At 36.9% G+C, this 72,089-nt stretch overlaps 2 protein-coding genes and 1 pseudogene across 3 annotated transcripts; 1 reads left to right on the forward strand and 2 right to left on the reverse strand.

Annotated features, from left to right (window-relative positions):
• The first annotated feature begins 2,783 nt into the window (after window positions 1-2,783).
• On the forward strand, window positions 2,784-3,339 carry LOC308432575 (GTPase NRas-like; annotated as a pseudogene). Its single transcript has one exon. The product of its transcript is annotated as a GTPase NRas-like (transcript).
• Window positions 3,340-37,030: 33,691 nt separating this feature from the next.
• LOC308432227 (putative vomeronasal receptor-like protein 4) lies at window positions 37,031-37,939 on the reverse strand (the record flags this gene model as incomplete). Its single annotated transcript, XM_080931997.1, has 1 exon — window positions 37,031-37,939. One exon carries the CDS (start codon window positions 37,937-37,939, stop codon window positions 37,031-37,033), a length of 909 nt encoding a protein of 302 aa, XP_080788123.1.
• Window positions 37,940-50,933: 12,994 nt separating this feature from the next.
• Window positions 50,934-51,845, reverse strand: LOC308432225 (vomeronasal type-1 receptor 90-like; the record flags this gene model as incomplete). The annotated part of the gene is made up of 1 exon (XM_080931995.1): window positions 50,934-51,845. The coding sequence occupies one exon, from the start codon at window positions 51,843-51,845 to the stop codon at window positions 50,934-50,936; it is 912 nt and encodes a 303-aa protein (XP_080788121.1).
• Between the last annotated feature and the right edge of the window lie 20,244 nt (window positions 51,846-72,089).

The raw sequence follows: 72,089 nt of genomic DNA on the forward strand, positions 1-72,089 counted from the left end.
ATGAACAAAATATATGACATACTGGAAAAAAAATTGCAAAAGATAATCAAAATACCATGTGATTCTGTCTCATGTTCCATAATTTTATTATGCTCATTTTTGCAACTATCCATGTATTAACTCACAGTTCTAGTGGAATAAAATTTATAATTCATCATAATCCGCTCATTTTAATCACCAAAATGTCTATCTCAATTTGTTTTGTATGTTCTTATTTCACAAAACCATAGATTCTCAAAACGTAGAGTTGTAGACTCAGATACAGTAGGAGACCATTAGTTTACTTTCTACACCCGATTTATTGTATAGCTCTTTTACTTACAAATATATGAATGACTTCTAATTCAGTTCCCATCTCATGGAAACCCTTTGTTAACTCCAAGTCAGAATTAAAGAAATAACTTCCAGCTATCAACACAAACATTATGATTGAAATAATGAACATTATGATACCTTGTGTCCTTTTCAGACATCTCAGTATTTGTCTCCCTCCATCTTACCTATAAACCTAAAAATTTTCCAGTTTCACTCTCTGATAAATTGTGTCCTAATCCTCTCCTTTCTTTCTCCTTTCTCCCCCATCTCCATATTTACCTCCCTTTTCCCCAACAAGAAACCCTGTCCTTCCCATTTTACTAATGACACCAATTCTACTCTGCTCTACACCATTATTTTGATCCCCACCCCCATCCCATCCTGGCTACCTTCTAGTTTTGCTTTTCCTGGTTTCTGAAGTTTCCACAGGCTACATACTCACATCTAAAGTGCGGACCCTGAAGCTTGCAACAAGAGATAATATGGCAATAAAGAAAAACATGGTTTTCCACACATTAAGATAAACATTAACTACATACTGATGTCTTTGGAAATTTGTATAAAATAGGTTCCAGCTCATGCAGTGGAAAACAAGCTCCCAATTGTTGTTGTACATCACCATTACCTAGACAATCATTATAGTTTCACTCAACAGCTTTAAATTTGGTGTATATGTATGTTAGTTAGCTTGTTTACCAGCAGCCTGAGTCAGATGCTCTCAACCAATCACTGGACTGAGAACAGAGTCCCCAATGGAGTAAAAAGACTGAAGGAGTTGAAGGGGTTTTCAACCCCACAGGAAGAACAACAATATCAACTAAGCAGACCCCCTCCCAGAGCTCCCAGAGATTTAACCATCAACCAGTGAGAACAAATGGAGGGACCCATGGCTACATCCACATATGTAGCAGAGGATATTTTTATCGGGCATCGAGGAGAGGAGAGACCCTTGGACCTGTGAAGGCTCAATACCCCAATGTAGGGGAATGCCATGGTGGGGAGGTGGGAGGGAGTGGGTGGGTGGAGGGAACACTCATAGAGACAGAGGGAGTGGGAATGAGATGGGGGATTCCAGAAGGAAACCAGGAAAGGGAATAACATTTGAAATGTAAGTTAAAAAAAATCCAATAAAAAAAAGTCTGACTTTCAAAGAAAAAAAAAAGGAAATTACAAGCTGCAGCCTGTGACATTAGTTAAAGTTGTAATATGTAGTTGTAAGTACAACTAAAATCACAAAGAGTATCTATCTATAAACATTCATAACAATGGAATGGAGAGCCATCACTATTATGTTGAACAGGACCAAAAAACTAAGCAGTGTGCAGACAACTCTCTGAAGAGATTGCAATGAGAGAGACCAAGAGCTGTTTTGTCCATGGCTCTACAATCTTCCAAGAAAAATAACTGTACCATCTCATTATCCCAGAACTTGATTTTAGAACATTCTTGTTTTATGAGTTCATGATGATCTCTGCCTTCTACAATGTGGGGATTTAGTAATCTAAGGAACATACAAATAAAATAAATGACAAGTTTCAATCTCAGTTTACATCTTACCATATTTAGGAGTAATGAGCAAAAAGCAGAGAGAACATGAAGTGAAATATGTGACTTTCAGGTGACAAGATACATAGTGTTGGCTGATGTACTAGCCACTCTCAGCAGCAAGAATACTTCTTTATGACTCCCAGGGGATGAAGACCTGAGCCACACAAGCTTGTATCACAGAATCTTTATAAAATACTCAATGACAGCAGGAAAAGATACTGATCACTTATTTATAAGGTATAAATTTATAGCTACTACCTAATTCTCTTAAATCACTTACATTCATTGGTTGTTCTTTGGAAATTGAGTTTTTTACACATTTAACTAGAAGCACACAAATACTAAGCAGAGGTTTTATTTTAATGAGCAATTATTCTTTGTGACTTTTGGATGGAACTTTTGAAATTTTGACTTTAAGCAATTTTTTTTACTGTTTGAAAATTGAAGGAGCTGAAAGGGTCTGCAGCCCCATAGGAAGAACAACAATATCAACCAAACAAATCCTCCAAAGCTCCCAGGGACTAAAACACCAACCAGTAAGCATACATGGAGAGTTCCTTGGCTCCAGCTGCATATATAGAGGCTGGCCTTGTTGGTAATCAGTGGAAGGAGAGGCCTTTGGTCCAGTGAAGGCTCAGTTCCCCAGTATAGGGGAATACCAAGGCAATGAGGTAGGAGTGGGTGGTTAGGAGTGAGAGTACCTTTATGGAAGCAAGGGGATGGGGGAGGGGGAATGAGAGAGGGGGAGAAAGAGGATAACATATGAAATGTAAATACATAGAAAATCCAATAAAAATAATATCAAAGGCTCCTGAGTGGGGGCTGTTCATAGAGGTTTTGGGATCTCCAGCTCCTGGGGTTGAAGTCCTAAAGCATCTGGAGGCAGGGTCTGCGGGGTTTAAGGTTTTTGCTGGTGTGAAATGACTAAGCATGAACTGGTGGTGGTTGGAACAGGAGCTGTTGGGAAAAGAGCTTTGACAATCCAGGTAATCCAGAGCCACTTTGTTGGATGAATATGATCCCACCATAGAGGATTCTTACTGAAAACAAGAGGTGATTGACAGTGAGACCCATCTGTTGGACATACTGGACACAGCTGGACAAAAAGAGTACCAATACATGAGTGTATTTGTGTATTTTCCCCCTCTGAGTATTTGCCATCAATAATAGCAAATTGTTTGCAGATATTAACCTCTATAAAGAGAAAATTAAGCAGATTTCTGATGATGAACCCATGATGCTGGTAGGAAACAAGTGGGACTTGTTCCAACAAGAAGAGTTGACACAAAGCAAGCCCACGAGCTGGCCAAGAGTCACGGAATTCCATTCACTGACACCTCAGCCAAGACCCGACAGTGTGTGAAGGGTGCCTTTCACACTCTGGTAAGGGAGATACACCAGTACCGAATGAAAAAGCTCAACAGCAGTGATGATGGCACTCAAGGTTGTATGGGGCTGCCCTGTGTGGTGAAGTAGTAAGACCCTTTGAAAGTTCTGTCATCAGAAAAGAGCCACTTTCAAGCTGTGCTGATGCCCTGGCTCTGACATCTCTGGAGGAGATATGTCCTTGCAGCTCTCAACATCTCAGAGGGGCCCCTGATTCCTGCTTCTCTACTCAGTTATCAAGCACAGCCAGATGGAACTGGAGACCTCTTCATCATAAACACCTCCTCGCTCAGCTGTCTGACCAGAGAAATGGACCTGTTTCTCCCCATAGTTCTCTGCCCTGGGTTTTCCTTGGAAACAAACACACCTGCCAGTTGGCTTTGTCCTCTGAAAAGCAGATTACAGTGATGCAGAGAACCAAACTATAGACATGCAATTCTGCTGTCAACAGTTTCTTAAACTCTAAGGTAACAACTGCTGGTGATTCTCCCCAGCCCCTAACTGTTGAACTTGGCTTTGTTAGTTTTCGGGGAAATGTCATAAATTGCTCTCTTCCTGAGAATATGATTAATGTTGTTGATTGGTTGATTTGTAATGTGATCAGCCATATTCTATAAACTGGCATCAGCTTTGTATTCATGAATGCAGACATGAATACTGATGAGAGTGTATCCTACTCTTCTCAACTGCATGCAATCAAATCCAACGTTCACAGCAAAGTGCCTTTTCCTAAAAGTGCTCTGTAGGCTTCCGTTATAGTTTGTAATTGAAAGAGATGTTTCAAGAACCACTGTATAGGAAGGTGACTATGAAGATAAAGGTGAATTGAAACAATTATGAGTTATTTTATTTAATTCTAGCTAATCTTTTTTGGGGGGTATGTTATCAGCTATAAATATTTGTAATTTCTTCTAGCTTACTGACAACCTAATAGTCAATGAGCTTCCATTATAATAAATTGGCTTATAATAGGAAGCCCTTCATTTATAGTTAGTCAGATACTGTAGAAATTGGTGCACATATTTATATTTATATTTATATTTATATTTATATTTATATTTATATTTATATTCATATTCATATTTATATTCATATTCATATTCATATTTATATCCGTATTTATATTCATATTTATATTCATATTTATATTCATATTTATATTTATATAAGGAGAGAGATAGTTTTTTCATGGAGTGTGTATGTGCTCACACATGCATGTAGAAAGAGTAGGCTTCAGTTCCCGTCTCACCATTCCTCTCTCTTAGCCTAGAGATGCTTGAGCATCCTATACAAGCTTGAATAATTATCTCAGGTGAATAAACCATAATGCTAATGGACTAGGTCAAGGTTTCAAAACTTGAACAAGCCAGTGAGCATCACAGAGAAAACAGTCCATCCGTACTTGTTCCCTGCCTATTACTCTTGCTTATAGACGTTTGCCTGATGCCCATTATTAGTGCTATAAGATTAAAGTTAGTGTGGTTATGTACCAGTACTGCAAATACCTGGTGAGTTGTGGGGTGAGCCTGGATATCTTTACATCTTCAGACCCTAATTTTTAGTCACATGGAAACTGAAGCCAGAGCTCATGCCTCCATCTCTCTCCCCATTAGATAAATGTTCTTTAATCTATACAGCTTTGTAAAAGAATTTAAAAACATGTCTATATGTTAGGCTACAACTAACAAAAGCTGATGTGTTTGTCAAATAAAGAGGTACCTTTGCCATTTGAAAAAGAATTTTAAATGCCATTCACTGTTGTCATGCAGAGGTTTGGTACTCATGGTAATGCCACGATAATCCATTGGTGGGCTTTGTAATAGTGATACTTAAGATATAACTCAGCTCAGCAATTCTAATGAAAACTTAAAATTGGATATCTTGATTGAAAAAAAGCAAAACTAATTCCAAGATGGCCATTTTCTCTTCTGATCTTATAATACCTGAAAGTCTGAGATCCGTGGGATTCTTTTGTTTATGAGAGGACCTTGCTATGTGGTCCTGGCTGGCCTCAAACTCACAGCACTCTTCCTGGATCAGTCTCCCAGATGCTGTTATTACAGTCATATTCTGCCACACACCTGGCTGGTCTAATTTCTAATGAATTTTCATTGTTAAGAAAATTCCCTATCACCTTGAAACTAATCAGAAGAGGCTAAAATTTTAAGTTGTTTATTATATGTAAATTAATCCATTCTAATTTTTAAAGATGCAATTTACTGTTTTTCTTGTTAAATAGTGTTTTAAAAACCTGGAAGTTCTTTGCTTTAAAAACATGTGCTGTGCTCCTCAGTGCTAATTCCGGGATCATTCATATGGCATTTGCACTCCTAAGCAAACTGCTGCCCTTCAAACATGGTGTATCTATCTTCTTGAAGCTCCTTGAGGCCAACTGACACCTGGTCTTGTTCTGCTTTAACATGTGTGGTGACTGTTGGTGGATCCCAAAAAAGTTTATTAAACTACAGTTAAGCAGAAAGTTACTCTTCTTGGTTCTTTTGACCATATCCAGTACGTGTGTGTGTGCATGTGTGCATGTTTACACACATATGTATGTATGTCTATATTTGGTCTCCAGTTTCAGATGCCCTTACTAACGTATATTCCCACAAGGTGTAGGTTTTGTCACAACAGTGACAAATTCAAAGCCAAGTAAGTCCAGTTGGTGTGGTACCAAAGTGTTTTTACAGAGTGTAATTAGTGAAGATTTGGTTTACCTTAAAGTGGCAAAGCCTCTCTTCCTGAATTTAAGTGCCAGGCTGGATGTCACAAATTAACATGTTTCTGTAAGGAGCATTAGTTGAAGCTTTGTTCACACATTGGAGAGTATAAAAAAGAAGTGTTCTAAGAGCTCTGATACCAAATCTGTGTAAACCTGTTAAATTATGTTTGTTCCAGGACTTAAAATGTGTGTCAGTATTTTGTTTACTAGTTCCATAGGAGCACCGTGTATACAGTGGAGGTGGCTTTGTTTTCGCTGGCCAACTTGGAAACAGCCTTCAAACTGCTGTGAACTTTCTCGTGACTTGAGGAGAAAACTCTCTAAAGACAAATGTTTGTTTTCCCCATTACAGAATCTGTGAGTTTAGGATTATCTTCTTTTGTATTTAGTCAAAAACTCTAAAGCTGGCAGCTAAAACCAAGGATTAGAAGGGAGAATTAGCTCTGCTAATTATGAAAAGCAGAGTTAATAATGGAAAACATTTGCCTTGTGGTTTCTCTTTAAAAGAGAGAGGTGATAATTCTTAAACATTAGTTTTTATTTTGCTATTGTTTTAAGCTGTCTAATGTGCCACAAAATTATTTTAAGGTACTTATGCTTTATATGAATTGTTTTAAGAGTGTTCTCCTGAGATTAGTTTAGATACTTTTAAAAATACAACTGATTGTCTGACATCAATGTGAGAAGAGGCTTTTGGTCCAGGGAGGACATGTTTTCCCAATGTAGGGGAATGCCAAGGCAATGGGGTGGAGAGGGTGATTAGGAGCAAGTGCACCTTTATGAAGGCAAATGGAGGGGGAAGGAGGATGGGAGCAGGATGGGGGAAAATAATAATATCTCAAATGAAAATACAGAGTATCTAATAAAATGTGAGAAAACAAAAGCAATACAACTGGTTTTTAAAAACATGAGTATTTCTCTAAGCAAGCTTTTGAACTCTGGAGAGAAGGGGAGTTATGGAAGTTGTCTGGCTTTGTCTTTCTGTGCTGTCAAATATAGGTCAGAGCACCAACTGTGCAGCCCTGCTCTCTAAAGGAAAACTGTTGGCCTCTGAGACCCTCAGGAAGGAGCTGATATTTTAAGTTGACTGTTGTATTGTAAATGAATCCATTCTAATTTTGAAAGACTTGATTCACTATTTTCCTTCTTAAATAGTTTTTAAAAATCAAAGACAGGAAGTTCTTTGCTTTAAAACATAATATTAAAAAGAAAGTACTTTTTCTCACTGCTGAGGAAAAGCTTACTCAATTTTATATCATTAGCCATATTTCCAGATTCAATTTAAAACACATGAAACATTAAAAACTCAATTTATTGAATTGAAACACACAAATACCTGCTGAAATTTTTAAAAGAATTTCCAAGAATATGCAAACTTAACAGAATAAACTGTTGTTGATAAACACTAAATTAGTTAATATTTGTTGTATTAGTTAATATTTGTTGTATCTTAGCTTCAGTTTTATATAATTAAACATACATAGCCACTTAACTCAAGAAAAGTAGTAAACTGAGAAAATATAAAGTGTGATTTAAATGCATGTTAATATCATAAATATAGATCTGTGGACTAAAACATTTCTGGTCTTTCTTTTGTACCCTTTGTGGCATTTCAGATGGTTTTTTATGGGGGATGGAAACCTAACCTAGTTGACAATACCTACATTGCAACAGTATTAGAGTACACACTCAAGAGAATCTTATGTCAGATGTGCAGATATGCTCCTTAAATTGTTGCATCTGAGGCTACTCTTACATATATATCAGAGTACATCTGCTGTGAATGCGATTGGCAACGTGACATTTTCAGTCACAATGTAGTACCCACAGATGACCTTCACACTAAAATCCCTTCTTACCTCTCTCTGTCCATCCATCTGCATCTTTCCAATAGCTCACTTTTAGTATCACATATATAATCAGAGATTATATTAATAGAAATATATGTAGTTTAAAATTGTTCTGATGACATTTATATGTCTACAAGGATCTACAGTGTTTGCTCATGATACCATTGGCTCAAAAGCAAAATTCTAAGCAAGATAATTCTGTAAACACTTACTACAGAAAACCTTGCTCCATTCTAACATACTTACAGCTATCACTATAATGAAGACAAAGAGGAATGCTTACCATGCTGAGCCTTCCGTAAACATCCTTGTAGGATAGGACCCTAAGAAGTACTTATAAGGAAGAAATGTCATCATCTTTTCTCCCACTAGACCATAGTTATCATGTCATCTGCAGAAGGCACTTCTGAGTCTAAGGTCTTCACAAAGGAGCATCATCAAATAGAAAATGAGCTTCCCCAATTCCAGGAGAACAGTGCAGTAAACACAGCTGAGCTCTTGGTTTCATTTGGTTCTAATATTCTCCCCAGGACATATCTCTTTATGTGGATTAGATCCCAGTCCTTGTGAGCAAAGCAAAATTTAGAATACTGTATTTTTAAAAAGTTAAATGACAGTTTAGATTCCCCAAAGTATTTGTCTTTCTTCCCAAACTTTGGTAATGATCTTCATGCTTAATTGACAGTGGCTTCAATGTCTCATTTAGAAATTAATAGGGATTTTTAAATAAAATTAAGAAAACTTCACCTTTTCCAAACACACTTGAGGAAAGTTTTTTTTCTTATACTAAATACAGAAGTGTGATAATATAAATGTATTACCAACAGAAATGGGTCTACGGAGAAAAGGGTGTAATTTGGTTGGTGGGCAAGGCTAGAAAGTACTGTGTTTGTGTGACACAATGTAAAAAATATTCAGTTATGTGGATGGGTGGGGGAAAATAATCCTTGGTCAATAGCAAAGAGAAAACCTTCAATAAGATCACACAAGATTGGGGATGCCAAGAAGTGCATGCTGACAGGAGCCTGATATAGCTGTCTCCTGAGAGGCACTGCGAGAGCCTGAAAAATACAGAGGCAGATGATCACAACCAGCCATTGGACTGAGAACTGTGTCCACAATGGAGGAGCTAGAGAAAGAACTGAAGGAGCTGAAGGGGCTTTCAATCTCATAGAAAGAACAAAAATGTCAACCAACCAGACCCCCCACCCAAATCTCCAAAGGCCTAAACTACCAACCAAAGAGTACAAATGGAGGGACCCATGACTCCAGCCCCATATGTAGAAAAGAATGGCCTTGTTGGACATCAGTGGGAACAGAGAATCTTGGTCCTGTGAAGGATCCAATGTAGGGGACTTCGAGGGCGGGGAGGTGGGTGGAAATGCACCCTCATGAAAGAAGGCGGATGGGATGGGATAGGTGTTCTCCTGGAGGGTAAGCCAGGTAAAGGAAAAACATTTGAAATGTAAATTAAAAAATCTAATAAAAAGGGAAAATGTTTAAACCAAAACAAACAAAAATATCATAGAAGAAACCAGAGCAAGGACACACTGGTTTAACACAAGAATGCACATAGAATACTCAGAAAAAACAAGAGCAGAATAAAAAAAAATTTACTTAAAAAACTAACTATTCAGAACTAAAAAAGTGGCTCAAAAGATCTATGAGAAAAATTCCAAGTCACAAATAAAGAAAATATATTAAATGAAAAAATGAACTACCCTACTTTCAGGAAAATGTTGGAGTAGGAACAGCTGATTTCTCTTGATAAATTTTCAAAGCCTAAAGACCCTGCAGCAATACATCCAAAATGCTAAATCACTGCCAAAGTAAAATACTATATTGAGCAAACCTACAGCCATGATTGACGGAAGAACCATTTCTACAATTTACACAGCCCAAAGAAAGTTCATACACAACAAATTAATCCGAATTTAACATGGAAGCATTATTTTGGGTGTAGTTGAAAAATAATCACAGCATAGACACTATGGAATAATATGAATTCAAAACTACAAGATCATAAATTACCACTGAGAACAGGACACAAAAAGTCAACAACATGATGACCAGAACTAACACACACATTTCAATAACAGTTTAAACATGAATGGTCTCAATTCTCCACTCAAAATTCACAGATTGACTGACTGTATATAGAAAAAAATAAATTCCATATACCTGCTGCCTCCAAGAAACACAGTTTAGTTTGAAATATAGCAACAAATTTACAGAAAAGGGGATAGACAAAAGTACTTTAATAGAACCAGGAATATAGAATGTACTACTCCTAACATCTCAAAAAAAAAAAAAAAAAGACTTTGAAGAACTAAAGAGGCACACTTCATTGTAATAAAGAAAACAGTTGACCAAGAAGAAAATAACATCCTAAACAAATATGAATGAAGTCACAGTCACATATTTTCTACAAGAAAATAATACTAGGAATAAAAAAACATGTTAACAGCAATCCATTAATAGTAGGTGATTTCAATACTCAACAAGAGGTATCTCCTAGGCTGGTAAACTTCTGTATATAAAAATTAGTATACTTGCCTTTCTTTGGGAATTGGAAATCTTAGGATTTCTCTTTCTTTCTTTCTTCATTTCTTTCTTCCTTCCTTTCTTTCTTTATGCCTTTCTTTCATTCTTTCTTTCCTTCTTTCTTTCTTTTCTTTTATTCTTTCTTTCTTTCATTCTCTCTCTTTATCTCCCCTTACCTCTATTCCTCCTACAACTATATCTTTTCTTTCCTCTGTTCCTCTATTTCTGAATCACTCTCTTTGAACCAGGGATAACATAAAGACCTGTAAGAATGGAAACAGAGAATGCTAAAGATGATTGTAAATTGAAGATCATCAGGTCTTAGCTCTAACATTTGTTTTCTGGAATCTGGGTAACTGTATAGCCTCCTAGAGAGTTCCAGAGACATAGAGAGGCTCTTGGTAGGGGTCTTGGTATTTGCTTTAGAGTAAACATGTATAAGAGGAAGCTACTGGTAGATTAATTAGCTACTGGATACAATACTCACATGGAATTACTAGATATCTGCTCAAAGAATCAACCTAGATCTATGTGCTGGATAATTTTCTGTCAACAAAAGTGTTGTCATCTGACAGGAGGACATCTCAATTAATGCAATGTTTTCATATGATCTCACTATTGGCAAGCATGTAGGACATTTTCTTATTAGATAAAATTATTTCTAAAATGTGGTACATTTACACAATGGAGTACTACACAGCAATTAAAAACAATGACTTAATGATATTTCTAGGTAAGTGGGTGGAACTAGAAACTATCATCCTGAGTGAGGTAACCCAATCACAAAAGAACACGCCTAGTATGCACTTACGAATAAGTAGATATTAGCTCAAAAGCTCAAAAACTCCAAGATACAATGCACAGACCATATGAAGACCAAGAAGAAAGACCAAAATGTGGATGTATCAGTCCTACTTAGGACTAACAAAATATGAGAGAAAACACAGGGATGAAGAATGAAGCAGGGACTGAAGAAAATGTCATCCAGAGATGGCCACATCTAGGGATCCATCCCATATACAAAAAATTATTTTTATTAGAAAATTCTCAGTACCTGTGGTAAGGTTAAAAAATGGTGGGTGGTGGCATCCTTGGCCTGGTGGTCCGGAGTCTAATAGAAATGAGGGTGAATTAACCATGTGGAGCAAACAAGTAAACAGAACACCGTTATGACCTCTGCATTAGGTACTACATCCATGTTTCTGACTTGTTTGAGTATCTTTCCTGATCTCTTCCAATGATCAACTGAAATGTGCAAGTATGAGACAAATACATACTTTTCTCCTGTACTGGCTGGGTTTGTATCAACTTGATGCAAGCTGGAGTTATCACAGAGAATGGAGCCTCAGTTGAGGAAATGACTCTATGAGATCCAGCTGTAACGCATTTTCTCAACTAGTGATCAAGAAGGGAGGGCCCAGCCAATTGTGGGTGATTCTATCCCTGGGCTGGTAGAGCTGAGTTCTATAAAAAAGCAAGTTGAGCAAATGAGGGGAAGAAAGCCAGTAAGTAACATCCCTCCATGGTCTTTGCATCAGCTCCTGCTTCCTGACTTGCTTGGGTTTCAGTCCTGACTTCCTATGATGATGAACAGCAAAGTAGAAGTATAAGTTGAATAAACCCTATCCTCCCCAACTTGCTTCTTTATTATGATGTTTTGTGCAGGAATAGAAACCCTGGTTAAGATAAATTAGTACCTGCATAGTGGGGTATTCCTGTAGCAACCTGACCATGTTTTAGGGAGGACTGTAGAAGGACTTTGGAACTTTGAGCTATAAGGACATTAGGATCTTAAGATCTTTGGGAGATGTTCTGTAGGAGCTTGGAAGATAATGTTGAGAACAGTGCAGAAGATGGAGGCCAGGCTTGTGATATTTTAGAGGGATGATTAAAGACTCTTGTCAGAGGTGTTGTTGTTTTGATTGTAAAGATTCTATGGTTTTGGTTAGCTGGAGCTGAAGAAATCAGCTGTGATTAACAAGATTCCAGAACTACTCATTTGAAAGCCTTGCATTACTGGGACTACTGATGCTGGTCAGCTGAAGGTAAGAAATTAGTGGTGATTAAGAAGAAACAAGCATAATTGATGTGAAATATTCTGGGAAGTGTTTTCTGAGAGCACAAAGAAGCTGTGTTCCAAAGACAGCCAAGGTTTTACCTCATGCTGTGGCTGGACTTAGTAATGTGTAAGACTCACAAAGTTTTTACTGGTTTTGAAGGCATGAAGGGTCATGAAGAGCAGCTGAGACTCAGCAGATTGAGAGGCCAAGAAAAACTATTGGTAAATGTGCAGACTTAGTTGCAATTTATGCCTCAGGACTGAAGGAGTCATGCAAAGGAGTTGAGGCTTGGCACCATGAGGAGAGCCTATGAAAGGCTACTGGTGAAGCATGGTTGCAACAGAAGACAGCAGTGTTTTGGAGATGCCAGTACAATGAAGAACAGCAGCAGCAGTAGAGAATGAGCATCTGGAGCCTAGAAGACAAGGTGTGTGCTACAAAAAGCACAGCTGGAGAAGTGAACAGATCCATTGGAGGAGCCTAGTAGTTTGTGAGTAGATAACAGATATTGGATGGTTCGAGTTTGATTTTGCCTTTTTTTTTTTTTTTTGAGATTCAATTAAAATATTAATTTTTTTATTTTTTATTGAAACACTTTATTTTAACAAACAAAGATAAATTTACGTTTTTGAATGGAAGTATACAAATACATTTTTAAGGTTGTAATTAAGTATTTGTGGGTACATATAAATACACATATGTATATATGTAACAATAATATAAAAAAGGGTATTAATTTGAGGGGATAGGAGAGAAACTGGGAGCAGTTGTAGGAAGGAAATGGGGATGTGATACAGTTCTATATTAATTAAAATATATGCTTTTTTTTTCTTGAACTTCACACATTGTGAGTTGTTTCGAGGATTTTCAGAGCTTTCTGGAGTTAGTATCCAATTATCAGTGACTGCATATTATGTCTGTTCTTTTGTGATTGGGTTATCTCACTCAGGATGATATTCCATAGATGCAACAATTTTTTTTTTAAGAAATTCATTAAGCCATTGCTTCTGATAGCTGAGTAGTAGTACTCCATTGTGTAAATGTACCACAATTTTTGTATCCTTTCATCAACTGAAGAACATCTGGGTTCTTTCCAGCTTCTGGCTATTATAAATAGAGCGGCAATGAACATTGTAGTGCATGTATTTTTGTTGTATGTTGGAGCATCTCTGGGGTAAATACCCAAAAGTGGAATAACTGGGTTTCAGGTAGAACTCTGTCCATTTTTCTGAGGAACTGCCAGACTGATTTCCAGAGTGGTTGTATCAGTTTACAACCCCACCAGCAGTGGAGAAGTGTTCATCTTTCTACACATTCTTGCCAGCTTCTGTTGTCCTCTGATTTTTGGATCCTGGCCAATATGAGTGGTGTGAGGTGGAATCTCAGGGTTGTTTAAATTTGCATTTCCTTCATGGATAAGGTTGTTAAGCACTTCCTTAGATGTGTCTCAGCCATTTGATATTCCCCGATTGAGAACTTTTTGTTTAAGTCTGTACGCCATTTTTAATAGGGTTGTTTACTTGTCTGGTGTCTAGCTTTTTGAGTTCTTTGTATACATTAGATATTAGGCCTCTATCTGATATTGGGTTGGTAAAAATCTTTTCCCACTCTGTTGGCTTCCATATTGTTTTCTTGGCAGTGTCTTTAGCCGTACAGAAACTTTGCAATCTAATTAAGGCCCATTTGTCAATCATTGACCTTAGAGTTTGAGACATTGGTGTTCTGTTCAGGAAATTTTCTCCTATGCCTATGAGTTCTAAGAATTTCCCTAATTTCTCATCTAATAGTTTCAGTGTACCTGGTTTAATGTGGAGATCTTTGATCGACTTACCCTTGATCTTAGTACAAGGAGATAAGAAAGGGTCTATTTTCATATTTCTGCATGCTGAGTGCCAGTTGGAACAACACCATTTGTTGAATAGGCCATACTTTTTCAATTGAATGTTTACAGCATCTTTGTCAAAAATCAGGTGGCGCTAAATGTAAAGGCTGATTTCTGGATCTTCTATTCTATTCCATTGATCCACATGCCTATTTCTGTACCAGTACCATGCAGCACAATTGCCTTGTAATATATCTTGAGGTAAGGGATAGTGATTCCTGCAGATGTTTTCTTGTTGAGTATGGATTTCACTATTCTAGGTCTTTTGTTATTCCAGATGAAATTGCACATTGCTCTTTCCAACTCAATGAAGAACCGGGTTGGAATTTTGATGGGGATTGCATTGAATCTGTAGATTGCTTTTAGTAAGATGGCCATTTTTAAAATGTTGATCCTTTCAATCCATGAGCATGGGAGATCTTTCCATTTTCTGAGATCCTCCTCAATTTCCTTCTTTAGAGGTTTGAAGTTCTTGACATAAAGGTCCTTCACTTGCTTAGTTAGAGTCACACCAAGGCATTTCATAGTATTTGTGACTATTGTGAAGGGTATCTTTTCCCTAATTTCTTTCTCTGCATGTTTGTCCTTTGAGTAGAGGATGGCTACTGTTTTGTTTGAGTTAATTTTATATCAAGCCACTTTGCTGAATTTGTTTATCAGATGTAGAAGTTCTCTGATGTAATTTGTGGGGTCGCTAAAGTACACTATCATGTCATCTGCAAATAGTGATGGTTTTACATATTCCTTTCCAATTTGTATCCATTTGATTTCCTTTTGCTATCTAATTTCTTCAGCCAGGACTTCCAGTACTATGTTGAATAGGTTGCAGGAGAGTGAGCAGCCCTGTCTAGTCCCTGATTTTAGTGGGATTGCTTCAAGATTCCCACTGTTAAGTTTGATGTTGGGTTTTGGTTTGCAGTATATTGCTTTTATTATGTTTAGTTATGGGCTTTGGATTCCTGCTTTTACCAAGACTTTTAACATGAAGTGGTGTTGAATTCTGTCAAATGCTTTCTCGGCATCTATTGAGATGACCATGTGGTTTTTATCTTTGAGTTTTTTTATATGATGGATTACATTTATGGATTTCCATATGTTAAACCATCCCTGCATCACAGGGATGAAGCCTACTTGATCAAGGTGAATGATCGTTTTGATGTGTTCTTGGATTCGGTTTGCAAGGATTTTGTTGAGTATTTTTGCATCAATGTTCATAAGTGAGACTGTTCTGAGGTTCTCTTTCCTTGTAGGGTCTTTGTGTGGTTTAGGTTCGAGGGTTATTGTAGCCTCAAAAAAAAGTTAGTTAGGTAGTGTTCCCTCTGATTCTATTTTTTGGAATAGTTTGGAGAGTATTCATATTATGTCATGATTAAATGACTGATAAAATTCTGCACTGAACATATCTGGACCTGGGCTTTTTTTTTTTTTTTTTTGGTTGGGAGGCTTTTGATGACTGCCTCTATTTCTTTAGGAGTTATGGAATTATTTTGATGATCTACCTGGTCCTGATTTAACTTTAGTATCTTGTATCTCTCTAGGAATACATCCATTTCCTCCAGGTTTTCCATCTTTGTTGAGCATAGGCTTCTGTAGTAGGATCTGAGGATTTCTTGAATTTTCTCAGCATCAGTTGATATTTCTTCACTTTCCTTTCTGATTTTATTAATTTGGATACTCTCTCTTTGCCCTCTTAGTCTGGCTAAGGGTTTATCAATCTTGTTAAATTTCTCAAAGAATCAGCTCTGGGTTTTGTTGATTCTTTGGATGGTTCTTTTTGTTTCTATTTGGTCTATTTCTGCCTTAAATTTGATTATTTCTTGCCATCTACTCCTCTTGGGTCAATCTGCTTCCTTTTGTTCTAGAGCTTTCAGCTGTGCTGTCAAGTTGCTGATATATGCTCTCTCCAGTTTATTTTTGGAAGCACTCAGAGCTATGAGTTTTCCTCTCAGTACTGCTTTCATTGAGTTCTAGAAAATCCTTTATTTTTTTTCTTTATTTCTTCTTTGATCCTGCTATCACTTAATAGGGCATTATTTAGTTTCCATGGGTATATGGACTTTTTGTTGTCTTTGTTGTTATTAAAGACCAGCCTTAGACCATGGTGGTCTGAAAGGATGCATGGGAGGATTTTAATCTTCTTATATCTATTGAGGCTCATTTTGTGACCAATTATGTAGTCAATTTTATAGAAGGTGCCATGAGGTGCTGAGAAGAATGAGTATTCCTTTGTTTAAGGATGATATGTTCTGTAGATATCTATTAATGCCAGTTGGTTCATAACCTCTGCTAGTTTTACAGTGTCCTTGTTCATTTTTTGTTTCCATCATCTGTCCATTGGTGAGAGTTGGGTATTGAGGTCTCCCACTATTATTGTGTGGGGAAAAATATAATTTTTGAGCTTCAGTAGGGATTCTTTTATGAATATCGGTGATTTTGTATTTGGAGCATATATGTTAAGGATTGAGAGTTCCTTCTGAAAACTTTCCACTATTATAAGTAAAAGGTGTCCTTCCTTATCGTTTTTGATAATTTTGGTTGAAAATCTACTTTATTTGATATTAGAATGGCGAGTCCAGCTTGCTTCTTGGGGCCATTTTCTTAGAAGGTTTTTTTCCCCAACCTTTTACTCTGAGATAGTGTTGGTCTTTATCTCTGAGATGAGTTTCCTGTATGCAGCAAATTGCTGGGGTTTTTTTATGTATCCAGTCTGATAGCCTTTGCCTTTTTATTGGGGAATTGAGTCCATTTATGTTATCAGATATCAAGGAAAAGTTCTTTCTATTTCCTGCTATTTTTGTTTTTGGAGGTTTAATTGTGCCTGTATGTCTTTCTTCTTTTGGTTTTCTTGCTTAGGAGTTTTCTTGTTTTATTAGGATGTAGTTCCCCTCGTTGTATTGAGTTTTCCCCCTATAATTCATTGTATTGCTGGGTTTGTTGTCAGATATTGTGTAAATTTAGTTTTGTCTTGGGATATCTTCATCTTTCCATCTATGGTGATTGATAGTTTTGCTGGGTATAGCATCTTTGGCTGGCACCTGTGCTCTCTTAGGATCTGCATGATGTCTGTCCAGACTCTTCTAGCTTTCATAGTCTATGTTCAGAAATCGGGTGTGATTCTGATTGGTCTGCCTTTATATGTTACCTGGCCTTTTTCCCTTACTGCTTTTAATATTTTTTTCGTTGCTTTGGGCACTTGGCATTTTGACTATTATGTGTTGGGAGGAATTTCTTTTCTAGTTCAATCTATTTGGAGTTTGGTAGGCTGGTTTTATGCTCATGGTCATCTCATTCTTAAGGGTAGGAAAGTATTCTTCTATGATTTTGTTGAAGATATTTACTGTGCCTCTTACTTGATATTCTTCGCCTTCTTCTATTCCTATTATCATTAGGTTTTGTCTTCTCAATTTGTCCTGGATCTCCTGGACATTTTCGGCTAGGAGCTTTTTGGTTTTTGAATTTTCTCTGACTGTTTTGTCTGTTTTCAATGTTGTCTTTGGCCCCAGAGATTCTCTCTTCCATCTCTTGTAGTCTATTAGAAATGCTTGCATCTGTGACTCCTAATTTCTTTTTTAGCTTTTTTATCTCTAGGGTTGTCTCTTTTAGTGTTTTCTTTTTGTGTCCATTTCCGTTTTAAATTTTTCTTCCATTCCTTCATCTCTTTGGTTCTGATTTCCTCTAGGTCTTTGAGTTCTTTGAGTGTTTTTCTTGTTTCCTCTTTAAAAGCTTCTAATTCTTTATGCTTTTCCTCTGTTCTTGTTTAAGGATCTCCATCATCATCTTGAGGTATGATTTCAGGTGCGTCTTTTTCTTCTGGATTGTTTGCTATTCCGCTGTTTGCTGTGTTGGGTGAGCTGGGTACAGGTGTTGCCAGGTTTTCTTGATTTCCCTGGGTTACATTCTTTCCCTTTCCTCTTGCCATTTTGTTGTCATCTTGTGTCTCTGGATCACCGCTGGATCACCACTGGCTCACCGCCTTTCCAGTCTTGTGTCCCTGGCTCAACGCTGGCTCACTGCTGTTCCTGGTGAGGGATGGTCTGATTGCCCGTTCTGTACTCAATGTGGTCTGGCTGGGACTAGCCTGATGCAGGATTACTGGTTCCCTGAAGGGAGCTGGGGTGGGGAGGGGGAACTGGGGGACTGCACTTTCTTCCGAGTTCAGCATAGATCTCTCTGCACCTCGGCTAGTTGGAATGATTCCTCACCAATCCTGGGTCCCTGGATCACCTCTGGATCACTGCTGGCTCACCACTGTTCCAGTCCTGTGCACTGGATTACCACTGGATCACCGCTGGATCACTGCTGGCTCAATGCTCTTCCTGGTGGTGAATGGTCTGAGTGCCTTGATTTTGTTTTTGATTGTGACTTTTCCCTGATAATTTTCCCTCTTGAAGGAAGAAGTGGAGCCTAGAGTTAGAAGACTTTGAATTTAAAAAAAGACTTTAAATTTTAAAAGAGATTGGATAATTTAAATGGCTTAAAATTTTAATATGTAGGATTTTATAAAGTCTATGGGATTCTTAAGGTTATTTATGTCTTTGCAATGAGTAAGAAAGTAGGGATTGAGGCTTAATAGTGATGTTTTGTGTGTGAAGTTGACAAGGTGTCAATTGTACTGGCTGGTTTTGTGTCAACTTGACACAAGCTGGAGTCACAGTTGAGGAAATGCCTCCATGAGATCTAGCTGTAAGGCATTTTCTCCACCAGTGATCAAGGGGAGAGAGCCCAGCTCATTGTAGGTAGTGCCATCCCTGAGTTGGTAGACTTGGGTTCTATAAAAAACAAGCTGAGCAAGCCAAGGGAAGCAAGCCAGTAAATAACATACCTCTATAGCCTCTGCATCAGCTCCTGCTTTCTGACCTGCTTGAGTTCCAGTCCTGACTTCCTTTGGTGATAAATAGCAATGTGGAAGTGTAAGCTGAATAAACCCTTTCCTCTCCAATGTGCTTCTTGGTCATGATGTTTGTGCAGGAATATAAACCCTGTCTAAGACACCATCCCAATGTGCTTTCGATTCTGATGCTCACCAAGCAATAGTATTCGTAATTAATGAAGTCAATACCAGAATGATTGGGTATTAGTTGGAGAGACTAGACCCTGTGCTTTGAGGAGAATTGTGGAATGTCTTTGGTTCTTATGTTGTATTACTGGACTTTTCTGCTTTGAACTTTTCTTTCTTTCACCCTTATCCACCCTTTTCGTCTACATTTTCAATGCCCTAAACTGAGGTAGGAGAGCAAAAAATGATAGAGGAAAAAGGGAACAATGATATGTTTAGACTACTTCCTGTTGATAAGGTACAAAAAGTTCCTTGGCACAAATTTTGTCTTCAAGTTGAGGTTATTTTATTTATTGTTTTTATATCTTCACATGAGACTGCTTGACAAAATGCCACCAACAGCACCCAAAATAATCCAACCACCAACTAGCCAAATAATCACTACTATTGGGTTTCTAGCATTTTCATAATCTTCTGAAGTCTCTTGAATTCCAGCAGTCACATACTCACAAAAACTATCTGCAGCTGCCAAAACCATGACCCCACTAGAGGACAAGGCAAATTACAGACAGCTACTTTGGACAATCTGAGGCATCCCCATATCCCCAAGCCTGACATTAAAACAAACATATTTTTTTCATATTTCTGTGGTGTTATTGATAAATCCAAAATTCTCACTACAGTGTAGAGATCTCAGCAGGCTTTCCTATGGGCTTTTTTTTTGTGGAAACTTGTAAGCTAAGAATGTTGAAATCAGTGCAGAACACAGAGTCCTGCTTGTGATGCTACAGCTGGACCATTTTTTTTCATTTTAATTTATTTATTTACATCCCAAAAGTGGTCACCCACCGCCACACAGTTCCCCTTCAAAGAGTCCCTCCCTCTATCCCCTTAGAAGGTGGAGCTCCTCCACCCAAACTCCTGAATCCTGTAACCCTGGCATATCAAGTGTCTGCAGCATCAGGAGCATTATCAAGTGTCTCCAAATGACTTCAGACAAGAGAGCTCTATGTGCCACGGCCCCCACTCTAGCCCATGTATGTTTTTTGGTTTGTGTCTTAGGATCAAAGAGGTCTAGGTTAGTTGACATTCTTTGTCTTCCAGTGGAGTTACTATCTCTGGCATGGAATTCAATACTTCCCCCAGTCTTCAATAAGAATCACCAGACTCAGTTCAATATTTGACTATGGGTATCTACATCTGTCTGAGTAAGCTGCTGTATAGAGCCTCTCAGAGTCTCTCTATGTTGCCTCTGCTTCTCAAATTTCTTCTTTCTCCTCTTCCACTTTACCCAACTTTGTTCCTGCCCACTCTCTGTCTAATCATCTATCACCTTGACATCAACCTATAATAGTATTATTAATACTTAATATAGTATTATTTAGTGTAAGTGGTTGGTGATTGCCCAGGAAATGGATCTCAGTTTTGACTGTAAATATTGCTTGACCATTTCTTCACTTTCTGTTCCATCTTTATCCCTCTATTGCTTTTAGAGAAGACTGACTCTTGGGATCCTACCCACTTCCAGGCCTCTTGTGCTTCTAAAAGATTCCTCCTACTCCACACCCTCCAGACAGCTAAAGATTTCCCTTCTTTCTCCCATCCCTCTTGCATACTCTCCTATCTTTGTCCTGATAAATGATCCTGACCCCACATTTTTCTTTCATTTCTTCTCCCATGCAATTTCCTTCATTCTTCTGCCTCTGTACTGGCTGGTTTTCTATCAACTTGACACAAGCTGGAATTATCACAGGGAAGGGAACCTCAGTTGAGAAAATGCCTCCATGAAATTCAACTGTAAGTCATTTTCTCAACTAGAGATCAAGGAATCTCTTATGGGTGGTGCCATCCCTGGACTGGTAGACCTGGGTTCTATAAGAAAGCAAGCTGAGTAAGCCAAAGGAAGCAAGCCAGTAAGTAACATCTGTAGGGAGCCGTTTGTGCTGCACCCAAACATGGTGCCGGCTTCCCGCCGAGAACTCAGCAAACAGAGCTGTTGCCCAGCCAAGAGACTTAATGCGCATGCACCACATAAGTCACAGCCCACCCCCGGGGCACGTGATTGAGCTACAGGAGGATGCACCAATCAGGTAGCAAGACAAGTCTCCTAGGCATGTATAGCAGTGCATTTTCTCCCCCACGTGAGGAGAAGGAGAGGAAGACGGTGGGGAGATTGCGGGAGACCCCACGTGGAGGGATGGCGGAGAGGCACCACGTGGAGAGAGACTCGGTAAAATAGATTGCGGGAGGTCCCGCGTGGACAGAGACTGGACAGAGAGATCGTTCTTGGGGGACCACGCGTGAGAGGCCGTCTAGACAGTAGAACTCGGTAGGGAGTCCCCGACTCAGAGACAAGTTTCCTGCTCATGAAGCCCCTGCTCAAAGTGCTGTTCAATAAAGGTTATCCGCAGAAGAGTTTGTTTTGTTGCACGCCTGTTCCTAGCGGCGGGAAGCGTGGGAGCATGACAAACATCCCTCCATGGCTTCTACATGATCTCCAGCTTTCTGACCTGCCTGAGTTCCAATCCTAACTTCCTTTGGTGATGAACATCAGTGTGGAAGTGTAAGCTGAATAAACCCTTCTCTCCCCAACTTTCTTCTTGGTGATATAGTTGTGCAAGAATACAAGCCATGACTAAGACAGCCCCCTATGATTACTTTGTTCCCCCTTCCATAAGCCCCCTATGATTACTTTGTTCCCCCTTCCAAGCATCCTTATTTGGGCCTTCATTCTTGTTTAACTTATTTAGGTGTCTGGGGTGTATAAAGGACATCCTGTACATTAGAACTAATATCAATTTATCAGTGAGCATAAACCATATATGCCCTTTTGAATGTGGATTAACTCACTCGGGATTTTTTTCTAGATCCATCTATTTGTCTACAAAATTCATGATGTCTTTATTTTAAATACTTTAGGATTATTCTATTGTGAACCATATTTTTTTATTATTTAGAGCATTTTTCTCTCTTACAACTTAATTTTTTTAAAAAAAGAGGAATACAGATATTAAAGACATTTTGGCATAACACTATATGAATATTTTTGACAGTACTTCATTCTTTTAGAGGTTTGATAGCATGCATTGAAATCTCACTAGTTACCATGAGGATAAAGTACATGTAGGACAGAATGTAACATGAAAACAGTTTTCTTGGAGAGTATAGATTAAGCATAATCATCTTTGAATACCAAAAATTGCCAAAAGGCTATATTGCTAGCTCTCAGATTATTAATGATTTAAGGTCCAGATGTATCACACTCTGAGAGGGTACTATACATTAATTCTTTTTCCGTAGAAGGACTGAGGCTTTCATTTTGGGCCTTTGTTTTTCTCAAACTTCATATGGCCTATGAGTTATTTCTGGGGTGTTAAGAGCTTTCTGGGGTTAGTATCCAATTATCAGTGACTGCATATTATGTCTGTTCTTTTGTGACTGGATTACCTCACTCAGGATGATATTCTTTAGATGCATCCATATTCTTAGGAATTTCATAAAGTCATTGTTTCTGATACCTGAGTAGTACTCCATAGTGTAAATATACCACAATTTTTGTATCCATTCATCTACTGAAGAACACCTGGGTTCTTTCCAGGTTCTGGCTATTAGAAATAGGGTTGCTATGAACATTGTGGTGCATGTGCTCTTATTGTATGTGGGAGCATCTCTCAGGTATATGCCCAGAAGTGGAATAACTGGGTCTTCAGGTAGGACTATATCCAATTTTCTGAGGATTGATTTCCAGAGTGGTTGTACCAGTTTACCAAAACACCCAAAAGAAGCCTGACTCCCAGGTTCTCAAACATGCACAGGATCACAGGATCACAGGATCACAGAATCACAGGATCACAGGATCACAGGATCACAGAATCACAGGATCACAGAAGAAGCTTGAATGCCACACTATTGAACACATCACTGAGCACTGGATGGAGTTCTGATATTCTCAAAGTCACAGTTAAGGTCACAACATGTTTCCCAGTACCTAGTGTGACTGGTAACCCCTCAGGAACCATGGAAACATAATCCCCTGCCCAACCAGTGGAAAGGGTTTCTTCAAGCTTGCTCCTGTGCCCAGAGCAAACCCATGGCTCTAGCTCTCCACACACTGCTGCAACAACTGAAGAAAGTTTTTTTTAACGACTTTATTTTACAAAACAAAGATAAATGTACAGATTTTAAACATTTTTTGCTTAAAATTATACTTTTTTGTCAGTACTGCTTTTTCAGACATTGAAATAATTTTTACATAAAACCATGTGAATATATTTTTTTAGTCAGTACTTGATTTTTTTCAAGGGCTTGACAGTATGCATTGAAAACCTAATAGTTACAATAAGCGTAAAGTATATGCAAAACAAAATGCAACATGGAAATAGTCAAGGTCTTCTTGTTTGTAAATATATGTATTTTTTTTGTTTTCTTTATTTCTTGGACTTCATACAGTCTGTGAGTTGTTTCTGGGGGAGTGCAAGCCTCTGGGGTTAGCATCCCACTATCAGTGACTGCATATTATGTCTGTTCTTTTGTGACTGGGTTATCTCATTCAGGATGAAGAAAGTTTTACTCCAAGGAGTTCTAACACACGGGATCTAATATCTCAGGAACACAGGATCCCAGAATCACAGGATCACAAAGACTGTGGGGGAAGGTCTGAGAAAAACAGGATCACAAAAGGGACAGGCTCCAGTCAGGGACAGCAAGAGCAGATACCACTAGAGATAATCAAATGACAAGAAGCAAGCACAAAAATATAAGAAACAGAAACCAAGGCTACCACAGCAAGTACTGCATACCACTTCACACTGAAAAGGCAAGATTCAGATTTAAAATCATATCTCATGATAACGATAAAGGACTTTAGGAAGAGCACAAATAATTCACTTAAAAAATATTGGAGAATACAGGTAAACAGATGTAAGCCATTAAAGTGGAAACACAAATGTCCCTAAAGAATTACAGGAAAATACAACCAAAGAGGTGAAGGAATTGAACAAAATCATTCAGGATCTAAAACTGAAAATAGAAACAGTAAAGAAATCACAAAGGGAAACAGCTGTGGAGATAGAAAACCTAGAAAAGAGATCAGGAGTCATAGATGTAAATAACACCAACAGAATACAAAAGATAAAGGAGAGAATATCAGGTGCAGAAAATGACATAGAAACATTGACAAGATAGTCAAAGAAAATGTGAAATGCAAAAAGCTCCTAAATAAAAAAAAAAAAAACAAGAAATCCAGGACTCAATGAGAAAATTAAACCTAAGAATAATAGCTACTGAAGAGAGCAAAGATTTCCAACAAAATGGGCCAGTAAATATCCTCAAAAATTATAAAATTTCCCTAACCTGAAAGAAGAGATGCCCGTGAACATAAAATAAGCCTACAGAACTTCAAATAGACTAGAGCAGAAAAAACAAGTTCCTCCAATCACATAATAATCAAAACACCATATGAACAAAACAAAGAAACAATATTAAAAGCAATAAGGGTAAAGGGTCAAGTATCATGTACAGGCAGACCTATCAAAATTATAACAGATTATCAGCAGACTTTAAAAGCCAGAAGAAATAGGGCAAATGGCTGACAAGCTCTAAGAAAGCACAAATGCTAGCCCAGACAATTATACCCATCAAAACTATGTAAACATTTATGAAGTAACCAAGAAATTTTATGAGAAAAACAAATTTACACAATATCATACAACAAATTCATCAGTACAAAGGATGATAGAATGAAAGGAAGGAAGAAAACTGCACCATAAAAAAACAAAAAACAAACTCAAAAGAAGACAGCCACACAAACATAAACCTCTAAAAACAAAAATAACAGGAAACAACAATTACTATTCCTTAATATCTCTTACCATCAATGGATTTAATTGCCCAATAAAAAAAAAAGAAACTAACAGACTGGATACATGAAGATTTCCCACCATTTAGCTGCATACAGAAAATATGTCACCTCAGTGACAAAGACAAACACTACTTCACATTAAGGGACTGGAAGAAATATCTTCCAAACCAATGATTCTGAGAAACGAGCTGGAGTAGCCATTCTTTTTTATTTTTAATTGAAGAACTTTATTTTTAAAAACAAAGATAAATGTACAAATTTTAAGCATTTTTGCATATTAAAATATATTTTTGTCATTGCTTGGCTTTAGTTTTAAGCATTGATAGTGTGCATTAAGATCTTACTAGTTACAATTAGCATAAAGTACATGTAAAACAGGATGTATCCCAGAATTAGTAAAAGTTTTCTTGGTGTGTAAGGAGTAAACATAACGTTTTTTTCTTTTCTTTTCTTTTTCTCGTTTCTTGAACTTCACAAAGTCAATAAGTTGTTTCTGGGGGTGATCAGAGCTTTCTGGGGTTAGTTTCCAATTATCAGTGACTGCATATTATGTCTGGTTTTTTTGTGGCTGGATTATCTCACTCAGAATGATATTCCCTAGATGCATCCATTTTATTAAGAATTTCATAAATTCATTGTTTCTGAGAGCTGAGTAGTACTCCATTGTATAAATGCAAAACAATTTTTGTATCCATTCAAGCACTGAAGGACATCTAGGTACATTCCAGCTTCTGGCTATTATAAATAGAGCTGCTATAAACATTGTGGTGTGTGTGTGTTGTAGTATGTTGGACATATAAGGGTAAATGCCCAGAAGTGGAATAACTGGGTTGTCAGGTAGTACTATGTCCAATTTTCTGAGAAATCACCAGACTGATTTCCAGAATGATTCTAACAGTTTACAACCCCACCAATAGTGGAGAAGTGTTCCTTTTTCTCCACAGCCTCGCCAGTATCTCCTGTCATCTGAGTTTTGGATCTTGGCCATTCTGACTGCTGTGAGGGAAAATCTCAGGGTTGTTTTGATTTGCATTTCCCTGATGGCTAATGATGTTGAGCAATTCCTTAGATGCTTCTCAACCATTCGATATTCCTCAATTGAAAATTTTTGTTTAGCTCTGTACCACATTTTTAATAGGATTGTTTGATTCTACGGTGTCTAGATTCTTGAGTTCTTTGTATATCTTGGACATTAGGTGTTTACCTGCTGGGGGGTTGGTAAAGATCTTCTCCCACTCTGTTGGCTGCCATTTTGTTTTCTTGACAGTATCCTTAGTCTTACAGAAATTTTGCAATCTCATTAAGTCCCATTTGTCAATCTTTGACCTTATAACATGAGCCATTGGTGTACTGTTCAGGAAATTTTCTCCTGTACCGATGTGTTCTAAAGTTTTCCCTACTTTCTCATCTAATAGTTTCAGTGTACCTGGGTTAATGTGGAGATCTTTGATCCACTTGCACTTGAACTTTGTAAAAGGAGATAAGAAAGGGTCTATTTTCATTCGTCTGTGTGCTCAGTGCCAGTTGGACCAACACCATTTGTTGAAGAGGCTATCCTTGTTCAATTGAATGTTTACAGCTCCTTTGTCAAAAATTAGGTGACCATATATGTGAGGGCTCATTTCTGGATCTTCTATTCTATTCCATTGACCCACATGCCTATTTCTATACCAGTACCATGCAGTTTTTACCACAATTGACTTGTAATATAGCTTGAGATCAGGGATAGTGATTTCCACAGATGTGTTCTTGTTGTTGAGGATGGATTTAACTATTCTAGTTCTTTTGTTATTCCAAATGAAATTACACATTGTTCTTTCCAACCCAATGAAGAATTGGGTTGTTATTTGATGGGGATTGCATTGAATCTGTAGATTGCTTTTGGTAAGATGGCCATTTTTAAAATATTGATCCTTCGAATCAATGAGAATGGGAGATCTTTCCATTGTATGAGATCTTCCTTGATTTCCTTCATTAGAGGTTTGAAGTTCTTGTTATTTGGGTATTTCACTTGATCAGTTAGAGTCACACCAACGTATTTTCTATTATTTGTGACTATTGTGAAGGGTATCTTTTCCCTAATTTCTTTCTCCACATGTTTGTACTTTGAGTAGAGGAAGGCTACTGATTTGTTTGAGTTAAGTTTATATTCAGCCACTTTGCTGAACTTGTTTATCAGACGTAGAGATTCTCAGGATGAATTTGTGGGGTCACTTAAGTACACTATCATGTCATCAGAAATTGTGACCTTTTTATTTCTTCCTTTCCGATTGTATTCCTTTGATTTCCTTTTGCTGTCTAATTACTCCAGCCAGGACTTCTAGTACTGTTTTCATTAGTATGGGGGAGAATGCACAGTCTTGTCTAGTCCCTGATTTTAGTAGGATTGCTTCAACTTTCCCACCATTAATTTTGATGTTGGTTGTTAGTTTGCTACATATTTCTTTTATTATGTTGACGTATGGGCCTTGGATTTCTGTTTTTTCCAAGACTTTTAACATGAAGGGGTGTTAAATTTTGTCAAATGCTTTCTCAGCATCTACTGAGATGACCATGTGATTTTTTTCATTGAGTTTGTTTATATGGTGGATTACATTGATGGATTTCCATATATTAAACCATCCCTGCATCCCATGGATGAAGCCTACTTGATCATGGTCAATGATTGTTTTAATATGTTCTTGGATTCGGTTTGCAAGGATTTTGTTGAGTATTTTTCTATCAATGTTCATAATTGATATTGTTCTGAAGTTCTCTTTCATTTTAGGGTCTTTGTGTTGTTTATGAACAATTGTTATTGTACCATCAAAATGTGGTAGGTAGTTTTCCATCTGATCTATTTTTTGGAATAGTTTGGAGAGTATTGGTATTATGTTGTCGATAAATGACTGATAAAATTCTGCGCTGAACCCATCCTGACCTGGGATGTTTTTTGGTTGGGAGGATTTTGATGACTGCCTCTATTTCTTTAGGTGTTATGGGATCATTTAGATGGTTTACCTGGTTCAGGTTTAACTTTAGTGTAGGGTATCAGTCTATAAATTTATCCATTTCCTCCAGATTTTCCAGCTTTCTTGAGTATAGGCTTTTGTACTAGGATCTGATGATTTCTTGAATTTCCTCAGTTTCAGTTGTTATTTTTCCCCTTTCTTTGCTGATTTTGTTAATTTGGATAATTCCTCTTTGCCATCTAGTTAGTCTGGCTAAGGGTTTATCAATCTTGTTAATTTTCTTAAAGAACCAGCTCTGGGTTTTGTTAATTCTTTGAATGGTTCATTTTGTTTCTATTTGGTCTATTTCTACCCTAAGTTTGATGCCTTCTACTCTTCTTGGGTGAATCTGCTTCCTTTTGTTCTAGAACTTTCAGCTGTGCTGTCAAGTTGATGGTGTATGCTCCCTCCAGTATCTTTTGAGAAACACTCAAAGCTATGAGTTTTCCTCTCAGTACTGCTTTCATTAAATCCCATGGGTTTGGGTATGTTGTGTTTTTGTTTTCATTGAATTCTAGAAAATCCTTAATTTCTTGATTTTTTTCTTTGACTCTGCTATTGTTTAATAGAGCATTGTTTATTCTCTATGTGTATATGGGTTTTTGTTGTCTTTGTTATTAACAACCAGCCTTATACTGTGGTGATCTAAAAGGATGCATGGGAGTAGTTAAAATTTGTTATATCTATTTAGGCTCATTTTGTGACCAATTATGTGGTCAATTTTTGAGAAGGTGCCATGAGGTGCTGAGAAGAGCGAGTATTCCTTTGTTTTAGGATGATATGTTCTGTAGATATCTATTAATGCCAGTTGATTCATAACCTCTGCTAGTTTTATACTGTCCTTGTTCAGTTTTTGTTTCCATCATCTGTCCCTTGGTGAGAGTGTGGTATTGAGGTCTCCCACTATTATTGTATGGGGTTTAATAGATTTTTAGATCTTTATTAGGGTTCATTTATGAATATGGGTGCTTCTGTATTTGAAGCATATATGTTAAGGATTGAGAGTTCTTCCTGACAAATTTCCCATGTAATGAGTAAAAAGTATTCTTCCTTATATTTTTTGATAACATTTAGTTGAAAATCTACTTTATTCAATATTAGAATGGATACTCCAGCTTGCATCTTGGGCTGTTTGCTTGGAAAATTTTTTCCAAAACTTTTACTCTGATATAGTGTCTGTCTTTGTTTATGACATGAGTATCCTGTATGCAGCACAATGCAGGGTTTTGTTTATGTATCCAGTCTGATAGCCTATATCTTTTTATTAAGGAATGAGTCCATCTATATTAACAGATGTCAAGGAATAGTTGTTGCTGTTTCCTGCTATTTTTGCTTTTAGAGGTAGAATTGTGCCTCTATGTCATTCTTCTTTTGGTTTTCTTGCTTAGGAGTTTTCTGGTTTTTACTAGGATGTAGTTCCCCTCACTGTATTGGGTTTTCCAACTATAATTCATTGTAGTGATGTGTTTATGTTCAGATATTGTGTAAATTTTGTTTTGTCTTGGAATATGTTAGTCTCTCTTCCTCTATGGTGATTGAGAGTTTTGCTGGGTATAGCAGCTTGGGATGGCACTTGTGCTCTCTTAGGGTCTGCATGATATCTGTCCAGGCTCTTCTAGGTTTCATAGTCTCAGTTGAGAAGTCAGGTGTGATTCTGATTGGTCTGCCTTTATATGTTACTGATCTTTTTCCCTTACTATTTTTAGTATTCTTTCTTTGCTTTGGGTACTTGAAGTTTTGACTATTATGTGTTGGGAGAAATTTCTTTTCTGATCCAATCCATTTTGAGTTTGGTAGGCTTGTTTTATGCTCATGGTCATCTCATTCTTAAGGGTAGGGAAGTATTCTTCTATGATTTTGTTAAAGATATTTACTGTGCCTCTTAGTTGATATTCTTCGCCCTCTTCTATTCCTATTATCCTTAGGTTTGTTCTTCTCATTGTGTCCTGGATCTCCTGGAAATTTGGGTTAGGAGCTTTTTGGTTTTTGCATCTTCTCTGACTGTTTTGTCTATGTTTTCAATGGTGTCTTCAGTCCCTGAGATTCTCTCTTCCATCTCTTGTAGTCTATTGGAAATGCTTGCATCTGTGACTCCTAATTACTTTTTTAGCTTTTCTATCTCTAGGGTTGTCTCTTTTAGTGTTTTCTTTATTGTGCCCATTTCTGTTTTAAAGTTCTTCTTCCATTTCTTCATCTCTTTGGTTATGTTTTCTTCTAGTTCTTTGAGTTCTGTGAGTGTTTCTCATGTTTCCTCTTTAAAAGCTTCTAATTCTTTATGCTTTTCCTCCCGTTCTTGTTTAAGAATCTCCATATCAACTTGAGGTATGATTTTGGATCTGAGTCTTCTTTTTCTGGAGTGTTTGGCATTTTGCTGTTTGCTGTGATGGGAGAGCTGGTTTCTGGTGTTGCCAGGTTGTCTTGGTTTCCCTGGGGTACATTCTGTTGCTTTCCTCTTACCATCTTGTTGTCTGTGTTTATACATGGTCTTGTTGTCAGTGATTGGTTCTAGCCTCTCCCTTGTACCTGTCTTGTATCCCTGGAACTCCTGCTCCCTGGCTACTCAGAATGCCTTCTCACCAGGCCTGTGTCCCTGGATCTCTGCTATTCCTGGTGTTGGATGGTCTTAGTGCCTGTTCTGCACCTGAAAGCGTCTGGCTGGGAACAGCCCAATGCCTGGTTACTGTTTCCCTTAACCAAGCATAGAGGGAGGACGTACTTTCTGCACACTTGACAGAAATCTCTCTGTACCCCAGCTATTTGGAATGCCTTCTCACCCACCTGTGTTCTTGGATCTCCCTGGAGTAGCTATTCTAACATCACATTAAATCAACGTTTACCCAAAAGTTACCAAAAAAGGATACTTTTCAGAGAAAAATAAACCAAGATGAACACAACACACAATTCTGAACATCTATGCTCCAAATGCACAGGCACTTACATTCATAAAAGACAGTTTACTAAACCACAAAGCACAATGCACCTCACACAATAATAGTGGGAAATTTCAATATGCTACTCACAGCAATAGACAGATCATGGAAACTAAAAAGAGACACAGTGAAACTAACAGATGTAATGAATCAAAAGGATTTAACATAGATCTATAGAACATTTCACACTAAAGCAAAAACAAAATGTTTCTTCTGCTTAGCAGATCATGGTACTTTCTTCAAGTTCCATTTTCTTCAAAAATGACCTCATGGTAAGTCACAAAACAGGCCTCAACATGTAGATGATATAATTTTATTCCACACATTAGATCACCACAGACAAAGGCTTTTCTTCAATAACAACAACAACAGAAAGCAGACATACACAAAGAAGCTGAATAGCACTCTACACAAATATAACTTGGTCAAGGAAGAAATGAAGAAATTAAAGACTTTAAAATTTAATGAAAATGAATGTACAATATATGAACATTTTTGGACACAATGAAAGCAGTGCTAAGAGTAAAACTCATAGCTTTTAGGGCATCCAAAAAGAACCTTGAGAGAGCATACACTAGCAGCTTGACTGCACTTCTAAAAACACTAGAACAAAAAGAAGCAAATACAACCAAGAGGAGTAGATAGCAGGAAATAGTGAAACTCAGAGCTGAAATCAACAAAGTAGAAATGATAAGAACTATACAAAGAATCAACAAAAGCAGGAGCTGAGTCTTTAAAAAATCAAAGAGATAAATAAACCCTCAGCCAGACTAAACAGAGGGCACAGAAGCAGTATGCAAATTAACAAAATCAGAAATGAAAAGGAAGATGTAGTAACAGAAAATGAGGAATTTCAAAAAAAATATCAGATCCTACTACAAAAGCCTGCACTCAACAAAACTAGAAAATTTGAGTGAAATGGACACTATTCTACACAGATGCTATGGAACCAAAGTTAAATCAGGATTAGATAAACCACTTAAACAATTCCATAACCCCTTAAACTGAGAAGCAGTCCTTAAAAGTCTCCCAAACAAACAAACCACAAAGGACCAGATGGGGCAGAATTTTATCAGACCTTAAAAGAAGACAAAATAATAATACTTTCAAATTACTTCACAAAATAGAAACAGAAGAAACACTATTCATTATCAGAGCTTATGCTCTAAGATCAAGAATCAACAAATGGAACCTCATAAAATACAAAGATTCTATAAAGCAAAGGAAACTGTCAGTAGGACAAAACAGGAAGCAACAAAGTGCGAAAAGATCTTTACCAGTCTTACATTTGAGAGAGGGTTAATATCTAATGTATATAAAGAACCCCAGAATTTAGACTCCAGGAAATCAAATAATACTATTAAAAATGGGTTCAAAGCTAAACAAATAATTCAACTAAGGAATACCGAGTGGTTGAGAACCACCTAAAAAATAATGCTCAACATCCTTTTTTTTTTTAATGTCAAGACTTTTAATGAACTCTTTTTACCATCAAAAACTAAACTCACATATATACCAATAGTTTGATGTTATATATATGAAATAACAAGTAAAGCAATCATTTGCTTTTCTGCTAGAAACAATGATGTTTTAAAAGTAATTTGAATTCAAATATATGAGATACTCTTGAGAAAAGCAAACTTTTTAATAGTTTTACAAAAATAATCCTTTTTTGAACATGCTGAATACGGTGGGAAGTTTTCTTTCACAAGATCAGGAAGCCTCAGAATGTCACAATGATAGGAAAAGACTTACACACCCATCCCTCCCATTTCCATTACCAATAGACAAGTAAGATAAACATCAGAAAAATGAAGCTGGACGGGTCAACACAAGAATCATATACATCTTTTATTACCTAAGCCAGCCAATTCTCAGATTTAGTGTGCAGATTTAGAATCATAAAGAACACTTAAAAAAAGTTTGTTTCTAGACACTGCACTGAGGACAAACCCAGTTTTGAAATGTAAAAAGCCTACAGATACTTTCCTACTTGTTTAATTACTAGAACCAGTTATTCAAGCCTGATCCATTACCTAAACCATTAAAAAAAATTTTTCTAAATTTTTCCTCATCTAAATTTATGTCATTTACCCTATGATATCAAGTTTATCACTTAAGATCTGTGGCCAAGTATTCTCCCACACATAAAACTCCATAGAGCAACGTGAAAACAGTTTATATACACTATTATTAGTTTGCTATTCTGAAACAGGCCTAGCACAGAGGAAAGTCTCTAGTTCATAAAGCCAGGCAGAGTGTCATATGCCTATAATCCCAGCACTCAAGAGGAAGCTGAGGCTAAAGGATGAATATGAGGTCAATTTGAGCTACATAAAACCTTGGCCTCCTGACCTTCCCTGCAAGACCACCCTCCAACACACACACACACACACACACACACACACACACACACACACACACACACACACCTAGTTTAATCACTTTTAAAATTTTAATTTGCACAAAAGAAATGCAAATACAAACAACCCTGAGATTCCACTTCACACCAGTGAGAATGGCTAAGATCAAAAACTCAGATGATTTTGAGGATGTGAAGAAAGAGGAATACTCCATTGTTGCTGTTACTGCCATATGGCACAGCCACTCTGGAAATCATTCTGGCAGTTCCTCAGAAAACTGGATATAGTACTACCTGAAGACCCAGCTTTTTCACTCCTGGGTATATACCCAGAAGATGCTCCAACATATAACAAGGACCCATGCTCTACTATGTCCATACCAGTCATTTTTATAATAGCCAGAAACTGGAAAGAACCCAGATTTCTTTCAACAGAGGAATGGATACAGAAAATGTGGTACATTTATACAGCGGAATACTACTCATCTACTAAAAAAAATGACTTCATGAAATTCCTAGGCAAATGGATGGAACTAGAAAATATCATTCTCTTTAAGGAAACCCAATCACAAAAGAGACACATGGCATGCACTCACAGATAAGTGGGTATTACCCAAAATCTCAGAATACCTAAGATATAATTCATAAACTACATGAAGCTCAAGAAGAAGAAAGAGAAAATTATAGATGCTTCAGTCATTTTTAGAGGGGGGACAAAAAGATTCCCCAACATATAACAAGGACACATGTTCCACCATGTTTATAGCAGCCTTAATTATAATAGTCAGATGTCCTTCAACAGAAGAATGGATATAGAAATCATGGCACATTTACACAATTGAATACAACTCAGCTATTAAAAACAACTTCATGAAATTCCAAAAAATTTTAAAAAATGGATGAAACGAGAAGCTACCATTCTGAATTAACCCAGTCACAAAAGAACACACATGGTTTGTACTCATAAGTGTATAGCATCCCCAAAAGCTCATAATAACGAAGAAACAATTTACAGAAACTATGAAGCTCAAAGAGACGGAAGGCCAGAATGTGGATGCCTCATTTCTTCTTAGAAGGGAGAACAAAACACTCGTGGGAAGAAACAATGGGACAAATAGAAGAGCAGGGATTGTATAAAAGATCATCCAAAGACTGCCTCACCTGGGGATCCCTTCCATATGCAGCCACTAAACCCAAGCATTGTTGCTGAGGCTAAGTAGTGCTTACTGGCAGGAACATGATATGGATACCTCATTAGAGCCTCTGCCAGAACCATAGTAATACAGAGGAGAATGCTTGCAGCTAATCATTTGACTGAATATGGGGAAATCAGTGAAGGATCTAAAGACTGATGGAGCTGAAAGAGTCTGCAACCCCATGGGAAGAACAAAATTATTAACTAACCAAACTTACCACAGCTCTCAGTGACAAAACACCACCTAATGAGTTTTTATGGGGAGACCCTTGGCTCCATGTTCATGTGCAGCTGAGGATATCACTCTCTGGCATCAGTGAGAGAAGAGGACTTTGATCCAGCAAAGGCTCATTTTCCTAGTGAGGTGGAAGAGGGAGATTGGGAGAGGGAACACCTTCATGAAGACAATGGAAGGCAAAGGTAGAATGGGATTGGTGGAAAGGAGACAATACCTGAAATGTAAATACAGAGAATATCCAATTTTTAAAAAAAGGAAAAAAGAAGGGGGACAAAGTACTCCTGGGAGGAAATCCAGAGACAAGTGTGAAGCAGAGACTGAAGGAAGGAAAGGCGATCCCTGAAGTGCCCTACCGGGGGATCATTCCATATACAACCACCAAATCTAGAAACTATTAGAGATGCCATAAAGTGCTTGTTGACAGGATCCTGATATAGCTATCTCCTGAGAGCCTCTGCCAGAGCCTGACAAATACAGAGGGAAATGCTCACAGCCAACCAGTGGACTGAGCACTGTGTCCTCAATGAAGGAGTCAGAGATAGGACTGAAGGAGCTGAAGGGGTTTGCAACCCACAGGAAGAAAAACATTATCCTCCAACCAGACACCCCCCAAGATCTCCCAGGACCACCAAGTAATGAGTGCACCTGGAAAAACTCATGGCTGCAGCTGCATATGCATGCATATGTCCTTGTCTGTTATCAATGGAAGGAGAGGCACTTGGTCCTGGGAAGGCGTGATGCCCCAGTGTAGGGGAATGCCAGTGTGGGGAAGCTGGAGAGAATGAGTGGGTGAGTGTTTGGGTGGAGGAACACCCTCATACGGGCAGGGGGAAGAGAAAAGGGGTCAGGAATTCCTGATTAGAACTGTGAAAGGATATAACATTTAATATGTAAATAAAGACTATCAACAATAAAAAATAAAGTAAAGAAGACATTGATTAGAGAAATGGAATTGAAGACTCAGACATCAGTTCATGTGCCAATGCACACCTGGCTTTTGATAACATATGAAATACCTAAAAGATAAAGTGCCTTTATCTTAAACAAATAGTAGTGATCAAACTTAAAGCCTGAATATGAAGAAAGAGAATAGATCCATAGTAATCACACTACACAAAGCACCAGTCCAAAAGGATCAAGTCCTCAGCATAAGGCCAGATATACTGAACCTGATAGATGAAAACATGGGGGAAAGTTTGAACTCATTGTTATGGGAAAAACTAATATTCTGAGCAGAATAGAATTTATACAGGCACTGAGGACAACAATTAGTAAATGGGACATCATCAGCTAAATATCTTTACATGGAGAAAGAGACAATCATACAGACATGTTAGACAGTTTAAGAATGGGAAACTTTTTTTTTTACCAGCTACATATGTGCCAGAATTTTTGTATTCTGGATTCTAGAGGAGTGACAAAACACCATGAACAAAACACATTATGAACGAGGAAAGGATTTATTCAGCTCACACTTACCCATTACTGTTCATCACCAAAGAAATCAGGACAAGAACTCAAATAGTCCAGATCCTTGAGACAGGAGATGATACAGAAGCATCAGAGTCCTGCTGCTCTCACTGCCTTGTTTCCACTGGTTTTCTCATCTTTCATCTAACAGAACCCTAGACCACCAGCCAAGGGATGGCACCACCCTCCTTTACCTGGACCTTCCCCAACTGATCACCAAGTGAGAAAATGCTTAACTAACTCACATGGATCTCATAGAGGCAATTTTTCAACTGAGAATCCTTTCTCTTTGATGAATCTAGCTTCTTTAAAGTTAAGAAAAAATCAGCCAGTAAAGACATAATAAAACAGCAATGTCTGGACTACTAAAAAATTAAAAGAATTTTTTTAATAATGTACATATATGATACCACAAGTTTTTACACCATAGGGAGATTGTCAGTTTGCTATTTATTTGACAACTGAAGTTTAAGAAGATGCTGTAATTTAGAAAACATTCAATTACTGGAGCTACAACAGCATGTCATATACAGTCATATGAAACTATTTCCAGAGAACCCATGATCTCTTCTGATTTCTGTGAACATCAGGAATGCACAAATGCATATAAGATGGTTCAAAACTTGTACACATAAATAAAAATAAGTGAATCACATTTAAAGGAAGGAAAAATAATCATTTTTTAAAAAATCCTGTGGCACTTCGACTGTAAGTTTTTCAACACATTGATTATTCTCTTATCAGAACTGATTTGTATCAAAGGAGTAATTGTGGGATAGATATTAGTCACAAACTTCTGAACTGTCATGAAGAATGAGTTATACATCCATAACAGGACTGAGTAGAATGAGATGATGAAGTCCACACAGTATATGAACACAAAGAAAACCACCAGCAGCAAGATGGTCTGGGTGGCCTTTTTCTCAGGGTATGCTCGCAGGTGACTGATACTATGAAGATGCTTGCATTGCTTCTGATGTCTTAACAAGATAATCATCATGTATGCACTTGTGCTTAGCATGAGTCCTATGAGAATTATATCCCTGGACATTGTTACTGTTAAGTTTAGTCCCCTGATGATGTAGTTCATAGGGAAGAGTGAACAGGTTTTAGTGATCTTCATCCACTTGGTCTCACTCACATTGGAAAAACCACCAACAAACAATATCATGTCACTATTGGCAGACAAATTGAAGAACCAAATACAAATTAAAGCATTGATCATGTATTTTTTAAGTTTATGTTTAAATTTTGCCAACAAAAAGGTACTAGGACTGATAGTGACAGCCTGGAACACACTCAGGAAACAGGTGGTACAGATAGAAAGACCCCTCATCACCCTACTTGTGTAAAAACTTGCCTTACACTTGAAGTCATTGTCAATGTTTAGTGACCCAAATATGTCTTCAAGCCAAATATTTCCTCTAGTGATGATCATCATTATGTGAATAAAGGTCAGTTGACAAGAGATCAGGTCTGTGGACTTAGGTCTGTGACCCAAGATTATGTAAATATACAAAAGAAGAAGAAGCATATTCGCTAGGAGTCCAAGCCCAGCTTGAAAATAAAGGATATTCTCTAACAAGGACATAAGAGGAGAGTATATTCATCTTAAGAACATTGTAGAATTATATTTTGTAGAGCTGCAAAAAAATAGTGTATACTTGAAACTTGTGATTAATTGGATGGTGCACCTATACCACCATTTTATTTTCTCTACTAATTCTTCATTAATCTGTCTCTTCAACTTCTTGATGTTCCAGATAGCACATCATACCCTACATGACTATATGCCATTTATATATCTCCTTTATATAATATTATATATAATAAATGTCATTACAGTCATATCTATAGAGAATGAATACCTTGTCTCAAGCACCAGAGTCTAATGCCTTAGAAATATATCCTATTGATTTAAATTGTCTCATTTTATTTTATAATAAACACCTAAAATAGTGATGAGTACAGAATAATAATCACATCCATATAACTAATCAAATAATTTGTTGGTCTAGAAAAAATTCACAAAAGCATCCAAATGATCAGGCAAGATCTATATAATATTCCACAATTTTACTATGCTCTTTGCAACTATCCATGTTTAATATGTTTGAATATGTTGTGACTGATAAGACTAATAAAGTCACAGTAATAATCACAACTATCTCATTATTTTAATCACCAAAATATCTTTTATTTTTCAATCTTTATTTTTAATGATAGTACTTAAGTGCTTTAACTTTTCTTTTAGCCCATTGCCCACCAGAAGTAGTGGGAAAGAAAGGATTCATGTGATAGTGAGTCAGGCAAGTGGAAATAAACGTCTGGTAGCCGGCAGTTCAGGTCACAGATTAGCAGTATCAACTGTGAACACTTCAAGGAAAAAACAGCAGTACAGTTCAGTAGAGTCATGGTAACAACAGAGGTGACACAACCTAACAGAGCCCCAGCCTTTGCACAAGTCAGCAGGAGGGCCCAGAAGGAATGCCAGGAGAAATTCTCAGCTGTGCCTTTCTCAGAGAAGAGAGGATCAAAGAAGATATGAGACTCACAAGCATTTCACAGTTAGCTCTATAAGCAGGCCTGGCTCAGCCTCCATCACTCTCACTCAAGTCTTATTCATAACCTCCAAACATCATGCATCCTCCACCTGTCTTGCCTCAGCATGTGTCTTGGGTCTGTTTCAACTGACATCCTTCTGCCATTGAGCCTGAGTCCATGGAAGTGGCAAGAAGCTGCATCACACTGTGAAGTTTTATTTATTAATATAGCAATGCAAAAAATTAATATGAGAAGATAATAATATAAAGTAAAAGAGTAATCTGAAGTGGCTTCTCTCAAAGATATGTTCTTCAAAGTCTATCTTCACATACATTGCTTTGTAAATGCTTGTCCCATACAGGAAATAACTTATCTTCTAATTGATCAAGTGGCATCTTTCTCTGGGGTTCACTGAAGCTGTGACTGAACCAGAAAAAACTGTAGCTACCATGACTACAGAGTTGTTAACATATACATCCAATGAGAAAAGTCATTTGCTTGATTTGAAAAACAATTGTACTGCTGAGTGCATTCACAGTAATTGCAGTTGTATATTTAGTTGTAAGTGCTAAAAACCCAAAGTATGTCTATAAATATTCATAAAAATAGAGTAACCATAACTATTAAATTGACCCTGACTAAAAAAAGGAAGCAGTGTACAGACAGCTATCTCAAGAAATTAGCAATCAGACTGAGAGCTGTTTTCTATTAGTCCTACATATTACAAAAAATGTCACTCTACCTCTTCATTCTCACAGTATTTGATTTTTGAAGTCTTGGTTTATGAATTTATGGTGATCCTTTCTTCTCCTTTAGTAACCTATGGGACAGAAAAACATAAGAGATTACAAGTATCAATTTTATTTTAAGCTTTATCACATTAGTGTGTAATGACCTAAAAGCTGCACCTGCTCACAAAGAACATAAAGTATCTTACTTTCAGCTAACAAGATACATGGTGTTGGCTGATGAACTGTCCACTGTCAGCAACTAAAATAAGTCTTCAAAAATCTTAGGAAATGAAAACCTATCTTAGCCATCCAAGCTAGTTCTGTAGAATAATTATGAAATAGCTAATGACAACAGAAATAGGTGTCACTGCAGAGAATTTCTGGAAGTAGTCCTACCCAGATCTTTATTACAAGTTCCATGGTAAAATTTTGGGAGAAATATAAAAAATTTCACTGGGAGTGTGTTTGTGTGTTGATGAAAATGGAGGGATGGAAATAGCAACCTGTAATTCAGACTGACTCCAATCAAACCCTTACACCTGAAAGTGCTGAAGTCATGGGCATGTGCAAACACACTAAATTTTCTATTTTAATCTTATATAAATTAGTAAATGATATTCAACAAATATAAAAATAGAGTTTTGTGAAGTGGCAAAATTATAGCCAATGAGGTTTATCCAAAGTGCTATTTGCTAATTGAAAACTTTTCACAAAAATAGAAATGGACTTGTGATATTCATCACCTAAACTTAATTTAATTTTCATTCTTTGGCAATACATATTTCAATGAAAATTGCATTTTTAAGGAAACTGTGAGATTTGACTCTAAATAATAAAATAGTGTTTCAGAGTTGCAAATATTTTTCTCACTAATAACTAAGAGGTTACTCAATACGGTATCAATAACAATGATAAAAAGATCAATTTAGAAAACTTAAAATATTTGAACTAAATTTATTTTAATTAAAACAGTCAAATGTCTATTGAAATGTACTTAGTTCACATTTTTATAAAGATATATTCCCATTGATTTAATAGATAAATGAGGCAAGATTTCCAGATACTTTTGATATGCACAGAAAATTTTTTAAGAAATATTTGCAATAGAATAAAAATCTCTTAAATTAAAAGGAAAATATTATATAATGCTAACAAAGTTTGATGATTTCCTAGGCCATGAATTAAAACTTTCCTAAAAATGCAAAGTATATGCAAACTTGACAAAGTAGAAAATTACAGATAAACTCTGAATCAGTAACTATTTATATTGATACCTAGGTTTATTTTTTAATTATTTTATTGGATATTCTCTGTATTTACATTTCAAGGGTTATCCCCTTTCCCTGCGCTCCCATCACCCCCCTCCCTTTGCTTGCATGAAGGTGCTTCCTGTCTCAATCATCCTCTCCACATCAGTGCTTTGGCATTCCCCCTACACTGGAAAAACAATGGAGTACTATTCAGCTATTAGAAACAATGGCTTTATGAAAGTCCTAGCCAAATGGATGAAACTAGAAACTATCATCCTGAGTGAGGTAACCCAGTCACAAGAGAATAAAAATGGTATGTATTCATTGATAAGTAGATACTGCGCTCTGAATACCCAAGAAACAGTTCACAGATCTTAGGAAGCTCAAAAAGAATAAAGTCCAGAATGTAGGTGCTTCAGTCCTTCTTAGAAAGAACAAAACACTCATGGGAGGAAATGCAAGGTCAAACAAAAGATCAGGGATTGAAGAAAAGATCATTCAGATACTGTCTCAACTGGGGATTTACCCCTTCTATAGCCACCAAACTCAAGCACTATTGTTAATGCCAAGAAGTGCTTACTGGCATGAACCAGATATGGATGCCTACTCAGGGGCTCTGCCAGAGTCAGACAGATGCAGTTGAGGATGCTTGCAGCTAACCATTGGACTGAACATGAGGACCCCAGTGAAAGAGCCAGAGAAAGGACTGAAGGAGCTGAAAGAGTTTGCAACCTCAAAGGAAGAAAAACATTATCAACCAGCCGAACTATCCAGAACTCCCATGGACTAAAACAGCAACCAAATGAGCACACATTAGAGACCCATTGGCTCCAATCGCATATGTTACAGAGGATAGCATTGTCTGGCATCAATGGGAGAAGAGGCTGCCTAAGTTTGATTCTATGAACAATGTACATTCAGTTAACTTGAAAAAAGAAGTAAAATGAGAAAATGCTGAGTACAATTTAAGTGTAACAATACTCTAAATGTACTCCTACACACCAAGAAATGTGTGTTCTTTGGTTTCGCTTTCTAAGGTATCTCACTGTTTTGTTACAGGAACTGAAAACTAAAACAATCAGTAATATTAGGTAAATCTATGATCTTCAAATTCTTAGCATACACACTCAGGAAAATCCTCTGTCAGATTTGCTCATTAAAATATTGCATCTGTAGCAAGCCTTTACATGCATATTTTTGTAAAAATGATGGGTTTCATAGCTTGCTCATTCAATATGCAATACCATTGATGAACTATAGCCTATTCTTTCCTTCCACTCTATCCCTCCATCATTCTGTTAGGCTGCTGTCCTATTTCTAATCACATCTTTCAATTGTCATATATATTATCATATGTCGCATTAAACGAAATATATGTTCTATTATAAATGATTACAACTAATACTTCATTCTACAAGCATCTACTGAATGCTTATTGTAAAGTGTGGCTGAAAAGTAATATTGTAAGCAGAGAATTCTCTTCTCATTTCTTACAGAATCTGTGCTATCATTCTACCAATTAAAGGTCTCATTAAATTAAGAGAAAAGGAAATACTCACCAGGCTTGGCCTTTAACAAACATCCTTGTAGACTGAGGCCTAAGAAGTAGTTATAAGGAAGAAATGCCATCAGCTCATCTCCCTCTAGACTCACAGTTATCATGTCATCTAAAGAAGGCAGTTGTGATCTTCAGGTTGTTACAAAGTGGTGCCATCAAATAGAAAAGTGAACTTTTCTAATTTTAAGATAACAGTAGAGTAGGGACAACTGAGTTACAGCTGTCCCATGTGTCAGCTATCTTCTCCAGGCAATATTTGTCTGTGTGAATTAATTGACCCCAATCCTTAGGAAGAAAAAAAAGTAACAGCAACATAATAATATCTCATTTAAAAGAACTAGAAAAGCATTCTATTTTTCCCAAGTTATTCTTCCTACTTCTAAAACTTTCATGGTCCACAATATACTTACTCATAAATGGATTCAGTATGTCACCTAGAAATTAGCGGCTCATTATAAAGTTAAGAAAATATTCCCTCCTCCAAACACATTTAGGAAAAGTATCCTTTCTTACAACAACATACAGAAGTGAAGTAAAATAGTTGTATTATCAGGGAAAACTGTGGGTTGCAACTGGGGAGTAATTCAACTGACAGAATGCATGCTTAGAATCTATTTTGTATATGGGACACCATATACAAAATAACTTATATTGCACCACACACAATAGGAGTTGGAGACTTCAACACCTTACTCTAATCAATGAACAGATTATGGAATAAAAAACTGAAGAGAGACACAGAGAAACTAACAAGTTATGAACCACATGGATTTAACAGACATATATAGAACATTGCATCCTAAAACAAAAAAATATACTTTCTTCTCAGCACCACAGTACCTTCTGCAAAATTGACCATATAGTTATTCAAAGAAAAGCATCAACAGATACAAGAAGATCAAAATATTCCATCATATCCTATCATGGACTAAGGCTGGTTTTCAAAAACAACAAAAAGCCCACACACACACATGGATGCTGAACAATGCTCTACTCGGTGATATCTTGGTTAAATAAGAAATAAAGAAAGAAATTTAAAAGTTTATACAATTGAACAACATTCCTAAACTTACTGGATACAATAAAAGTAGTATTAAAAAAGTGCACTCATAGCTCTCAGTGCCTCCAAAAAATTGAACAGAGCATACACTTTCAACTTGACAGGATACCTGAAAGTACTACAACAAAAGAAGCAGATACACCAAGAAAAGATGATGGCAGGCAATAATAAAATTCAGAACTGAAATCAACTAGGTAGAAACAAAGATAACTATACAAAGAATCAAGAAAAATAGAAGCTGGTTCTTTGAGAAAATCATCAATATTGAAAAACACTTAGAAAGACTAACTAGAGGGCACAAAGAGGGTATCAAAATTAACAACATCAAAAATGTAAGTGGAGAGAGAGATTTCTGCCAAGCATGCACAGAAAGTGTGCCCTTGCCCTGCCTGATCCGGGAACCAGAAACCAAGCATTGGACCCTCTGTTCCCACCCAGTGGCTTTTGGGTGCAGAACAGGGCTCAGACCATCTGACAGCAGGAAAAGCGGAGATCCAGAGACACAGGACTGTTGAGAAGGGGTTATGACTATCCAGGGGATAGAGAGATTTCTAGTGAAGGCACACAGAAAGGGCACCCCTACCTTGCTTAATTGAGGGTCCAGAAACCCAGCATTGAACCGTCTGTTCCCAGCTGGTGGCTATTGGGTGTAGAAGAGGTACTCAGACCATCCTACACCAGGACCAGCGGAGATCCAGGGACATAGGCCAGGTACAAGGGAAAGGCGAGAACAAATCACTGACAACAGATGGCAAGAGGAAAGTGAAAGAATGTACCCCAGGAAAACCAAGACAACCTGGCAACACTAGAACCCAGCTCTCTGATCACAGCAAACAGTGGAATGCCACACAATCCAGAAAAAGAAGACTCAGACCCGAAATCATACCTCAAGATGATGATAGAGATCCTTAAACAAGAACAGAAGGAAAAGCATAAAGAATTAGAAGCTTTTACAGAAGAAACAAGAAAAACAGTCAAAAAACTCAAAGAACTAGAAGAAAACAGAACCAAAAAGATGAAGGAAAGGAAGAAGAAAATTAAACAGAAATGGACACAATAAAGAAAATATTAAAAGAAACAACCCTAAAGGTGGAAATACTAAAAAAGAAATTAGGAGTCACACATGCAAGCATTTCCAACAGACTACAAGAGATGGAAGAGAGAATCTTGGGGGCTAAAGATAACTTTGAAAACATAGACAAAACAGACAAAGACAATGCAAAAACCAAAAGGCTCCTAACACAAAATGTCCAGGAGATCCAGGACACAATGAGAAGACCAAACTTAAGGATAATAGGAATAGAAGAGGGCGAAGAATATCAACTAAGAGGCACAGTAAATATCTTCAACAAAATCATAGAAGAAAACTTCCCAACCCTTAAGAATGAGATGAACACGAGCATAAAAGAAGCCTACAGAGCTCCAAATAGGTTGGACCAGAAAAGAAATATCTCTCGACACATAATAGTCATAACACCAAGTGCGCAAAGCAAAGAAAGAATATAAAAGCAGTGAGGGAAAAAAGTCATGTAACATATAAAGGCAGAACATTCAGAATGGCAACAGATTTCTCAACAGAGACTATGAAAGCTAGAAGAGCATAGACAGACATCATGCAAACACTAAGAGAGCACAAGTGCCGGCGCAAGCTGCTATACCCAGCAAAACTATCAATCATCATAGATGGAGAGGTGAAGATATTCCAAGACAAAACAAAATTTACACAATATCTGACCACAAACACACCACTATAATGAATTATATGTGGAAAACCCAATACAATGAGATGAACTACATCCTAGTAAAAACAAGAAAACTCCTAAGCAAGAAAACCAAAAGGAGAGAAGGATACAGGCACAACTCAACCTACTAAAGCAATAATAGCAGGAAACAGCAACCACTATTCCTTGATATCTATTAACATAAGTGGACTCAACTCCCCAATAAAAAGGTATAGGCTATCAGACTGGATACATAAACAAAATCCAGCATTTTGCTGCATACAGGAAACTCATCTCAGAGACAAAGACAGACACTATCTCAGAGTGAAAGGTTGGGAAAAATCTTCCAAGCAAACGGCCCCAAGAAGCAAGCTGGAATAGCCATTCTAATATCAAATAAAGTAGATTTTTAACCAAAAGTTATCAGAAAACATAAGGAAGGACAGTTTTTACTCATCATGGGGGAAATCTATCAAGAGGAACTCTCAATCCTTAACATATATGCTCCAAATACAAAAGCACCCATATCCATTAAAGAAACCCTACTAAAGGTCAAAAAACATATTTCACCAAACACAATAATAGTGGGGGACTTTAATACCCCCGCTCACCAATAAACAGATTATGGAAACAGAAACTGAATAAGGACACTGGAAAACTTATGCAGACTATAAACGAAATGGAATTAATAGATATCTACAGAACATATCATAAAACAGAGATTATACCTTCTTCTAGGCACCTCACAGCACGTTCTCAAAAATTGACCACATAATTGGACACAAAATGAGCCCCAATCAATATAAGAAGATTGAAATACTCCCATGCATTTTGTTCAGATCACCATGGTCTAAGGCTGGTCCTTAATAACAACGAAGACAACAAAAAAGTACATATACACATGGAAAATAAACAATGCTCAATTAAATGATAGCAGGATCAAAAAAGAAATAAAGAATTTTCTAGCACTCAATAAAAATGAAAACACGACATACCCAAACTTATGGGATGCAATGAAAGCAGTACTGAGAGGAAAACTCATAGCTCTAAGTTCTTCCAAAAAGAAACTGGAGAGAGCATACACTAGTAACCTGAGAGGACAATTGAAAGGTCTAGAACAAAAGGAAGCAAATACACCCAAGAGGAGTAGACAATAAGAATAATCAAACTTAGGGCAGAAATTGTCCAAACAAAACTAAATGAACCATCGAAAGAGTCAAGAAAACCAAGAGCTGGTTCTTTGAGAAAATTAACAAGATTGATAAACCCTTAGCCAGACTAACTAGAGGGCAAAAAAAGAGTATCCAAATTTAAAAAATCAGAAAAAAGGTGGAGAAATAACGCCTGAAACTGAAAAAATTTCAGAAATCATCAGATCCTATTACAAAAGACTATACTCAACATAGCTGGAAAATACGGAGGAAATGGATGAATTCATAAACAGTTACAAGATATTAAGTTAAAGCAGGACCAGGTAAACCATGTAAATAATCCCCCAAAAACCTAAAGTAATAGAAGCAGTCATCAAAAGCCTCCCAACCAAAAAAAACACCAGGTTCAGATGGGTTCAGTGCAGAATTTTATCAGACATTTATTGACAACATAGTACCAAACTTTCCAAACTATTCCACAAAATAGAATCAGATGGCATACTACCTAACTCTTTCCATTTTCTGAGATCTTCCTCAATTTTCTTCTTTAGAGGTTTGAAGTTCTTGTTATATAGGTCCTTCCCTTGCTTAGTTAGAGTCACACCAATGTATTTCATAATTTTTGTGATTATTGTGAAAGGTATCTTTTCCCTAATTTCTTTCTCCACATGTTTGTCCTTTGAGTAGAGGAAGGCTACTGATTTGTTTGAGTTAATTTTGTATCCAGCCACTTTTCTGAACTTGTTTATCAGTTGAAGGTGTTCTCTGATGGAATTTGTGGGGTCACTTAAGTATACTATCATGTCATCTGGAAATAATGGTGTTTTTACTTCTTCCTTTCCAAATTGTATCCTTTGATTTCCTGTTGCTGTCTATTTGCTTGAGCCAGAACTTCCAGTGTTATGTTGAATAGGTAGGGGGAGAGTGGGCAGCCTTGTCGAGTCCCTTATTTTAGTGGGAGTGCTTCCAGTTTCCCACTGTTAAGTTAAATGTTGGCTGTTGGTTTGCTGTATATTGCTTTTATTATGTTTAGGTATGGGCCTTGGATTCCTGTTCTTTCCAAGACTTTTAACATGATGGTGTGTTGAATTTTGTCAAATGCCTTCTCAGCATCTACTGAGATGACCATGTGGTTTCTTTTTTTTTTTTTTTTTTTGAGTTTGTTTATATGGTGGATTACATTGGTGGATTTCTGTATATTAAACCATCACCGCATCCCAGGGATGAAGCCTCCTTGATCCTGGTGAATTATCATTTTGATGTGTTCTTGGATTGGGTTTGCAAGGATTTTGTTGAATATTTTTTCATCAATGTTCATAAGTGAAATTGTTCTAAAGTTCTCTTTCCTTTTAGGGTCTTTGTGCAGTTTAGGAACAAGGGTTATTGTAGCCTCAAAAAATGAGTTAGGTATTACTCCATCTGATTCTTTTTTGTGGAATAGTTTGGAAAGTATTGGTATTATGTTGTCAATAAATATCTGATAAAATTCTGCACTGATCCCATCTGAACCTGGGCTTTTTTGTTTGGGAGACTTTTGATGACTGCTTCTATTTCTTTAGTTGTTATGAGATTATCTAAATGGTTTACCTGGTCCTGGTTTAACTTTAGTATCTTGTATCTGTCTAGGAATTCATCCATTTCCTCCAGATTTTCCAGTCTTGTTGAGTATATGCTTTTGTAGTAGGATCTGAATATTTCTTTAATTTCCTCAGTTTCAGTTGTTATTTCTCCACTTTCCTTTCTGATTTTGTTAATTTTGATACTCTCTTTACCATCTAGTTAGTCTGGCTAAGGGTTTATCGATCTTGTTGATATTCTCAAAAACCAGCTTTTGGTTTTGTTGATTTTTTCAATTGTTCTTTTAGTTTTATTTAGTCATTTCTGCCCTATGTTTGATTATTTCTTGCCGTCTTCTTGTCTTGGGTGTATCTTCTTCCTTTTGTTCTAGAGCTTGCAACTGTGCTGTGAGGTTGTAGCAACCATTTTAGAAGTACTTCTATTTGTGATATTAAATCATTACATATTGGAATATCCATTGTCATCGATATTTGGTATAATTGACATGTGGCTTAATTTACAAAAGACTTAGTTTGACTTCAATTTTTTGAAAGTATATAGAGACTTATAGTTTTGAGGGAAAAGTAGTTATGTATTTTAAACACACTGAGCATTTAAAAACATATTAGGTATCCCATTAATTCATTCAAATGTTATTACAGATCCACAGTAGAAAAAAGAGCAAAGTACTGGCATCATATCTGACACATGGAATAATGGAATAGAACAGAAGACACTGACACAAAGTCATGTACAGCCACTGATCTTTAAGAAAGATGCCAACAAATACACTGGAGGAGAATCAGACTCTTCACCAAATAGTGCAAGAAAACTTTATGTTTACATGAAAAATAATTAATCCACAGCCAATCTCTCACTCTGAACAAAAATTAATTTCCTAAAGATATTAAAATAAGACCTGAATCCCTAAAAATATTAAAGGAAAAGGTAAGGTACAAACTTCTACATATAGATATAGGAAAGGACTTTCTGGAGTCAGACTCTAGGTAGTGATGAAATAAGGCCAACAAATAAAAACTGGACCTCATGAAATTACAAAGCTTCTGCTCAGCAAAGTAAGCAGTGAGTATAGAGAAAAGACAGTTCACAGAATGGGAGAAAAATTTTGGACAGCTATACATCTGACAGAGGTTTATTATATAAAATATAATAAAAACTAAGTAAGAAATCAAGACGAAGATTAACAAATGGGCCAATGAAGTACACAAAGAACTCATACAATTCAACAAATACATAAATAACTCAGTTTGAAAAATGCAATTTGAACAGGGAATTTTCTAGCAATACAAATTGCCAACAAATGAGTGAAAACATCTGCAGTATTTCTTATTATTGGGGAAAGACAAACCAAAACAATATGGGATGTGACCTCCCATATACTAGAATAATTTTATCAAAATTTCAAAAGGTAACGGGTTAAGATGTGGAGAAAAGGGAACACCTGTTCATTTTAGGTCAAATGTTAGATTGGTACAAACACTTATGATAGAATGTTTTAGTTACTCACAAAGATTCAAAATATAATCACGTAATTCAAATTATAACCTCAATTTTTTGTTTGAGATTGCAAACAATTGGTATATTTGCACAGAAATATTGTACATAAATAATATGATAGTTTATGCCATATAAATTATTACATATAAGTACATTTTCATTGGTGGAAATGTAGATAAGCCTTGCTATTATCTGGAAGAAATATTTTAGGTACAAAAAGACAAGTTCTATATAGATATTAGCACAAAAGCTCAGAATACCCAAAATATAATTGACAGAACATATAAAGCTTCAGAATAAGAAAGACCAAAATGTGGATGCTTCAGTTCTTCTTAGAAGGGAAACAAAATACTCATAAGATGTAGAGAGTAGAAGACACTTGGGAGAAAGAGAGCAAAGGGAATGGAAAAAGTGGGGCAGGATCAGGAATGAGAGGACATGGGGATTTTATACAGCGAATTAGGAATTTTTACAGAGGTGTGTATCAACAGGGGTTGGGGAACTAGAGGTAGCCACCAGCCAGTCCCAGATTCCAGGAAAGCAAGAGGCTCCCAGGACCCAAGAGTGATGAGATTAACTGAAATGCACAAAAAAGGGGAGGGAGAGCATACAGAGACCATAACCAGAGGTGAGGCAAGGCCCTCCATTGGGGAATAGGGCCACCCACCCTTCTCAAACTTTTAACCCAGAATTGAACCTGTCTAAAGAAAATACAGGGGCAAATAGTGGAGCAGATACTGAAGGGAATACAATTCATAGACTGCCCCTCCTGGGGATCCATCCCATATGCAGCCAACAAACCCAGTCACTATTGCTGATGACAAGAGGTGCTTGTTGATAGGAGTCTGATATGGATGTCTCCTGAGAGAGTCTGTCAGAGCCTTACCAACACAGATGAGGATGCTTTCAGCTAACTATCAGACTGACCATGGAGACCCCAATGGTGGAGTTAGAGAAAGAACTGAGGGAGCTGAAAGGTTTTGCAACCTCATAGGAAAAACAATACCAATCAACCAAACCCCCCAGAGCTCCCAGGAACTAAATCACAAACCAAGAGTACACATGGAGGGAGCCATGGTTCCAGTTGCATATGTAGCAGAGGATAGCCTAATAGGGCATCAATAGGAGGAGAAGACCTTGGTCTTGTGAAGGCTCCATTACTCAGTGTAGGTGAATGCCAGGGTGGTGAGGAGGGAGTGTGTGAGTGGGAGGGGTAACATCCTCATAGAAGGGGGGGTAAAGGGAGGAGGGAAATGGGAAAGAGGATAACATTTAAAATGTAAGTAAATGAAATAACCAATAAAAATTAAAATAATAAGTGCCGCTGTTCAGGATAATTCTTTATAAGGAGCTGTATAACCAGGTCCAGGGAATCCCATGATATTTTCTCACCTCTGTGGACACCAGGAATGCACACATGTATACACGCTGGCACAACACTCACAGGTATAAATGAAAATTAAATTAATACATTATAAAGAAAAGAAAAATCTTTTTAAAAAAATTTCTGGTGGCACTTTGACTTCAACCTTTTTAGCATAATTATTATTCTGTTATCAGAACTAATTTGTACCAAAGGAGTAACTGTGGGATAGGCATTCATCACAAATCTCTGAAAAGTCAGGATGACTGGGTCATACATCCATAACATGTCTGAGGTGAATGAGATAATGAAGTCCACCCAGTACATGATGACAAAGAAAGACACTAGCACCAAGATTGTTTGTGTGGCCCTTTTCTCTGGGGAATATCTCAGGTGACTGATGCTATAAAGATACTTGCATTGCCTATGATGCCTAAACAAAGTAATCACCATGTGTATACTTGTGGATAGCATGGTTCCTACAAGAATCACATCTCTGGTGGTTGATATTGTGAAAATCAATCCCCTGATAATGATGTTCATGGGTAAGAGTGAGCAGGATTTAGTGACTTGCATCTGGTTGGTCTCACTCTCATTGGTAGAACCACCAACATAAAAGACTCGGTTAGTACTAAAGGACAAATTGAAAAACCAAATGCATAAGAAAACATATACCATGTATTTTTTTAGTTTTCCCTTAAATTTTGCCAACAAAAAGGTACTGGGACTGATAGCAACAGCCTGGACCACACTCAGGAGGCAGGTAAGGCAGATGGAGAGACCTCTCATCACCCTGCTAATATAAAAAATTGTCTTACACATGAATTGATTTTTAATGTTTAGTAACTCAAATAAGTCTGCAAGCAAAATATCCCCTCCAATAAGGACCATTATTATGTGAACTAAAGCCAGTTGACAGGAGATTATATCTGTGTGTTTAGGTCTGTGACCTAGAATTATGAAAGTATAAAAAGAAAGAAGAGACATATTAGCAAGGACTCCAAGTCCAGCTTGAAAATAAAAGACATTTTTGAATGAAGACATAAGTGAAGAGGGTGTTCATCTTAACAGCATAGTGGAAGTTTATTTCACATATCTGAAAAAATAAGAAAGTATACATTAAGCATGTGATAGACTAAATTATGTCTATTATCATCTTTCTATTGTTCAAACTAGTTGTTGAACAGCTTGTTTCTTTACTTTTGATGATCCAGACTGTACACCATAACCTACATTTTGGTATGTCTTCCATGTATTTCATGTATATGTAGAATTTTAGAGATAATAGATGTATTTATACATAGAACTTACAATTTGTAAACCTGTGTTACACATCAGTCTCATGCATGAGAAATGCAATCCTATTGAATTTAAATGTCTTGTTTTATATTTAACATCTAAAACAGTAGTTGGAAGTTAAGAATATTATTCACATTTGTGCAACTGAACAAAACTTAGGTTTATCTGGAAAATGGTTACAAAAGATGTACATAACAATCAAGGATAATCAGTCTACTATTTCATAAATTTACTGTGCTCTATTTTGCAACTATTTTTGAGTCATAATTCTAATGAAATCACAGTGCTAATCCCCAATAATCCCACTATTTTAATTAGAAAAATACCCTTCTCAATTCTTCTATTTTTATGCACATTTTACTAAGAAATCTAGAATATGATTTAAAGACATTGAGACAGTTAGAAACCATTAGTGTACTTTCCACAACCCACAGCCATTAATTATGGTTATAAAGACTCATGAGCCCATGGACATGAACCAAACACTCAGGCCCTTTGCCACATGGTGCAGCAGGGATCCGTGGACACTGTGTGTGACCAGAGAAAGGAGAGGGCTTGGCAGAGCTCTCAGAAGACTTGCCCCTACTACCCACAGTGGGGTGAGACCTCTGGCAGGGGAACTGAGGATCTCCCCAGAAAGCCAAGGTGAATTGTTTTATAGCCTATTGTGCTCTAAGTAAGAGAAAGTCTGGTTTCTATCTAAGACCAATTAACTGGTGACACCTGGAAGACTGCAGAATTCTCATTGCAGATTTGACTATCTCAAAGGGACCTAATAGTAGTACCACTATAAAAGAACTTAAGAAACTCTGATATAATTTTAGGAATTCTTATAGGATCATCATTAAGACTTAAGAAGTCATTTATTTGTCTATATAATATCACTACAAGACATCTTCATAGATCAAAAGAGATCTGCTCCAAAGAGGTATTATTACATATGTTTAATAATAACACGAAAAGCATATTAATAGCAGGAATCTTTCCTAAAATTAATCACTTACATCCTTGCTGAATGAGGGCAAACCAGTCACAGATTATTTAAGAATCTGATGCATGCCATCTCAGGATGATCACCTGCTAGTTATTGGCATGTCCTGTTATAGATCCTAACAAGGTAGAAGTGGAAGCACCTGCATAAAAACATGGAAGAGGGGAAATGGGAAAGTGATACAAATAAATGAAATAACCAATAAAATAAATAAAAAACAAACAAACAAACAAACAAACAAACAAATATAAAAGAACTGCAGGTATAAAAACAGAGAAGAGACTGAAAGAAACGAGGTCCAATTACTGGCCCAAATTCAGAATATCTTTTGGGGGTGTGCAGGAACCAAGGTCTGACACTTCTATGCTATCATGAGCTTACAGACAGGAGCCTATGTGGCTGTTCTCATAGAGAACCTGACAGCAGCTGAGAGAAGCAGATACTTATATATACCCTCTGGAATGAAGTCGGGGACCTCTTTGGTTTAATTAGGGGAAGAGTCAAAAAAGCTGAAAAAGAGAGTGTGACCTGATTTTAAAAAAGAAAAAGAACAGCAGTTTCAACTAACCCAAAACCCAAGGAGTTCCCAGAGACAGAGCCACTAATCAGGAACATATCCCAGACTTTGAGCAGAAAGCTCCTTCATCTGGCCTCATAGAAGATGGGCTGAATTCTTCAGAGCCTTAAGGCCAGAGAAGAGGGAGGTCTGTTAGGGGAGAACACACTCTTGGAGGCAAGGGGGAAGAGGAATAGAATGAAGAACATTAGGAAGGAAGAGTGAGAGGGGCAACAACTAGAATGTAAATAGAAAATAATTTAAACAAAGAATGGTACTTGAGAGTTATTTAATTTTCATTTCCCAGACAACTAAGGACTTTGCATATTTCCTTACCTGCTTGTCAGCTATAGTTGAGAATTCTCTGTATCTCAATTCTCCATTTTTTATTTAGATTATTGTTGGTGGGTTCTTGATGTCTAACTTCTAAAGTTTCTTGTATATTTTTGAATTTGCTTTCTGTCATATGTAGATCATTTCCAAATCTGCAGACTGCCCTTTTGTTATATTTACAGGGTCCTTTGATGTACAGATGCTTCACAGTTTTGACAGGAGCCTGAGATAACTGTCTAATGAGTTTATGCCAGAGCCTAATCAGTAGAGATGCAGATGCTTGCAGCCAACCACCTGACTGAGCAAAATAACACCAATGAAGAAAAGAAAATGGGCAACTGGAACAGCAGAGATCCAGGGGCACAGGCCTAGTGAGACTGCACTGTGAATAAACAAGTGCAGAGAGGGTTAGGCGGAGCACATGGGGAATGTAGCCCTCCAGATAAGTGGAGCCAGAGCTCTGACATACAGACCCGAATTCTGCCTGGAAAGTCTGTGGGAACAGACCAAACGCTCTGAGCCCTTTGGCACCTGGAACATCAGAGATCCAGAAAAACAGGCCTGGTGATACTGCACTGTGAGTAACCAAAACTCAGAGAGGGCTAGGTGGAGCCTCTTGTGCCTTCCGGTTCAGGAGAGTTGAACCTCTGGCATAGAGAATCAGGATCCACTCAAAAAGCCCTGAATTCAAAGTCAAGACACACAGGCCCACAGTAAGGCACCGGCCCTTGTCAGTGGAAGCCAGGGTTTGCCCAGGGAAAGGCAGTTCTTGAAGTTCAACTCTACAGACCCTCTTACACCTAGACTAGAGAGGAGTCTGATTCATAGGCCCAGAGAGAATGAATTGGGAGTCCTCAGAGAGCAAAAAGTAATGTTCTATTGGGAAAAGGGTCCATAGTGGCCTAGAGAAAGAGCCAGGTCCCTGCAAGTAGTACTCAGGATCTTTAGGCACAGGGCTGAGCTACCAGAACACCCTAACAAGAGCTACAAAAACTATGAAATACCTTGGTGTGACTCTAACTAAGCAAGTTAAGGACCTGTATGACAAGAACTTCAAACCTCTAAAGAAAGAAATTGAGGAGGATCTCAGAAAATGGAAAGATCTCCCATGCTCATGGATTAGAAAAATCAACATCTTAAAAATGGCCATCCTACCAAAAGCAATCTACAGATTCAATGCAATCCCCATCAAAATTCCAACCCAGTTCTTCATGGAATTGGAAAGATCAATGTGCAATTTCATATGGAATAACAAAAGACCTAGAATAGCGAAATCCATCCTCAACAACAAAAAAACATCTGCGGGAATCACTATCCCTGACCTCAAGCTATATTACAAGGCAATTGTGCTGAAAACTGCATGGTACTGGTACAGAAAAAGGCATGTGGATCAATGGAATAGAATAGAAGATCCAAAAATGAGCCCTCACATATATGGTCACCTGATTTTTGACAAAGGAGCCGTATACATTCAATGAAAAAAGGACAGCCTATTCAACAAATGGTGCTGGTCCAACTGGCACTCAGCATGCAAAAGAACGAAAATAGACCCTTTCTTATCTCCTTGTACAAAGCTCAAGTGTAAGTGGATCAAAGATCTCCACATTAAACCAGATATACTGAAACTATTAGATGAGAAAGTAGGGAAAACCTTGGAACACATAGGCACAGAAGAAAATTTTCTGAACAAAACACCAATGGCTCAAGCTCTAAGGTCAAAGATTAACAAATGGGACTTAATGAAATTGCAAAGTTTTTGTAAAGCTAAGGACATTTTCAGGAAAACAAAATGGCAGACAACAGAATGGGAAAAAGATCTTTACCAACCCCACATCAGATAGAGGCCTAATATCCAAGGTATACAAAGAACTCAAAAAGCTAGACACTAGAGAATCAAACAACCCTATTAAAAATGGGGTACAGAGCTAAACAAAACGTTCTCAATTGGGGAATATCTAATGGCTGAAAAATATCTGAGGAAGTGTTCGACATCCTTAGCCATCAGGGAAATGTAAATCAAAACAATCCTGAGATTCCACCTCACACTAGTTAGATTGGCCAAGAACCAAATCTCAGATGACAGCAGATGCTGGTGAGCTTGCAAAGAAAGAGAAACACTTCTCCACTGTTGGTGGGGTTGCAAACTAATACAACCACTCTGGAAATCAGTCTGGCGATACCTCAGAAAATTGGACCTAATACTACCTGAAGACCCAGCTATTCCACTTCTGGGCATATACCCCAGAGACACTCCAATATACAACAAAGTTACATGCACCACAATGTACATAGCTGCTCTATTTATAATGGACAGAAGCTGGAAAGAACACAGATGTCCTTCAGTAGATGAATAAATACAAAAATTGTGGTACATTTACACAATGGAGTACTACTCAGCTATCAGAAACAATGACTTAACCAAATTCTTAAGAAAATGGTTGCATCTAGGGAATATCATCCTGAGTGAGATAACCCAGTCACAAAAGAACAGACATAATATGCAGTCACTGATAGTGGGATACTAACCCCAGAGGATCGGACTGCTCCTGAAACAACTCACAGACTGTGAAGTTCAAGAATAAAAGAAAACAAAAGAAACACACAAAAAAAAAAAGAAAGGAAACATTATTCTCAATCCTTACACACCAAGAAAACATTGACTAATTCCGGGTTATATCCTGTTTTACATGTACTTTTTGCTCATTGTAACTAGTAAGACCTTAATGCAGAGTGTCATACCTTAAAAAAAAGAAAAAAAAAAAGCCAAGCACTGACACAATTTTATTTGTTTACATTTGTGCAAAAATGTTTAAATTTTTTTCTTTTACCTATATTTTTTAAATAAAGTTTTTTTAAAAAAAGGAAAAAAATGAACCATTACCATGCTTAAATTAAAAAAAAAAAAAAAAAAAAAAAAGATGGTTTTGGAGATCTTCCAGAACAGCATGAATAACGTCCCTTTAAAAAAAATCACAGGAGGACACACATAAACAAATAGAAGCCTTTAAAGAATAAACAAAAAACACTCAAAGAACTATAGGAAAACACAACCAAAGAGATCCAGGGATTGATAATTGAAATAGAAACAATAAAGAAAACACAAAAAGAGACAACCCAGAATATGGAAAACCTAAAAAAGAAATCAGGAATCACAGATGAAAGCATCTCCAACATACTACAAGAGATGGAAAACACAATCTCAGGAGCAGAAGGCAACATTGTAAACATAGACAAAACAATCAGAGAAGATGAAAAAACCAAAAAGCTCCTAACTCAAAATGTCTAGGCGATCCAGGACACAATGAGAAGACCAAACCTAAGGATTATAGGAATAAAAGAGGGTGAAGAATATCAATTAAGAGGCACCATTAATATCATTAACAAAATCATAGAAGAAAACTTCCCTACCCTTAAGAATGAAATGACCATGAGCATGAAAGAAGCCTACCAAACTCCAAATAAATTGGAACAGAAAATTAATTCCTCCTAACACATAATAGTCAAAACCCCAAGTGTTCAAAACAAGGAAAATACTAAAAGCAGTAAGGGGAAGGTCATGTAACATATAAAGGCAGACCAATCAGAATTACACCTGAATTCTCAACAGAGACTATGAAAGCTAGAAGATCTTGGACAGACATCATACAGACTCTAAGAGAACACAAATGTCAGCTCAGGCTACAATACCCATCAAAATTCTTAATCATCATAGATGGAGAAAACAAGATATTCCGAGACAAAATTAATTTACAAAATATCTGACCAAAACTCCAGCCCTACAAAGAATAATAGATGGAAAACCCAACACAAGGAGGGAAACTACATTCTAGAAAAAACAAGAAAAAAACTGAGCAAGAAAGCCCGAAGAAGAAAGACACACAGAAACAGCAACCACTATTCTTTAATATCTGTTAACATTAATGAACTCAATTCACCAATAAAGAGACATATACTATAGAACTGGATACATAAACAGAATCCAGCATTTTGCTGCGTACAGGAAATTCATCTCAGAGACAAAAACAGACACTAACTCAGAGGAAAAGGCTGGGGAAAAATACTTCCAAGTAAACAGCCCCTAGAAACAAGCTGGAGTGGCCATTCTAATATGAAATAAAGTAGATTATCAACCAAAAAATATCAAAAAAGATAAGGAAGGACACTTTTTACTCATTACAGGGAAAATTTATCAGGATGAATTCTCAATCCGTAACATACATGCTTCAAATACAAGAGCACCCATATTCATAAAAAAAACCCTACTAAAGCTCAAAACATACATTGCACCACCCACAATAATAGTGGGGGACTTCAACACCCTACTCTCTTCAATGAACAAATCAAGGAAGCAGAAACTGAACAAGTATGCAGGGAAACTAGAAGAGGTTATGAACCAATTAGAATTAATAGACATCTACAGTACATTTCACCCTAAAACGGAAAAATACACATCTTCTCAGCATGTCACATCACCTTCTTCAACACTGACCATATATTTGGTTACAAAACAAGTCTCAATAGATATAAGAACACTAAAGTACACCCATGATTCCTATCAGATCATGATGGACTAAGGCTAGTCTTTAGTAACAACAAAAACAACAAAAAGCCTATATACACATGGAATCTGAACAATGATCTACTCAACAATAGCATGGTCAAAGTAGAAATAAAGAAATTAAGGATTTTCTAGAATTTATTGAAAATGAAAGCACAACATGTCTAAACCTATGGGATGGAATGAAAGCAGTACTAAGAGGAAAATTCATAGCTATGAGTACCTCCAAAATGAAGCTGGAGAGAGCATAAAATAGCAGCTTGACAGCACAGTTGAAAGCTCTAGAACAAAAGGAAGCAGATACACCCAAGAGGAGTAGACAATAAGAAATAATCAAACTCAGAGCAGAAATGGACAAAATAGAAACAAAAAGAACCATTCAAAGAATCAACAAAACCAAGAGCTGGCTCTTTGAGAAAATTAACAAGATTGATAAACCCCTAGCCAGACTAAATAGATGGCAAAGAGAGAGTATCCAAATTAGCAAAATTAGAAATTAAAGTGGAGACATAACAACTGAAACTGAGGAAATTTAAGAAATCATCAGATGCTACTATAAAAGCCTATACTCAACAAAACTGGAAAATCTGGAGAAAATGGATGAATTCCTACACAGATACCAGATACCAAAGTTAAACCAGGACCAGGTCAACCATCTAAATAATTCCATAACACCTAAATAAATAGAATCAGTCATCAAAAGCCTCCCAAAGGAAAAAAGCCCAGGTCCAGATGGGTTCAGTGCAGAATTTTATCAGACATTTATTGACAATCTAATACCAATACTCTCCAAACTATTTCACAAAATAGAGTCAGATGTAACACTACCCAAGTCTTCTTCGAAGCCACAATATCCCTCATTCTTAAACCACACAAAGACCTTACCAGGAAAGAGAGCTTCAGACCAATCTTCCTAGTGAACATTAATGCAAAAATACTCAACAAAATTCTTGCAAACTGAATCCAAGAACACATCAAAATGATCATTCACCATAATCAAGTTGGCTCCATCCCTATATGAAAATCCATCAATGTAGTCCACCATATAAACAAGCTCAAAGAAAAAATACACATGGTCATCTCACTAAATTTTTAGAAAGCATTTGACAAAATTCAACACCCCTTCATGTTAAAAGTCATTGAAATAAAAGGAATCCAAGGCCCATACCTAAACATAATAAAATCAATATACAGCAAACCAATAGCCAACATCAAACTTAATGGTGAGAAACTTGAAGCTATCCCACTAAAATCAGGGTCTCAACAAGACTGCCCACTCTTCCCCTACCTATTCAACATAGTACTGGAAGTCCTGGCCAGAGCAATTAAGCAGCAAAAGGAAATCTGTATTTATCTCCCTTCACTATCTAAGATGTTCCCTCTTTTTCTTTTTTTCTGATAAAATTCTTGTACCTTGTAATTCTGTTCTTTATTGCACATATGTCCACCTGTATTATTGCAATGGTTCCATTTACCTTTTTTGATTTCTGGAGTTACTTCATGTGACATAATTACATCTGAAGATATGAGGCAAGAGCCTCCAACAAGTGGGTTGTTTAACCTTAAGACATTTACTATTTTCCATATATTATGAATAACATGGACTTGAGAAAAAATGACCACATAGTGATGCAGTTTAAGAATTTCTATTTGAAAAAGTTTCCCTCCCGTGTAGTGAATAACAATGTCTCCAGTATCATCACCATCACCCACACAATTTTTACAGTTTCAATAAACAGTCTTAACTTTGTTGCCCATGTTAGTTATCTGGCTTGGTTTCTAGGATCAGCTTACAATGGAATGATTTAATTTATTAGTTTAAAATCAGCTTATAGTACAGAAATAGAAAAATAACCACTTTGATCCTGATTTTGTGAGAAAAAGGTGTGCTTAATTATATTTTCATGTTCACTAGTATAATCTACACATTTAGGTGAATGCATACATGCATCCATGTATGTATAGAAAGAATGCAATAGTGTCTGAGACCATCCTACAAGATTTTCATGAATATGACACCATAAATCTTGCATTTTATATTTACATGATTTTTTGTTTCTAAAACATTTAATCTTGTAAAGGATTCATCCCAATTACCAGAGTCACACATCTACTTCTCTCACTGACTCACATTTACAATATCCTTACCATTATTTTCTGTTTATAAATGCATACTATAAACCTTTAAAAAAATCAAGTACTGACAAAAATATATTCATATGGTTTATGCAAAATGCTTTTAAAAATCTGTACATTTGTCTCTGTTTTTTAAAATAAAGTTGTTTAAATAAAAAAAAGTTACAAGGTATGGCTTGGATCTGTAGCTCACTGATGAAGAGCACTTTACTTTTGGAAAGACCTGGGTTTCATTTTCAGCAAACACATGACCATTTATGACTCTAATTCAAGAAGATACATTGCCCTCTCTGACCAATCAGGCAAGTGGTGCGCAAAAAAGATATGTAACCAAAGCATGCATATATGTAAAATAAAATAAATAAATAAAGCTCCAAAATAATATTTACTTCAAACTTTGATCTGAAATCTACATTATAATTTTAAAAATACAAATGTGTAAGCCATATACACATAATAGTTTATTATTAACTAGACATAAATAATTTATTAATATAAGCACAATATTATAAGTAATATAAAAATATGACAATAAAATATATAAGAATAGTATTGTAAAATGATTTTTTAATCTAAAGATAATGCACCTCTCTATTTCATATCCATTGCTTTGTAAATGTCTATCACATACAGAAAATGACACATTCTAATTCATAAACTGGCATATTTATGCAATATTTAGTTGTAAGTACTAAAGCCCAGAGTGTATTTAAAACATTCATAATAGTCAAAAAGATATCACTGTTAAATTAATCCAGACAAAAAGTATGAGCTGTGTGCAGTCATCTGTCTGAAGAAATATGAAACAAATACAGACGGACGGGGGGGGTGTCTTCATGCACAATTCTACATTCTCCTGTGAACAGTCACTTCACCTATTCATTATTACAGTATTTGATTCTAAAACTGTTTGTTTTATGCACATATAGTGATCTTTGTATTCTGTTTGTGAAGATTTAATAATATAGGGAATAAACAAGTATAGTAAATTGAAAGTATTATTTTTATTTTAAGCTTCACAACATTTGGTAAGTAATGACCTAAAAGCTATATGACTGCTCACAGAGGACATAAAGTGAATATGTGTCTTTCAGGTAAAATTTGAAATTGTTGACTGATGTACTGTCCACTGTCAGCTACATGAAGACATTTTTAGGAATCTCAAAAATTAAAAAAAAAAATAATACTAAAGAAAAAGAAAAAAAAACTTGACCCCAAAATTAGTTCTATTAAATTTTATAAAATATAGAATGCTATCAAGAATACTTAATACGTTTTAATAAACTAGTAACTCATACCTCTGAATTAATACTCTTAAATAATTTAAATTTATGGCCTGTGTTTGCTTATGAAACCCTTTAGCTTAAAAGTAAAATTCTAAGCATAAAATTCTGTACTCATTTATTAAAGACTCCAGATTCTTTCTACCTCCTACTTACAGCTCTCATTATAATGAACAGAAAAAAGACACTCACCTTGCTAGGCAATTTATGAACATCCTTGTAGAATCAGGCACTAAGAAGTAGTTATAAGGAACAAATGTCATCAGTTCATCTCTCTCTAGACCCATAATTATCATGTCATCTGGAGAAGGCAGTGCTCATCTTGAGTTTGTTACAAAGTGGTTCCATCATATGGAAAAGTGAACTTTCCTATTTCAAGCAAAACAGTTAAGAAGGAGCAAATGATCTCTGGGTGTCCTGTGTGTGAGCTATTCTCTCCAGGCCACCTCTGTCTGTGTAAATTAACTGATGCCAGTCCTCAGGAACAAAACAAAAGTAACAATAATAACATTCCACTTAAACAGAGTAGAAAAACCTTTATGTTCCCAAAGGTATCTGTCCCACTTCCAAGTAATTCATGGTGTTTTCCATATTCAAGATCACAACTAGAAATTAACATCACATTTGAAGGAATTAAAAAAATATAATCTCCTCCAAACATAATCAGGGTAAGTAGTTTTTCTTAAAAAGCATATGGTCAAGAGATAATGTAGTTGTATTAACAGCAAAAATCAAGCTGTTGGGCTATAAATGTAGCTAGTTGATAGAGTCCATCCCTAAAAAGTATTGTATATGTGTGAGACTATGAAATAAACCAAATCTTCAAATTATAGGAAAAGGAGAGAAACAAGAATTCCAGGTCAATGTCAAACATAAGAACTTCAATAAAATCATAGAGAAAAAGTGCACCATGGTTCCAATCATATGGGTTAAGAAGCTCACAGAATACAAACGAAAAAAAAAAAAAAAAAAAAAAACAAATGCAAAGAGCACAAGTCATAAATTAGTAAGACCCATCAGATGAAAAAGTGAACTTTCATAACTTTAAGAAAAGAGAACACTAGGAATCCTTTGATGATGAACTTTCAAAGCCAAAAGAGCCTGAAGCAATGCATTTCAAGTCCTAAAGACAACCAATCTCTTTATCTAGACTAACCAGAGGGCAAAATAAGAGTATCCAAATTAACAAAATCAGAAAGGAAAAGGGAGACATAACAATAGAAACTGAGGAAACTCAAAAAATCATCAGATCCTACTACAAAAGGCTATACTCAACAAAACTAGAAAAACAGGATAAAATGGACAATTTCCTAGATAGATACCAGAGACCAAAGTTAAATCAGGATCAGATAAACCATCTAAACATCCCATAAATACTAATGAATAGAGGCAGTCATCAAAAGTCTCCCAACCAAAAGCAGTCCAGGATCAGATGGATTTAGTACGAAATTCTATCAGACCTTCATCAAAATTCCAACTCAATTCTTTATACAGTTAGAAACAGCAATTTGCAAATTCATTTGGAGAAAAAAAAAACCCAGAATAGCAAAAACTATCCTCAACAATAAAGGAAATTCTGGGGGAATGACCATCCCTCACCTCATGCTGTATTACAGAGTAATAGTCATAAAAACTACATGGTATTGGTACAGAGACAGGCAGGTAGATCAATGAAACAGAATTGATGACCCAGAAATGGACCAGCACACCTATGGTCACTTGATCTTTGACAAAGGAGTTAAACACATTTAATGGAAAAAACCAGATCTTTAACAAATGGTGCAGTTCAACTGGCAGTCAACATGCAGAAAAATGCAAATCAATATTTTCTTATCTTCCTATCTTTTTTTTATCTTATCTTCTTCTTGTACAAAGCTTATGCCCAAGTGGATCAAACACCATCACAAAAAAACAAGCAAATAAACAAAACAAACAAACAACAAAAAAGCCCTAATAAAACAGAAAATGGGAAAAATCTTAGAACACATAGGCACAGGGAAAATTTCCTGAGCAGAACACCAAATGTTTATGGTCTAAGGTCAAAATTGACATATAAGTCCTCATGAAATTGCAAAGTTTCTCTAAGGCAAATAATACGCTCAATAGGACAAAGCAGCAATCAACAGATTGGGAAAAGATCTTCACCAGTCCTACATCTGAGAGAGGGCTAATATCCAATATATACAAAGAACTCAAAAAGTTAGAATTCAGAAAAATCTAATAACCCTATTAAAAATGGGGAACAAGGATAAACAATTGTCATTTGAAAAATATTGAATGGCCAAGAAGCAACTAAAAAAATGTTCAACATCCTTAGTCATGGAAGTCAAGGAGTCAGACACTACTACCCCAAAACTGAGAAACTCTTAATGAAATTAAGTAAAGTGTAGAACTTGAAGATCAAAGTAACAAAATAATAAGTAAAAAATTTGATATAACAACATACAGAGGAAACAGGAGAATCAAAAAATTATGCTTTCAAAATGTGTTCCCTACTAAATAGGAAAATATAAAATAAATCATGATAATTTTCTTGATAAAGGCCACCTAACCAACTTAAATTAAGACCAAACAAGTAATTTAAACAAATGTATAATCACTGTACATCAGAAGCACTAATTAAGTCCCCGAACCAAAAAAGCCCTTGGTCAGGTTTTAGGACAAATTTCTCCCAGATGTTCAAAGATGAGATAACTACAATACTCTGCAAATTATTCACCATATTGTAAACAGAAGAAATGCTGTCAAATTCATTTCTGAATTCTAGTTACTCTGATACCTAACACAGATAAAGTCCCAATTAAGGAAGAATTCTAGACTGATTTCCCTTATGAACGCAGTTATTTTTTATATATAATCACAAAAAATACTAGAAAATTGAATCCAAGAACACACCAAAAGATCATCCACCATGATCAAATAGGTGTCATTCCATAGATACTGATATTTTTTAAAATACATGTAACCACTAAGAAAATAGACTTAGGTACCAATATTCTGCATTCTAATTGATGAAATATGCATCAGCACATCATTAGGCAAGGAAATAGCCATTGTCAAAATACAACACTTATGCATAAAAAAAAACTTCTTAAGACATTAGAAATGCAAGGGACATACTTCAACAGGATAGAGGCAATTTACACCAAGCTCATACCCAACATAACTTACATAGAGAGAAAGGCATTTCTACTAAAATCAAGAACAATGCAAGGCTATCCACACTTTCCATACCTGTTCAATATATTAAGTTTTAATTACATTAATATAAAAACTGAAGGATATCAAGGAAATAAAAACTGGTAGGAAAAAAAATCAAAGTTTGTTTATTTGTAGATAATAAACATACTGATCATAAAACATCCTGCATAAAACTCATACAACACATAAACACATTCTGCAGTATACAAAATTAAAACAAAAAACAAATGCCTATATTCAAATGACAGACTAAGAGGAATAGATATGACCATATTTATAATATCCAAACACTGGAAAGAACCAGAGGTTCTTCAATAGAGGAATGGATACAGAAATGTGGTACATTTATACAATGGAATACTACTCTACTATTAAAAACAATAACTTCAAGAAATTCTTAGGAACATATATAGAACTAGAAAATATTATCTTGAGTGAGGTAACCCAGTCACAAAAAAACACATATGATATGCACTCACTAATAAGCAGATACTAGCCCAAAATCTCAGAATACCCAAGATACAATTCACAGACCTTACAAAGCTCAAAAAAGAAGAAAGGCTAGTATATTGATGCCTCAGCAGTCCTTCTTAAAAGGGAGAACAAAACACCTGTGGGAATACAGGGGCAAATAAAGGAGCAGGGACTGAAGAAAAATGGGCCAGAGACTGTCTCACCTTTGGATCCATTCCATATACAGGCACCAAACCCAGGCACTATTGCTAATGCCAAGAAGTGCTTACTGGCAGGAGCCTAATATGGATGTCTCCTCAGAGACTTTACCACAGCCATACGTATACAGATGAGGGTACTTGCAACTAGCCATCAGACTAAATATGTGGACTCCAATAAAAGAGGTAGAGAAAGGACTGAAGGAACTGAAAGGGTTTGCAACCTCAAGGAAAGAACAACATTATCAACCAACCAAACCCACCAGAGCTCACAGGGACTAAAACACCTACCAGTGAATACACATGGAAAGACCAATGGCTCCAATTGCTTATGTAACACAGGACACCATTGTCTGGCATCACTGGGAGAAAAAGCCTTTGGTCCATTGAACGCTCATTTTCCCAGTGTAGGGGAATGCCAAGGCACTGAGTTGGGAGAAGGTTATTGGGAGAGGGAGCAACTTCATGACAGGAAGAAGGGGAGGAGGAGAGTGAAGGAAAAGTAGATAACATATGAAATGTAAATACAGAGAATATACAATAAAAATTTAAAAATGAAAAGAAGAAAAGGAGCTTTACTACAGAGAATCAAAGGATCCTATTAAAAATAGGGTACACAGGTAAACAAGGAATTTCCAAATGGAAAATACCAAATAGCTGAGAAGCAACTAAAGAAATGCTCAGTATCCTTAGTTATCAGTGAAAAGCAAATCAAAACAACCCGAGAGTCCACTTCAATCTAGTCAGAATGGCTAACATCAAAAACTGGGTTAACAGCATATGCTAACAAAGATGTGGAAAAAGAGGAACACTCTGCTTTTGTTGGTTGGATTGCAAGCTGGTACAACCAATTTTCAATTAGTCTAGCAGTTTCTTAGAAAATTGGACTACCTCAGGAACAGTTATACCACTCAAGGGCATAAACCCAAAAGACACTCCAACATATAACAAGCACACATGTTCATAGCAGCCTTAATTTATAATAGCCAGAAGCTGGAAAGAACCCAGATGCCCTTCAACAGAAGAGTGGATGCAGAAAATGTGGTTCATTTACATAATGGAGTACTACTCAGCTATTAATGACTTTATGAAATTTTTAGGAAAATGGATGAAACTAAAAGCTATAATCCTGAGTGAGGTAACCCAGTCACAAAAGAACACACATGGTATGCAATCAGTGATAAGTGGATACTAGCCCAAAAAGATTGGAGTACCCAAGAAACAATTTACAAACCTTACGAAGCTCAAAATGAAGGAAGACTAGAATGTGGATGCTCCAGTCCTTCTTAGAAAAGAGAACAAAACACTCACAGACAAATCAAAGTGACTCTAAGATTCCACCATATATCCATCATAGTGACTAAGATCAATTTCATAGGTGACTCTATATGATGACGAAAGGAGGGAGCAAGCGGGACAATCCTCTATTTCTAGTAGGAGAGCAAACATTTATAACTAGTATGAAAATCATTATAGTGGTTCTGCAAAAAAAAAAAAAATCAGGAATCAATCTACCTCAAGACCCAGCTATAACACACTTGGGCATATACCTAAAAGATACCCAACTATACATAAAGAACATTTGCTCAATTATGTTTATAGCAGCTTTATTCACAATTTCCCAAATTTTATATTAGATGTTCCTCAACAGAAAAATCGACTTTGTGCGGTGAGTGCAGTGCAGGTGGGGGTGAAAACAGAAAGGATCGTGCCGGGGTGAAGCAAGAGCACTAGAAGACACCAATGCAAATGGAGTGAGCAGTTGAAAAAAAGCAATGTAGACACCCAGTGAAGTAGAAACTCCCTGGAATCTATGGGAGGGATCTTGGAAAATTTTCTAGTAATGTGGAATATGGAGCTGAAATTGGTCATCTGTTATCAGGCAAAGTTCACACTAGTAGGACTGGGACACCAAACTAACCACAAACCTATTTCAATCTTCCCTGTCTGCAAAATGTTCTGCAATTATGCTGACAGGGAACTTGTTGAAGTGGCCAAGCAGTGACTGATACAAAATTAGACCAAAGACACTAGAGGTAACCCAAGTTTGACATGGCCTAGATGGCCAGAAAGAGGCAGACCAGCCCACAGACTCAAAACAGAACCATACACAAATGGTCAAAATAAAAGTCAATGAAACTGATTTTTGATATTTTGCTGTATTCAGAGATAGGTACCTACTCCAATTGCTACCAGAGATGTGTCATATAGCACATATTGACAGAGAAGTTAATATCCAAAGAATAAGTTGAGACAGGAGAAATTTACAGAAGAAAAAAACAGAGAAAGCCAGATATATTGAGTGCATCAGTAGATCAGGACCCACAAATCTAGCTAAACAGAGATCTCAGAAGCTCACAGAAACTAACCCAACAAGCATGGGCCTTGTATGGATCTAAACAATGTTCTATGTGCATATATTATAATTTTTAAATTTGGTAATTTTGTAGGACTTCTAACATGATGAGTTAACTGTCTAAGATGCTTACCTGTGCTTAGGTTCTTTTCCCTCCTACTGGGTTCCCTCATCCATTTTTAATACAAAGATGTGTGCCTAGACTTACTGCACTTTGTTATGCCATGCTCAGCCAATATCCTGGGAGGTTGCCATTTTTTCCTAAGGTGAAAAGAGGAGGTTTTAAGGAGAGAGGGGTTGTAGGAAGGAATTGGAAGGAGTAGAGGGAGGAAAAACTACAGTCAGAAAGTAATGTTAGAGAAAATAAATAATAATAATTAGAGAAAACTATTAAGGCTACAATATTAAATATAAACTAGTCTTAATGATTTCAAGCAAGCTAAAACATGTTCAGAAAAATACTTAAAATGTCAGTATCAGCAAGGATCTTTTTTTGAATAACTTCACCATTAAGGGAACATTTATAATATACAGTGAAAGAAAGAAAGAAAGAAAGAGAATTAACATGGAAATATCAACTCATTGTGAACAATGAGTATAGAGAATTCTTTATTTTGTGGGAACAGAAATAACAAACGAATGTATAAGTATACCAGAAGTTTTATTTAAATACTATAGAGAAGGACCCAGGGTGCCATCTTTTTACCCATTCCTACAACACCCAAGTTCTACTCTCAGGTGACACACCCAAGATCAGAGGGTCACAGAATATCAGAGAAAACTCAACTCCCAGGAAATCTGACACACACAAGATCACAGTGGAGGCCACAAAAATCTGTCCCAACACCAATGTTAACTGTGACCCCACAGACACTAAGGAAGCAAAGACCACAAGAATGAGAAACTAATGCTACTTGACAACATCAGAAACCAGTTCTCTAAACAGACAACACCCTGGATACCCCAGCGTAGCTGAAAAGCAAGATTCTGATTTAAAATCCTAGCTCATGAATATGAGAGAGGATTTTGGTAAGGGCATAAATAACTCCCTTAAAGAAATACAAGAGGACACAGGTAAATAAGTAGAAGCCCCTAAAATGGAAACACATGAATCTCTTAAAGAAATACAGGAAAACACAATAAAATGGTAGAAAGAGGCGCAGAAAAGAGCTCGGCCCTTCTGCCACCCAGACCAGCAGTTCCTAAAGGTTTAAAGACTGGTGAGTACGAGATCTAGGCAGCCAGCGAGCAGAAAGATCTCTGCGGAGAGCATATGGAAAGCACACCCCTGCCCTGCCCGATCCAGGGACCAGGAACACAACATTGGAACTTCTGTTCCCACCCGCCGACTCTGAGGCACAGAAAAGGGTCTGGCCCATCTGCCAACTGGACCAGTGGAGATCCAGGGACACAGACCAGATACAAGGGAAAGGCAAGGACATATCACTGACAACAAAATGGCAAGAGGAAAGTGAAAGAGTATATCCCTAGGAAACAAAGACAACCTGGCAACACCAGAACCCAGCTCTCCCAAAACAGCAAGCATTGGAATGCCAAACACTCCAGAAAAAGGAGACACAGACCTGAAATTATACCTATTATGCTGATAGAGATACTTAAACAAGAATGGGAGGAAAAGCAAAAAGATTCAGAAGCTTTTAAAGAGGAAACAAGAGAAAAAAAAAACTCAAAGAACTCAAAGAACTAGAGAAAAACAGATCCAAAGAGATGAAGGAATGGAAGAGGGAATTTAAAACGGCAATTGACACAATAAAGAAAACACTAGCATCTGCCACGTGGGCCGCCAGCTCCTAAAGGTAGAAAAACTGGTGAGTAGGAGATCTAGGCAGCCAGGGAGCAGAGAGATTTCTGCGGAGTGTGCACACAAAGCGCACCCTCCGACCTGCCTGATCCAGGGACCAGGAACAAATTTGCAACTTTGTTTCCACCCGGCGACAACTTCAGAGCACAGAACAGAGCCTGGCTCATCTGCCAAGTGGATTGACAGCTCCTAAAGGTTGAAAAACTGGTGAGTAGGAGATGTAGGCAACCAGGAAGCAGAGAGATTTTTGTGGAGTGCGCACGAAAAGCACACCCTCCGACCTGCCTGATCCAGGGACCAAAATAGGAATATGAAACTTCGGTTTCCACATGGCGGCTATTTCAGGGCACAGAACAGAGCCCGGCCCATCTGCCACTCGGACCGGCAGGTCCTAAAGTTTGAAAAACTGGTGAGTAGGAGATCTAGGCAGCCAGGGACCAGAGAGAACTCTGCAGAGTGTGCACAAAAAGCGCACCCTCCAACCTGCCTGATCCAGGGACCAGAAACAGAACATGGGAACTTCTGCTCCCACCCAGCGACTCTGAGGCATAGAAAAGGGCTCGGCCCATCTGCCACCTGGACCAGTGGAGATCCAGGGACACAGACCAGATACAAGGAAAAGGTGAGAACATATCACTGAAAACAAAATGGCAAGAGGAAAGCAAAAGAGTATATCCCAAGGAAACCAAGACAACCTGGCAACACCAGAATCCAGCACTCTCATAACAGCAAACATCTGAATGCAAAACACTCCAGAAAAAGAAGACGCAGACCTGAAATCATACCTCAAGATGCTGATAGAGATACTTAAACAAGAACTGGAGGAAAAGCAAAAAGATGCAGAAGCTATTAAAGAGGAAACAAGAAAAACACTCAAAGAACTAGAGGAAAACAGAACCAAAGAGATGAAGGAATGGAAGAGGGAATTTAAAATGGAAATTGACACAATGAAGAAAACATTAAAAAAGATAACCCTAGAGGTAGAACACCAAAAATAAAATCAGGAATTACAGAAGCAAGCATTTCCAGTAGATTACAAGAGATGGAAGAGAGAATCTCATTGGCAGAAGACAACATTGTAAACATAAACAAAAGACCCAGAGAAGATGCAAAAAACAAAAAGCACCTAACCCAAAATGTCCAGGAAATCTAGGAGACAATGAGAACACCGAACCTAAGGATAATAGGAATAGAAGAGAGAGAGAGTATCAACTAAGAGGCACAGTAAAAATCTTCAACAAAATCGTAGAAGAAAACGTCCCTGCCCTCAAAAATTAGATGACAACGAGTATAAAAGAAGCCTTCAGAACTCAAAATAGGTTGGTCCAGAAAAGAAATACCTCCCGACACATAATAGTAAAAAAAAGGGGGGACCAAAGAAAAGAAAGAATACTAAAAGCACTAAGTGAAAAAGGTCAGGTAACATATAAAGGCAGGCCAATCAGAATCACACCCGATTTCTCAACAAAGACTATGAAAGCTAGAAGAGCCTGTACAGACATCATGCACATCCTAAGAGAGCACAAGTGCCAGCCCAAGCTGCTATACCCAAGAAAACTATCAATCACCATAGATGGAGAGATGAAGATATTTCAAGACAAATCAAAATTTACACAATATCTGACCACAAACCCAGCACTACAATGAATTATAGGTGGAAAACCCAATAAAATGAGGTAAAATACATCCTAGTAAAAACAAGAAAACTCCTAAACAAGAAAACCAAAAGAAGAAAAAGACACAGACACAACTCAACCCACAAAAGCAATAATACCAGGAAACAGAAACAACTATTTCCTGACATCTATTACCATAAATGGACACAACTCCCCAATAAAGTGACACAGGTTATCAGAATGGATACATAAACAAAATCCAGCAATTTGCTGCATACAGGAAACTCATCACAGAGACAAAGACAGACACTATCATCTAGTAAAAGGGTGGGAAAAAAAACTTCCAAGCAAACAGCCCCAAGAAGCAAGCTGGAGTGGCTATTCTAATATCGAATAAAGTAAATTTCCAACCAAAAGTTATCAAAAAAGATAAGGAAGGACACTTTTTACTCATTACCGGGGAAAT

Source organism: Micromys minutus (assembly GCF_963924665.1).
Source record: "Micromys minutus genome assembly, chromosome: 18".
Lineage (NCBI taxonomy): Eukaryota > Metazoa > Chordata > Mammalia > Rodentia > Muridae > Micromys > Micromys minutus.